At 42.1% G+C, this 71161-nt stretch overlaps 5 protein-coding genes, 1 long non-coding RNA gene and 1 pseudogene across 6 annotated transcripts in view; 3 read left to right on the top strand and 4 right to left on the bottom strand.

Annotated features, from left to right (window-relative positions):
- The first annotated feature begins 140 nt into the window (after positions 1 to 140).
- LOC115119255 (ferritin, middle subunit-like) lies at positions 141 to 2342 on the top strand. Its single transcript, XM_065015590.1, has 4 exons — positions 141 to 616; positions 1005 to 1151; positions 1384 to 1509; positions 1979 to 2342. Exons 1-4 carry the CDS (start codon positions 515 to 517, stop codon positions 2132 to 2134), a joined length of 531 nt encoding a protein of 176 aa, XP_064871662.1. The 5' UTR covers positions 141 to 514; the 3' UTR covers positions 2135 to 2342.
- A 10388-nt stretch (positions 2343 to 12730) lies between these two features.
- LOC135568819 (uncharacterized) lies at positions 12731 to 13912 on the bottom strand. The gene is made up of 2 exons (XR_010462734.1): positions 13650 to 13912; positions 12731 to 12951 (listed from the first exon to the last, which is right to left on the bottom strand). It is a non-coding gene; the product is annotated as an uncharacterized LOC135568819 (long non-coding RNA).
- An 8115-nt stretch (positions 13913 to 22027) lies between these two features.
- On the top strand, positions 22028 to 24218 carry LOC135568818 (ferritin, middle subunit-like). The gene is made up of 4 exons (XM_065015589.1): positions 22028 to 22524; positions 22902 to 23048; positions 23269 to 23394; positions 23857 to 24218. The coding sequence occupies exons 1-4, from the start codon at positions 22423 to 22425 to the stop codon at positions 24010 to 24012; spliced, it is 531 nt and encodes a 176-aa protein (XP_064871661.1). The 5' UTR covers positions 22028 to 22422; the 3' UTR covers positions 24013 to 24218.
- A 6274-nt stretch (positions 24219 to 30492) lies between these two features.
- LOC135568815 (ferritin, middle subunit-like) lies at positions 30493 to 32373 on the top strand (annotated as a pseudogene).
- Positions 32374 to 39503: 7130 nt separating this feature from the next.
- LOC115123566 (ferritin, middle subunit-like) lies at positions 39504 to 41526 on the bottom strand. The gene is made up of 4 exons (XM_029652908.2): positions 41206 to 41526; positions 40674 to 40820; positions 40310 to 40435; positions 39504 to 39843 (listed from the first exon to the last, which is right to left on the bottom strand). The coding sequence occupies exons 1-4, from the start codon at positions 41305 to 41307 to the stop codon at positions 39688 to 39690; spliced, it is 531 nt and encodes a 176-aa protein (XP_029508768.2). The 5' UTR covers positions 41308 to 41526; the 3' UTR covers positions 39504 to 39687.
- Positions 41527 to 63311: 21785 nt separating this feature from the next.
- LOC115123564 (ferritin, middle subunit-like) lies at positions 63312 to 66687 on the bottom strand. Its single transcript, XM_065015588.1, has 4 exons — positions 66389 to 66687; positions 65874 to 66020; positions 65517 to 65642; positions 63312 to 63700 (listed from the first exon to the last, which is right to left on the bottom strand). The coding sequence occupies exons 1-4, from the start codon at positions 66488 to 66490 to the stop codon at positions 63545 to 63547; spliced, it is 531 nt and encodes a 176-aa protein (XP_064871660.1). The 5' UTR covers positions 66491 to 66687; the 3' UTR covers positions 63312 to 63544.
- Positions 66688 to 70949: 4262 nt separating this feature from the next.
- LOC115123569 (ferritin, middle subunit-like) overlaps positions 70950 to 71161 on the bottom strand; it is a 2159-nt gene continuing 1947 nt past the window's right edge. The window contains exon 4 of the mRNA XM_065015586.1: positions 70950 to 71161. This exon is cut by the window's right edge and continues 536 nt beyond it. The gene's annotated coding sequence lies outside the window, so the exon portion shown is untranslated.

Below are 71161 nucleotides of genomic sequence, written 5' to 3'. Positions count from 1 at the left end.
CTTTGAGAAAAAATATGTTTAGTTGTGCGTGTTGTTCACACGAATACCTGCCCTCTCATTGGCTAGAATGGTCCCACCTGATCTTGCCTGTCTTCATTCGTTGAGCACATGTATTTCCATTGTTAGAGTGGTCACTCGGCTCTCTTGTCAATATAAAAAGTAATCTTTGCTTTAGGGGATGTGTATGAGTGGGCTCGTCTTTAAATGACCCGCCTAGTTCCTGTTGAAATTCTAAAGTTGATTGGCTACGCTCTGTGAGGGTGGATTCCACTGACGCATTCCGTTTGGAACAATAAATAGAGCGAACAAGGCTCCTTCCAGTTCACAAGTCTGAGAAGACGCATGAAGAAGTTCTTGCTTCAACAGTGATTGAACGGAACTCATCTGCCTTCGTCCCGCATCATAGAACATTCCTGGTTGTTGACATAGTACTTACTTTAACTGTAATAGCAAAATACTCGAAGAAACTCTATTTTTGTACCGTTCATTTGGATATTAAAGAAAATCTGCCAAAATGGAGTCTCAGATCCGCCAGAACTATCACCACGATTGCGAAGCTGCTATCAACCGGATGATCAACTTGGAGATGTTTGCCTCCTACACCTACACTTCAATGGTAAGGATTCTACCAAGATGACCGTGTTCTACCTGTGTATTATTATGCCTGGTCCTAAATGGCTCTTTTCCCACTTGAATTTTCTGTAGGTCTAGACAATTAATAGCAAATAACCTCAACTCCGTGAAGTACATTTGAGTTTTACTTGGCAAGGCTATTAAGACGCTCCAGTTAGATATAGCATTCAAATGAAGTTGGGAATCTATCCTACCTCTGTCAGAGCGCGTAACAACTCATTGACAGGTTAAATGTCAGGTTACCAAGTAGACAACGGACTAGACTAGATTGATTCATTCCTATATCATCAAGCCTAGTTGCCACAACAAGAACAGAATGCTGTCATGTTTTTTTACTTTTTCTAACTACAATGTTTTGTTTATCCACCCAGGCTTTCTATTTCTCCCGTGACGATGTGGCTCTGCGTGGCTTCGCGCATTTCTTCAAGGAGAACAGCGACGAGGAGCGAGAGCACGCCGACAAACTACTCTCCTTCCAGAACAAGAGAGGCGGACGCATTTTACTCCAGGACATCAAGGTGAGCGCCTGAGCATCGAGGAACAGATTTAGATTGTAGACTGATAGAAAATGTTTTACTCCATGGAGTGTCCAGCGTTAAGTTGATATAGAGAACCTGGAGTAGTCCTAAACATACTGCCTCTAACCACTGAACTGAAACAGTGTGAGGAATGTAACTCTGTTCACTTTATCCAAACCTTAATGTTTGCTAGTAGTCCCTAACCCTCCTGTGTTCACTCTGTCCTGTGTAGAAGCCAGAACGTGATGAGTGGGGAAATGGGCTGGAGGCCATGCAGTGTGCTCTGCAGCTGGAGAAGAATGTCAACCAGGCCCTGCTGGACCTGCACATGATTGCCTCTGGAAAGGTTGACCCCCATGTAAGTTATGGTGGAACCACATGTATGTATCACATAGAATACAGGTAATGTCTCAGGAGATGATCAGGTTGTTGTAGCTCTGATAACTAATGACAGGATTGGGTGACCTGTTTCTTAACACGCACACAATAGTCCACAGATGGACACCACACACAATGCAGCTAATGCATAAGGGGTGGCAGGTCATCTAGTGGTTAGAGCTTTGGGCCAGTAACTAGAAGGTTGCTGGCTCGAATCCCTGAGCTGACAAGGTAAAAATCTGTTCTGCCCCTGATTAACCCACTGTGCCTTGTTAGAATGTCATTGTAAATAGGCATTTGTTATCTGACTTGTCTAGTTAAAAAATAAACTGCAGACACCTCATTATCTGCCCTTATGTCATTACCACCAGGCTCTTGTGTGTTACTGTAATTACTGTTACAATAGTCTGTATTCATTATCTTTTCTGACCTGTGTTTTCCCTCTTTAGCTGTGTGACTTTCTGGAGACTCATTACCTGAATGAGCAGGTGGAGGCCATTAAGAAGCTGGGAGATCACATCACCAACCTCACCAAGATGGATGCTGTCAAAAACAAGATGGCAGAGTACCTGTTTGACAAACACACCCTGGGAGAGCAGAGCTAAACCACTTCCATCCCCAGGCTACGTTCTCCAGCCTCAGACCAGGACTCCTGGCTTCTCTGATAGATCCTACTGGCTTTACATTTATAGGGAGGGGAGTGTTAAACTGGTGCAGTGCAACACAGCTATAACATTGTGGTGTTTCTGTTGACAACACTACTGTATTTTGGAGGCAAGGCATCTTGTAAAACAATTAAAAAGATCAAATGTTTGTGTTGATTTCTAAGTGTTGATCTGTAGTAATGATTCAGTCTATTCAGGTTCTTTGCTCTGTCTTATTGAGCATCGTCATACCAGTGATAAATACTGACAATTGTCGACCTACTAGTGGCTGAGGGTCATAACAATAGAAGTTTAATAAAGGATGTTACGTCTGACCACAGAGGGTGTCCTTTACCGCATCTTGTAGTAGTGCCATGTCAATGAAGGAGCCAACTGTCAACGCTGGGTCCATAAAATGGGTAACTACAGTTGCTGTAGATCTTCACTCTGTGTGTCCCAAGTTTATAAAATGGCCAACAGGTCAATACAACCCTTGCGTCCTGCTGGGTAAATCGGTTAGCCAGCTGTTATGGTGTATTTCTCTGATAACGTTCGGCTATACTGACACACTCAATCTTCACTCATTTTGTTAATTTCAGTTGGTAATGCACACTAGTTCCCCTACAGCAAACTCTGAACTGAATAGTCAATAGTAAATCTACAAGCCTCTCGTTCATCATACGGGGCTTATTGGAGCGGTCACATGGTTGCAAATATACCGATAATTTACCAAAATTACTGAAGTCTAACCTTTTGGTAATTAACAGGCAAGCTTTACTTTAAACTGAAAATATTGCTATAATTTTTGTGTCCAAATAGTAACTGTTTCTACTGGGTAGACCATTTGGTTAAAGGGGAAAATGGCCAAATGAGAAGAGTGTCAAATCAACAATGGCATTTTTGAAAACTAACTATTCTCTTTTCACAACTGCCACCAACATTTACAACCTAGAAGTATTGACATGGTAAAATAGTTGAATACATTTAAATAAAATATGGTGATGGTGTTCACTGAGTTGGTTCATATTTAGTGTAATGTTTTGCAGCGAAGTCATTCTATTTCAAAATCTATTTTACCTGTGCCAAGGCCACACAGAGGGCCAGAGATTTGTGATAAACTGACACTCCCAAAAAAGCCACTAGATGGCATCTGATTAAATAGCATATTCCTTAATTGACCAACATTGGTATTAGTTATGGATCCCATTTAGCTGTTGTCGAGGCAGCATTTACTCTAAATGGGGTCCAGCAAAATAAAGGCAGTTCTATACATTACAAAACAGATTTCAGGCCTCTACCACACAAAATCCATTGTGTGTCTATATTGCATATGTTGTAGTGTCTGTGCCGATGTGTCTCTTCTCAGTCCCTGCTGTCCCATAAGTTGTATTTTGATCTATTTTTAAAGTAAAAGTCTTATTTTACTGCTTGCATGAATAGTAGACATGTCATGGCTCTATGTGGTACTGTGCACCTCCCATAGTCTGTTCTGGATGTGGGGACTGTGAAGAGACCTGGTGGCATGTCTTGTGGGGTATGCATTGGTGTCTGAGTTGTGTGCTAGTAGTTTAAACTGACAGCTCGGTGCATTCAACATGTCAATACTTCTCACAAATACAAGTAGTGATGAAGTAAATCTCTCTACTTTGAGCCATGAGAGATTGACATGCATAATATTGTTAGCTCTCTGTGTACATTTCTGGGCCAATTGTAATTTTCCTTTTTTGTGGCACCTGACCATACGACTGGACAGTAGTCCAGGTGCGACAAAACAAGGGCCTGTAGAACCTACCTTGTTGATAGTGTTAAGGCAGAGCAGTGCTTTATTATGGACAGACCTATCCCCATCTTAGCTACCGTTGTATCAATAAGTTTTGACCATGACAAAAGTTTAGTCTCAACTTGTTACATTTCCATATTATTCATTACAAGATTTAGTTGAGGTTTAGGGTTTAGTGTTTTAGTTCATCAACATACATAGACACACAGGCTTCACTCAGCGCCAGTGGCAAGTCATTAGTAAAGATTGAAAAAGTAAGGGACCTAGACAGCTGCTCTGGGGAATGCCTGACTCTACCTAGATTATGTTGGAGGCTTCCATTAAAGAACACCCTCTGTGTTCTGTTAGACATGTAACTCCAGATCCACAATATAGCAGGGGACGTAAAGCCATAACACTTACGCTTTTTCCAGCAGCAGATTATGATCAATATTGTGAAAAGCTGAAGTGTTTTATTTTATGTTTCTGTATTTTTAATCTTTATTTAACTAGGCAAGTCAGTTAAGAACAAATTCTTATTGACAATGACGGACTACCCCGGACGACGATGTGCCAATTGTGCGCCGGCCTATGGGACTCCCAATCACGGCTGGATGTAATACAGCCTGGACTTGAATCAGGGACTGTAGTGACACCTATTGTACTGAGATGCAGTGCCTTAGACTGCTGCGCCACTCGGGAGCCCTAACAAAACATCTCCCACAATCTTTTAATTATCAATTTCTCTCAGCCAATCATCAGTAATTTGTGTAAGTGCGTACATGTTGAATGCCCTTCCCTGTAAGCGTACTGAAAATCTGTTGTTAATTAATTTACTGTGAAATAGCTTTTTTTTTCAAAAGTTTACTGACGGTTGGTAACAACCTGATTGGTCAGCTATTTGAGCCAATAAAGGGTGCTTTGCTATTCTTGGGTAATGGAATGACTTTTGCTTCCCTTCAGGGCTGAGGGTGCACGCTTTCCTGTAGGCTTAGGTTGAAGAGAGGGCAAATAGGAGTTGCAATATCGTCCGTCCGCTGTCAGCCTCAGTCATTTTCCATCCAAGTTGTCAGACCCAGGTGGCTTGTCATTGATGACAGACCATTTTTTCACCTCTTCCACACTCACTTTATGGAATTCAAAATAACAATGCTTGTCTTTTATAATTCGGTCAGTTATGCACGGATGTGTAAGTTCAGAATTAGTTGTTGGCATGTCATACCCAAGTTTTCCAATCTTGCCAATGAAAAAAGCATTAATGTAATTGGCAATATCAGTGGGTTTTGTGGTGAATGAGCCATCTGATTCAATGAATGATGGAGCCCGAGTTGGTCTTTTTGTCCAACATTTCATTTAAGGTACTTCAAAGCTTTTTTGCTATCATTTTTCATATAATTTATCTTTGTTTCATAGTACATTTTCTCCTTCTCCTTTTTGTTCACTTTAGTCACATGATTTTTGAAATTATTGTACAGTATGTTTGCCAGTCAGCTGTGCAGCCAGGCTTATTTGCTATTCCCTTTGCCTCATCCTTCTCAACCATACCATTTTCCTCCTCATCAATCCATGGGGATTTAACCATTTTTTGCAGTCATTTTGTTAATGGCTGCATGCTTATTAATAACTGGAATAAGTCCTTTCATAAATGTGTCAAGTGCAGCATCTGGTTGCTCCTCATTACACACCACAGAACAGCAAATATTCTTTACATCTTCAACATAGGAATCACTACCTTTGCGACCCTAAGCTGTCAGTTTTGACTGAGACTGTAAAAGCATGCTTTAAGCCATGTACATTTGTTGATTGCTAGGCGTACAAATACCATTATTTCTTGGTATACAGTATTTGAAACAAGGTCTAGTTTGGCTTCAACCGGACTAGATTGTGAACAACTCTTGGCAGAATGTGTTGCTTTACTACCATGAAGGTGATCAGCACAATATTGTTTGAACTGCAGCACCCCAAACGATTCGTTCTCGAGTTTGTTCAGCAGAGGCTGTTTATGTTTTGGTTCTACAAAGCTGTGACCATCATAACATTCAATAATCAATTAATTGCATTCAATATAGTTTTCTTCTCTATGCTGCCTGCAGAATGATCTATTTTTGCCTATGCCCATATGACAGACAGTTGTTGGTCGGAGCGCATCACCAAAGGATCGCATATTATTTGTGCTGGATAATTCATTGCGGCCAGCAGGTCAAACTAATATCTTAAATGAGTCACTCAGAAAAAAACAAATCATGAGTTCAGAAGCCTTGAGTCAGTAAAAAGTCGTTCAAAAATAATGATTTGTTCTTGAACTGCACCTCATTAGCCAGAGGTGACACCGCAGGTTCCAAGGTGGTGTGGCAAAATGTGTATGTGTCTTTTCTGGGGCCTAGAGTGTTTCCTGATCTCATGACCTGGTCAGGTATGGGTCCAGGGTCCTCTTCGTAGGCCATGACAAAATATTATTGTTTTAGATAGCTTCCCTTTTCATCTGTGCTATCACTACAGGACTGGGGGTTTTCTTGTCAGGTTATGTGGATTGGAAACACTCCTGACCTAAGGTGGATCAAACTCTTTCAAACTACCACAAACCTTTCTCTTACTCATTCTAAATCTGATACCAAAACAGCCAGAGACAACAACTTCAATGGAGAACATACTCTGTAGTTTAATGAACTACTATAGCAGGGATGAGTGTTATGCAAAGAAAAGAAACAATGTCTTTAAGTATATATTTCCCTCTATGCACAATGTTAAGCAATGGACAGACAGGTTTAAATTTGATGACATAAAACCTATTATTTGTTCATCTGATTACAGTGCTCTTCTAAAATGATTCTTTCTAGAAGATTTATGTAAGGCAGAGTTACAATTAAGACAGTAGACCTTGTAATAACTTTTTTTGAATGCTCAAGTCATGAAAGCCCGAACCTATTGTTGTCCTGGTCTCCATCTGGTCCACCAGAGGTTTGTTCAGTGGGGCTCACTATAGGAACTGATTGCCTGTAAAATCCATATATACATTCATTAAATCAACTACTTTCAACATTTCTATTGAAAATAATATCCCCCTTTTCATGACGCAGATTTTATTGAATGTCATTCATTTTATTCCACTCTATTCTAACCAAACTTGCTTTACCAGTTCATGTCAGTAGGTGTCACTATGCACAAACTAGTGGAAAAGACTGATGCCATGAGATCTGCCTGTCTCTGTGTATGTGAAAGTTCAGGTTGTGTTAGCTAGAATCCATCAATTCATTCTTTGTGCATTAGCCATCCATGTGTTATGGGTGAACAAATGTGTTTAAAATTTTTTTTTAAAGACAGTGAAATTTGCACCACAAACATTTGTAAATAACCACCATAATTGGAAATAAAAGAATATGCCAACAAACATTACTGGACTAACAAACTGGCTAACAAACCTGTTCAGGAAATTCAGTATCCCTTGGCTTTGGGTAGCAGCATGAGATCGTTTCATCTTTATCCTGTGCCGAACACATTTATTCAGTGAGTCTATTGATAAAAGTCACCTTGTCCGAGAGAGATTTACATGTTTATCAAAACCTCACGCCAAGATAAGCCTACACGAAACACAGCCCTTATTTGAAGTGTTTCTAAAATCCTCTATGGGAAAGATGATTGGTGGAAAAATGATTGGAACCATCACCCTGTTTGACGGCTAGGTTTTATAGGTATTATGACACCTCTACTATTAACACATAGAAAGAGTCAGTGAAGCTAGTTGTCTCACTTCCGGTTCCGCTGACATGCATTGAAACATGGCTTTATTTAGCAAAATATCTATGAATTAACAGACTTCTCTTCAAATAATTTTCAATATCACATGTAGTAACCAAAAAAGTGTTAAACAAATCAAAATATATTTGAGATTTGAGATTCTTCAAAGTAGCCATGCTTTGCCTTGATGACAACTTTGCACACTCTTGGCATTCTCTGAACCAGCTTCACCTGGAAGCCCAACCACCTTCACCCCCCCCCCCCCCCCCCATTGTGCCTAAGCCCTACGACCATGCATCAGAACTACCTGGCCTGAAGACTCCCCAGTCCACCTGGTCCACCTGCTGCTGCTCCAGTTTCTGTTGTTCTGCCTGCAGCTATGGAACCCTGACCTGTTCACCAGACATGCTACCTTATCCCGGGACCTGCTGTTTCATTTCTCCTCTGTCTCCATCGACCTCTCAACCTTTGAATCCTCAGCTATGAAAAGCAAACTGACATTTACTCCTGAGGTGCTGACCTGTTGCATCCTCTATAACCACTGTGATTATTATTTGACCCTGCTGGTCACCTATGAACGTCTGAACATCTTGAAGAACGATCTGGCCTTAATGGTCATATACAGTGCATTCAGAAAGTATTCAGACCCATTGACTTTTTCCACATTTTGTGACGTTAAAGCCTTGTTCTAAAACTGATTTATATATTTTCCCCCTCATCAGTCTACACACAATACCCCATAATGACACAGCAAAAACAGGCTTTCAGACATTTTTTAAAATCTCTATTATGAAAAAAATCTGGAAATGTCACATTTACATAAGTATTCAGACCCTTTACTCAGAACTTTGTTGAAGAGCCTTTGGCAGGGATTACAGCCTCGAGGGGTCTTGGGTACAAGTTTTACACAGCTGTATTTGTCCCTTTCTTCTCTGCAGATCCTCTCAAGCTTTGTCAGGTTGGATGGGGAGCTACACAGCTATTTACAGGTCTCTCCAGAGATATTCGATCAGGTTCATGTAGGGCTCTGGCTGGGCCACTCAAGGACGTTCAGAGACTTGTCCCGAAGCTACTCCTGCGTTGTCTTGGCTGTGTGCTTAGGGTCATTGTTCTTTTGGAATGTGAATCTTTGCCCCAGTCTGAGGTCCTGCATGCTCTGGAGCAGGTTATCATCAAGGATCTCTCTGTACTTTTCTCCATTCATTTTTCCCTCGATCCTTACTAATCTCCAAGTCCCTGCCACTGAAAAACATCCCCACAGCATGATGCTGCCATCACCATGATTCACCGTAGGGATGTTGCCAGGTTTGCTCCAGACGTGACACTTGTCATTCAGGAATTCAGTACATTTGAATGACACTAAGTGGCAGTGTTTTACAACTAATGCCGGTTTGCCTGAGGCTGATGGAGTGCAGGTGTTTGTTCACATGCATATACACACACGCTCATTCAAATCAACACAAACAAGAACACACACATACATGTAATAGTGCCAGACATGCACACAAACATATACAGTTGGCATTGCTGTTATGATTTTAGTTGTCCTTGATGTCCTTTCTTTTACATTTATTTATTATATATTTTGTTGCATTGTTGTCTGCTGTGTTCTTCTGTCTTTTCCTTTTTTCTCTTTAGTTCAATCAATTGGTTGTTGGTGCATTGGGGGGGATTGGGGTGGATTGGAATTAATTGTATTTTTTATTTTTTTATTCCTGGGGGGGGGGGGATGTTTGAGGGACAGCTATTGGGGAACTTTGGGGGGGATCTTGGAGGGTTCGGGTTAACGTTTTTTGGACTGGTGGTAGATCGGTCAACATGCCCTTGAGCAGGTCATTGATCCTGGATGTTTCTGTGTGTCGCTCTGAATGGGAATCTGTTGGATGACTGGTATGATGAAGTTATTGAGCGGCTTCACTGCAAGTATATTGTATGTTTTGAATATTCAATAAATAATAAATAAAAAAGAGCAAAGAGTTCAGTCTTGGTTTCATCAGACAAGAGAATCTTATTTCTCATGGTCTGAGAGTCTTTAGATGCCTTTTGGTAAAATCCAAGTGTGCTGTCATGTGCCTTTTACTGAGGAGTGTCTTCAATCTGGCCACTCTATCATAAGGGCCTGATTGGTGGCGTGCTGGAGAGATGGTTGTACTTCTGGAAGGTTCCCCCGTCTACACAGAGGAACTCTAGAGCTCTGTCAGAGTTATCGTCGGGTTCTTGGTCACCTCCTGTACCAAGGCCCATCTTCTCCGATTGCTCAGTTAGGGTTCCATTTTTGAATGATGGAGGCCACTGTGTTCTTGGGGACCTTCAATGCTGCAGACATTTTTTGGTACACTTCCCTAAATCTGTGCCTCAACAAAATCCTGTCTCGGAGCTCGACGAACAATTCCTTGGACATCATGGCTTGTTTTTTTGCTCTGACATGCACTGGCAACTGTGGGACCTTATATAGACAGGTGTGTGTGCCTTTCCAAATCACGTCCAATCTATTGAATGTACCACAGGTGGACTCCAATCAACTTGTAGAAATATCTCAAGGATGATCAATGGAAACAGAATGCACCTGAACTCAATTTCGAGTCTCATAGCAAAGGCTCTTTAGACTTATGTAAATAAGGTATTTCTCGTTTTTTGCAAAAAATGTCTGAAAACTTGTTTTCACTTTGTCATTAGGTCGTATTGGGTGTAGATTTATGAGAAGAAAAATGTGTTGTATCTATTTTAGAATAAGGTTGCAACAAATTGTGGAAAAAGTCAAGGGGTCTGAATTTTTTCCGAATGCACTAAATGGAGGGATTCAAACTGACATCCCGAATCCTACAAATACCACCTTGTGCGCAGTCATTTCACAACATTTCTTAATGCAATAAGGGGAGAAACACACTTTGAAAGCAGCTTTGATGGCCACTGTTAAGAGGAAGATCCCAGCTTCCCAATACTCTTACATTTCCGAGTTGGGCATCTCCGGCGCGGCCCACGCTTGGATTGCGTCCTACCTGACAGGTCGCTCCTACCAGGTGGCGTGGCGAGAATCTGTCTCCTCACCACGCGCTCTCACCACTGGCGTCCCCCAGGGCTCTGTTCTAGGCCCTCTCCTATTCTCGCTATTCACTTGGCTCTGTCATAACCTCACATGGTCTCTCCTATCATTGCTATGCAGACGACACACAATTAATCTTCTCCTTTCCCCCTTCTGATGACCAGGTGGCGAATCGCATCTCTGCATGTCTGGCAGACATATCAGTGTGGATGACGGATCACCACCTCAAGCTGAACCTCGGCAAGACGGAGCTGCTCTTCCTCCCGGGGAAGGACTGCCCATTCCATGATCTTCACGGTTGACAACTCCATTGTGTCCTCCTCCCAGAGCGCTAAGAACCTTGGCGTGATCCTGGACAACACCCTGTCGTTCTCAACTAACATCAAGGCGGTGGCCCGTTCTTGTAGGTTCATGCTCTACAACATCCGCAGAGTTGCCTCACACAGGAAGCAGCGCAGGTCCTAATCCAGGCACTTGTCATCTCCGTCTGGATTACTGCAACTCGCTGTTGGCTGGGCTCCCTGCCTGTGCCATTAAACCCCTACAACTCATCCAGAACGCCGCAGCCCGTCTGGTGTTCAGTTCCCAAGTTCTCTCACGTCACCCCGCTCCTCCGCTCTCTCCACTGGCTTCCAGTTGAAGCAATCCGCTACAAGACCATGGTGCTTGCCTACGGAGCTGTGAGGGGAACTGGCACCTCAGTACCTCCAGGCTCTGATCAGGCCCTACACCCAAACAAGGGCACTGCGTTCATCCACCTCTGGCCTGCTCGCCTCCCTACCACTGAGGAAGTACAGTTCCCGCGCAGCCCAGTCAAAACTGTTCGCTGCTCTGGCCCCCAATGGTGGAACAAACTCCTCACGACGCCAGGACAGCGGAGTCAATCACCACCTTCCGGAGACACCTGAAACCCCACCTCTTTCAGGAATACCTAGGATAGGATAAAGTAATCCTTCTCACCCCCCTTAAAAGATTTAGATGCACTATTGTAAAGTGGCTGTTCCACTGGATGTCTTAAGGTGAACGCACCAATTTGTAAGTCGCTCTGGATAAGAGCGTCTGCTAAATGACTTAAATGTAAATGTAATTTATTTCTGCTCTTAAAAATAAGTAAACTGCACCATTTTAAAACCTGAGTTTTTAGAAACAGCTTGGTTTATGTGTTACAGGGGGTATATGTATACAGCAATGCATCGCTTAGCCATGCTAGCATCGCCCAGAATGGCTTGCCAAGTGTTTGTTAGCAAGCTGACAGCAGGTTAGGTTTCAACAGCCATTCGAGTAGGGGTTGGAAACTATAGAGAGCTTCTATTGGTCAATCGCACCCTGATATTGCAAAGTATTAGCATAAACTTAATGGTTTCGTTCTGTAAGATGGAACAGTGGGCAGCATTGAATAAAATGGACACGGTACTGTTCTGAACAACCAATTGAAAAATGGTAATCGCCTTCAGAGGGCTAAATGTTTTATTTTTTATTTTATTTTATTTATATTTTTTGTTTAACCTTCATTTGACTAGTCAAGCCAGTTAAGAACAAATTCTTATTTACAATGACAGTCTACCAAAAGGCAAAAGGTCTCTGGCAGGGACGGGGGCTAAATGAAATACAAATATTTGACAAAACACACATCACGACGAGAAACACAACACTACATAAAGAGACAACAACATAATTCTGTTGTAACAGATAGGCTTACATTATTCAGTGTTTATACATCCTTGGCTGAGTACCAGAGGAAAGTTAGGGACAGTCAAGTCAGCAATAGCCCATGTTGCTAACAACAAGATAATGTTTTGAGTTCATGATCTAGCTAATGATTAGCACACTGGGGTAAATGTAGATGGGCAACCCCATGCAACAGGTTATCATGCTTATTGCTAAATAACACACCTGCGTGATAATATGGACTGATATGGTATTGGGCTCATTTCTAGAAGGGAAAATTATATTTTAGATGGTGTCAGGATACTTTTATTTTCATTCATTTTGGAGTAATAAAATTAGTCTAAAAAGTCCAAAGTAATTAGCCTCTCTGTTTCCAGGTAGACCAACACAATGCTTTTATTCATAACAGAATCTTCAGCCTATTAGGACTTGACATGAATTCCCATACAATGGATGGGTCCCATTATGTCTGGCGAAAACCAAGCAGTGCATTCCACAGTAAGACCATCATACCAACAGTCAAGCATAGTGGTGGTAGTATGATGGATTGGAGATGCTTTGATGCCTCAGGACCTGGAAATGCAAAAAATAGTGAAAATCAGAATGGTGGAAAATACTGTTGTACGGCACTGTATATGTACACTGAGGGTATAAAACATTTAGAACAACTTCCTGATGTTGAGTTGCAAACGCCCCTTTTTCCCTCAGAACATCCTCAATTCATTGGGACAAGGACTCTACAAGGTGTCGAAACATTCTACAGGGATGCTGGCCCATGTTGAATTCAATGCTTTCCGCAGTTGTGTTAATTTGGCTGGATGTCCCTATATGAGGTGGATCATTGTTGATACACACGGGAAACTATTGAGTGTGAAAAACTAAGGGGTTTGGTGGTGATTTTCTAAACAGTTGGTTAAACCAACAGTCTAAAGTAATATTGAAAAATATTGTTACTTGAGTTGTGATTGGGGTATATTGGCCAAATGATCAGGAAAGTTGGTGTATTTCCCCTCCAACATTCATCAGAAACAACCATATTACAGCTATTTGTTTAAAATGCCTTAGTAAGTTACATAGTATGTTACTGCTGTTCTCTCCTTCTTCCCTTTTTTCCTGGTCTCAGCACGTTTTCGCCCTCATCACCGCTCAAGTCTGTTTCAATAGTCACGAGACCTAGTCTCCTTCCACCATTGTCACGGTGATAGCAGAAAAGAATGGCTTTCAGGCTAAAGATGGTGGATAAATGAAGGAAGTTCACTCAGGCCGTTTACCACTGTCTGCTTAAGGGGGGGTTACTCCATAGACACCAATGTGATAGCGGTCTGCTTAGTCCCTGACTTCCATTTAAACAGAACCATTGAGGGAGTGGAACATCTTGATTCCTCTTCTGTCTCTGCTTGAGACTCCAGAATGCTGAGTCACAATGACAAGGCAGAAATACAGCCAGGGCAGAGCCTGAATCAGTCAATACTGTAGTAGAACCAATGGGAGGTTATGACAGGAGAAAGAGTGGGAAGGATGGAGAGAAATAGGAATAGAGGGGGGGGGGGGGGAGTACAGACTAAAAACGCTGTGTCACCCTTCAGAAGAATTCTGTAACGGTTAGTCATTTATAGTATTACTATCACTTTTGTTTATAACTTTAACTTAAGAACATTCTTAGTTTGCACGATAAAATTGTAATGCTAAGAGATGGACAAAAATGTACAGGGTGGGTACCTGGAGGAAAAAAGGGGAGGGTCATGTAATTTGTAATGGATGAAATTTGAATATTTCTCAGTGTTTTAGAATCAGTTGCTTATTAGGCTATATATCGATGCCCGATTCCACCTGATTCTCTGCTGGGCGTGAAATATGACGTGTGCCTAAAGTTATTTAGCGTGGTCTCAATCAAATGATTCATAGACTATAGGCTATAGGCTACAAAGTGCATCCTCAGAGAAGCACAGAGAAAAGTTATATTTCTAAGATAGCTGCTGGGATAGCGTAAATAAAACTAGACTGCATTACACACTGCAACGGATATTCCAACCCTGAGGCCTGCTCTGCCCTTGCTGATCAAAACCTTCTTTTTTGCTGCCTAACCAATGCTGTGCTGTGTAGGCCTACAGTGGCAGTTCAGGAGGAGAGTCAAAGAATTCCTCAGAAAATAATTGTTGATTAAGGCCTTGTCCAAAAAAATGCAACATCTTGCACGTAGACTAGGCTATAGCCTATGTTCTGTTCAGTTTGAGAAGGAGAGCATTTGAGGACCGGAGTTTAACTTTGATAGCTTGCTACTACTATAATTGATTTGAAGAAAAACCATATGTTTCTTGCCCATGATGTATTTATACAAGTCATTGACATCACAATAAGCCAGATTTGAGTTACTTACATTGTGGTGCTGAAACTTGAAGCAGCAGTCACGGCACAATCAATTGGAAATGGACAGGTGATGGTGCAGAACATTGGCAAATTGGAATATGAATAATTCATTTAAACCGTCTTCATTTAATTAGACTTTACTAACAACAAGAGGGCTTTGTGTTGGAGCCTATTACTTCCTTTCTGTTTAAGAAACAAGAGGTAGCTCTACCCGTTTGACAGACAGAATTAGGCTATAGGCTGCTATATCCATAGATTTTGGTTCAATTCCTCCACCCACCATGCACTCTTTAAATAGCCTCCCTCCATGTCAGTGAAGGGCTGTTAAGTTAAAACCAGTACTGGAATTGAGGGGGTATGAGAGGGTATGCCATAGGCCTACCTTTTATTGAAGAAAATGTCAAAAAGCACAGGCCTACCCATTGTTATTTTAAGATTTAGAATAAAATAAAACAGATCCAGTTACGTACAGTGATGTATAACAGCACTTTGGTCCGTTATAATTTATGCTAAAAACAAGCTGAAAATACCCTGGAAAGACATGACTGCTTAGGGGAATATCATCTTTATTTTCTTTGACATTCAGAGTCTGAGCTACAATCTTCTATAGCGGAGAAGGCAAACAATGTAATTAGCATGGGAAGGAATCTAATTCTGTACCTTTAGATTGATTAAGCTATTTACTTTCTGTACAAAATATGTTTAAACCCAGACAGCTTTTAGGGAAACCCTTGTGACCTTCTGTTGTTAAAGAAGAGTAGCCATCTGTTGAATCTTACATTTTTCTGAGTCGGTAGACCTACTGTCTGGGGTGGAAAGGTAGGCCTAACTTTTGAAAGTGCCAAGCTCAGATTCCTAACAGGGACAGTTTCATTGCAAACAAGACACACTGATTTGGCATTGGAGAAATATGATACGATCAGTGGCGATTTCAGCATGTAAATCTTGGTGTGGAAAAAATGTATATGCATGCCAGCAAAGCAACTACACCACACCACACCACACCACACAACACTAAACAATACATGTATTGCACTTTGACGGTGCCCAAACTGTTAGGGCCTACATAAAGCTGTTCCAACAGCAGGCTCAACACCTTACTACTACTACACCTGGCAGCAATACAGTTCATTCAGCCTCAATTACTGCCTTTAAAAAACACGTATTTGATATAGCTGATTTGCCATATCAGTTGTTTCTACTGACAATTGAGAAGTACAAATTATGGCATAAGGGGACGACGAGCGTAATAAGAGGCAGTCCGTAATTTCGATAAAGACATCAATGTGCGAGGTATGACGAACGTAGTCAATATAACTATTTGTTCAGCAATTTTGAAATGTACAGCGACAGAATTCAGATCATGGGCCATTCTTACAGTATTCTCCCTGTGCACCAAGTCAGAACCATAGGATAAATAAAGGGGACATATAAGCAGACAGTGAAAGCTCTGACAATATTTGATGATGACATGTCTCTAAAACAGGCTGTAGGCTACATGTGCACCACCAAGTCAAAACAGTAGGCTAAGTTATGAGGGGGAAAAGGACCCAATTATTAGCGGAAGGGACATGGGCTACTAACAGCTTACTACACAACATACACTTGGTATTAACTTCTTAGCTCCAGTATGCATATCTTCCTGGCACATTACATATTACAGACATATCACATACATAATTTATGCCTTTCTGGACTCACCTGTTTGTAATGTGCTCACATGAACGGGAAGGTGGCGCGGCGGTCCTTCGTGGGAAATTTTTGTCATCAAATTCTGGCATTCTCTGGATTGATGGTGCTTCCAACACAACTGAGAAATCTACAACAACAAAACAAGGTTGAATCATGAAGTCAGTGATCTTCAGGTTGAAATCAAGATATGGGTGGCCTGTGAAGCACAATCCAGCTACGCTTGGAAGATGCAAGTCTACACAGGGAAGCCGACCGGTGGGGGCCCAGAGAAGAACCAGGGGATGGGGGTTGTGCTTGATGTGACAGATGAACTGAGGTGGCACAATGTCACGCGTGACAATTTCCTCACCTCTTATGAACTCAGGCAGCAGCTCATGAAGAGGAAGATCCCCGTTGTTGGCACAATTAGAAAGAACAAGCCTGAACTCCACCTGCTATCCTTGCAATAAGGGGGAGAGAGGCCTTCTCATCAAAGGTTGTGTTCACCCCACTACCACTCTAAGATTGTGGTCCTCCTGAGCACACTGCAAAAACGGCTGAGATCAGTGATCGTGAGGACAGGAAGCCAGCCATCATCCTGGACTACAATCACAACAAAGGAGGCGTGGACAACCTGGGCAAGGTGATTGGAACTTACAGCTGCAAGAGGATGACTGCCTGCTGTCCCCTGGTCATTTTCCATAACATGATTGATGTGTCCTCATACATTGCCTTCGTAATACGGAACAAGATCAACCCTACCTGGATGCCTGATAAGCGGAACAAGAGGAGGGTGTTCCTGGAGCAGCTGGGATAGGCAGTTGTAACCCACACAATCAAAGAAGGGAGTGGCTCCCCCGCACAGCAGCCTCTGCAGAGCTTGCGAAAGCTGTTCAGGGGGCTGAATCTTGTACTGATCCACCTGAGGCTGCAGCTGGGCCAGGCAAGAGGAGGAGATGCCAATTCTGCCCACCAAAGAAGGACTCTAGAACAAATAGTATGTGCTGATTAAATTCAGTCTTTCTGCTGTGTGAAGAGGGAATACCCAGATATTCACAAAGTTTGTGACACATGACAGGTTGTTCCTTTGGCAGTGATTACAGCCTCAAGTCTTCTTGGGTGTGACGCTACAAGCTTTGCACAGCTGTATTTGGGGTGTTTCTCGAAATCATCTTTGCAGATCCTCTCAAGCTCTGTCAGGTTGGATGGGGAACGTCACTGCACAGCTATTTTCAGGTCTCCAGAGATGTTAGATTGGGTTCGGGTCTGGGCTCTGGCTTGGCCATTCAAGCACATTCAGATACTTGTCCCGAAGCCACTAATGCGTTGTCTTGGCTGTGTGCTTAGGGTCATTGTCCTGTTGGAAGGTGAACCTTCTCCCTAGTCTGAGGTCCTGAGTGCTCTGGAGCAGGTTTTCATCAAGGATCTCTCTGTACTTTGCTCCGTTAAGCTTTCCCTCGATCCTGACTAGTGTCCCAGTCCCTGCCGCTGAAAAACATCCTCACAGCATAATGTTGCCACCATCATCATCATCATCATCATCATCATCATCATGATTCACCGTAGGGATTGTGCCAGGTTTCATCCAGACATGGCACTTGGCATTCAGGCCAAAGAGTTCAATCTTGGTTTCATCAGACCAGAGAATCTTATTTGTCATGGTCTAACTGTCACGCCCTGATCTGTTTCACCTGTCCTTGTGATTGTCTCCACCCCCCTCCAGGTGTCAATTATTTTCCCCGGTGTATTTATCCCTGAGTTTCCCATCTCTCTGTGTCAGTTCGCCTTGTCAAGTCAACCAGTGTGTTTAACTGTCAGGAGAATTTTCAATCCCAAATGATAATAACTAAAAATCAATAAGCTTTGCCCAATCCCCGAGATTTGTAAGACCCTGGGTTTAATAATAATTAGGCAAAGACTCAGCTAATGCAAAAGGTCCGTACAGTTTATCCAGAGAATGTTTTGAAATCAAAATGCAAACACAGTCTTTATAACACACACACAAACCAGTTCAAATCTTAAACTACGCCTTGCTCAGACAGTCAGTGTTTTTCCACTATACAGACACATTGTTTCTTTAATCTGCAACATGTTTCATAATTTTCTGCAAGCCTAACAGTTTCTCCCCTCCACGGGTGGAGACAGAATGTCCTGTAAGGAACACAGTAGTACAACTTGTCTGTCGATAGCTTCTCTTATCATGTGTTTCCCACTTGCACCCTGCTTACATACTAAAAAAGCAAAAGGCACTTGTTCTAATTCGGACTAAAATTACACCCATCATCAGATTATAGTTTTATGATTCTAATAAATTTCATACAATTATATGGTTTCAGGGTGGAATATTTTAATCATTACCTTTAAGCATATAATTCCCTTATCATTAACCCGTGTCCCTGCTTTTTCTTAGCTCTGTTTTGCTTGTCCTCCCGGTTTTGACCCTTGCCTGCCCTGACTGTGAACCCGCCTGCCCTGACCATACTGCCTGCCCTGACCTCGAGCCTGCCTGCCACTCTGTACCTCCTGGACTCTGACCTTGATATGATCTTTTTGCCTGTCCATGACCAATATCTTGCTTGCCCCTTGGATACTAATAAATATCAGAGACTCTAAAAATCTGCCTCCCGTGTCTGCATCTAGGTCTCGCCCTGTGCCCTTAAACTGAGAGTCCTTTAGGTGCCTTTTGGCAAACTCCAAGGCTAAAACTAAAACTAAAACTCAAAGGCTGTCAAGTGCCTTTTACGAAGAAGTTGCTTCCGTCTGGGCACTCTACCATAAAGGCTTGATTGATGGAGTGTTGCAGAGATGGTTGTCCTTCTGGAAGGTTCTCCCATCTATACAGAGGAACTAACCGCCTTAAAATAGATTTTTTTTGTTGATGTCAATATTCTGAACAAATAATGTAATCAATGTTCTGCAACATATGCTTCAACAATTAATGTATTTGCTGTGCCAGACCTAAGGGATAATGTTAGCTTTATAATTGTTATTTCATGTTCAAAATCTAGAAACCATGCCAGATTGCTAGCTAAATTATCCCTGGAGCATTTAATATGGCAATAAAACAAAATAAAAATGTTTGGAGATGTGTATTACACATTTATGAATAATCTAATGTTAGCATTAAATAATCAAGGCCTTTAAACACTTTGTTGGACAATAATTGTATAAATGAAATGCCTTTTATGGTGTCTCACGAAATTGACCATATCCACTTAGTTGCATTTAATGAAAAAATAGGAGGTTGTTCCTTTACATGGTGTTAATAGCTGATACTTTGGTGTGTCAAAATATAATCTTCACATTTAGTTCAAATTAAGACAAATATTTGTAGTAAAAAGTTGATCGTCCCATTCTTTAAGAATCCCTGAGCTCTAAAACAGCAAAAATTCTCTCTGCCCCATGGCAAAAAATCAATAGCTTGTAGCTACACTAAATATGATATAACCAAAGATTGTTGTTATCCAGCATTTCTGGACATTACAGGTAAGCCTAATCAAAACACAAAAATAGACTCTACAACTAACCTGGTATTGGCAGTACTCTACCAGTTATCCTAAACATGTCCATTTCCAGTTGCAAGTGGTTCTAGAAATACCAGAGAAAATGCAGATAGATAGTAAATAAAAATGTCTTTCTGAGTTTTCTCTGGTGTTTGTGCATTTGCCTGTTGCATTTTCTTTGTAAACTTGCCTGTTTCCTTTTCTTTGCAGGTTTTGCCTTACACAATCTAGTGCAGGAGTATTCAATTTACCCTACGAGGTCGGGAACATCTCCCTAAAAACTGAGACATTTCCGGGGACAGCTCCAACCGGGGACAGGCCACCAAAAACGGGGACAGGCCACCAAAAACGGGGACGTCTGGTCACCCTACTTTAGTTGAGCTTACTAGCGCTTCGCCTGTCTACCGGAAGCTGTTGCTTTGCAACCTCTTGCTAGCTTGTTAGCATAACAAATGACTAGCTAGACATCATACGATTTCGGATGTGTTGGTAAATTCAATCTGGAGTGCCAGAGTACGCTCTGGGCATTCAGAAATTCAGAGCGTTGTCAGATTGTCTGTTTGGAAAGTCAAAGCGTTTCGCATTCGGAGCGTTCAGAGCCCACACTGGACGCTCTGGCCGAGGAGTAGGGTTGATCCGAGCGTTTTGACCTCACAACGGCAATTAAGCACCCAAGCTAACTGGCTATCTTTGGCTAGCTTTCTAGCTACTTCCAGACACAAATGAGAGAACACCTCACTCTGACCATTTTACTCGCCCTAGCAGAGCTGGTTATGCTGTTTTCATGTTATCCAGAGCATTGGTGACTGTAACTGTGTTTCTGGCAACAATTTAATAATGCTTTTTTTGCAGACGTTTACTGATACCGGTTATATTCAACGGGTGTTACGGTTGTAAAATTAATCAATTAATCTGTTCTTTGGCACACTCAGATGAGAGTGCTCTGAAATCGGAGTAGATAGCCAGAGTGAATTAACAATGTTCATTGAGAACGCACAATGACGATACCGCTTAGCTAAGCCTGATGTATTAATAGCCAACTAAATTTGTGTTTGGTAGCTAGATAACATAATGGTACATACTGCTGCAATGATATGCTACGCGTTTCGTAAGGATAGCGTAGCAAAGAAACTTAACTTATTTGTCATAATTAGTTATAGCACTGAAATTGTATCCGCTCTCGTCTCACTTCGGCACCATATTTTCTGCCATTTTCTTAAAATGTTATGAGGCCACGCCTGTTGTCTGAAGAATTGCATTATGGGCCCTGAAAGCACAGAAATAATGTCCACTGCTTGAAAACTTCGTATTTTGGCTAATCTGGCATACTAAATATATCCATACTATGACCAGTAAACATACTATATACTATATACACCTATATACACTTACTATATACACTATATACTATATACACTTACATCACAAGTAGTATGGTTAGATGTATGTAGCTACTGATTTTGTGTAGTTATTTCTAGGCTATTGTAATCAACTTTGATATACCATTTGACAACAACAATATGTCATTTGAAACCGAAAGGTGTATCATCAAATACCATTTCTACAAAAGCCAGCCTTTCTTTCTCTGTCCACTACTGTATTCCCATACCTCATACTGAAAATTGAATTTATGTTTTTTTTTTTTTATGTGATAAACCCGAAGTTTTTCTTTTGACTGCATTCTGGAAAAGGTCAATAATTAAGCTTCATGTGTTATTGAAACATGTGCTCTTAGAGAATGAAACAGAAGTTTACAGACCTGTGTCTCAAAGTTCAATTCCTTATATATCCTAAATCAAATATGGACACAGACTATTTCTCAATTAGCCTAACATTAGAATGGATTTTCCAAGTCTTCCAATTGTATTCTAAGGATATAACAAACACACATATTTTTCAACAATAACCGCTGTTGTTAGACCTGCACTGTAGCATTGCTTTTGGCTAATACTACTGCTTTAGATGTGGATGCATGTGGCATTCCGGAAACTTTGAGAAAAAATATGTTTAGTTGTGTGTGTTGTTCACACGAATACCTGCCCTCTCATTGGCTAGAATGGTCCCACCTGATCTTGCCTGTCTTCATTCGTTGAGCACATGTATTTCCATTGTTAGAGTGGTCACTCGGCTCTCTTGTCAATATAAAAAGTAATCTTTGCTTTAGGGGATGTGTATGAGTGGGCTCGTCTTTAAATGACCCGCCTAGTTCCTGTTGAAATTCTAAAGTTGATTGGCTACGCTCTGTGAGGGTGGATTCCACTGACGCATTCCGTTTGGAACAATAAATAGAGCGAACAAGGCTCCTTCCAGTTCACAAGTCTGAGAAGACGCATGAAGAAGTTCTTGCTTCAACAGTGATTGAACGGAACTCATCTGCCTTCGTCCCGCATCATAGAACATTCCTGGTTGTTGACATAGTACTTACTTTAACTGTAATAGCAAAATAGTCGAAGAAACTCTATTTTTGTACCGTTCATTTGGATATTAAAGAAAATCTGCCAAAATGGAGTCTCAGATCCGCCAGAACTATCACCACGATTGCGAAACTGCTATCAACCGGATGATCAACTTGGAGATGTTTGCCTCCTACACCTACACTTCAATGGTAAGGAGTCTACCAAGATTACCGTTTTGTTGATCTACTTGTTTATTATTATGCCTGCGCCTAAATTCCACTTTTCACGTGACTTTTCTGTAGCCAATAACTTCAACTCTGTTAAGTACACATTTGAGTTATACTTGGCTTGGTTATTAATTGCCTCCAGGTAGGTATAACATCCAAATGAAGCCGAGAATCTATCCTACCTTGGACAGAGCGCGTAACAACTCCTTGACAGGTTAATTGTCAGGTTACCAAGTAGACTACAGACTAGATTTATTCATGCCTATATCATCAAGTTTAGTTGCCACAACACGAACAGAATGCCGAGTCATGTTTGGCATTTTTTTCTTCTAACCACACTGTTTTGTTTGTCCACCCAGGCTTTCTATTTCTCCCGTGACGATGTGGCTCTGCCTGGCTTCGCGCATTTCTTCAAGGAGAACAGCGACGAGGAGCGGGAGCACGCCGACAAGCTACTCTCCTTCCAGAACAAGCGAGGTGGACGCATTTTACTCCAGGACATCAAGGTGAGCCTTTGAGCATAGGAAACACATTTTAGATTGTAGATAAATGTGTTTACTCCATGGAGGAAAGTGTCTCCAGCGTTAAGTTGAGATCCTGTAGTCCTGAACATACTGCCTCTAACCACTGAACTGACTGTGAGGGCTGTAACTCTGTTCACTTTATCCTGACCTCAATGTCTGCTAGTAGTCCTCAACACTTCTGTGTTCACTCTGTCCTGTGTAGAAGCCAGAACGTGATGAGTGGGGCAATGGGCTGGAGGCCATGCAGTGTGCTCTGCAGCTGGAGAAGAATGTGAACCAGGCCCTGCTGGACCTGCACAAGATTGCCTCTGACAAGGTTGACCCCCATGTAAGTTATGGTGGAACCACATGTATGTATCACATAGAATACAGGTTTTGTCCCAGGAGATGATCAGGTTGTATCTCTGCTAATTAATGACATGATTGTGACCTGCTTAACATGCACACAATAGTCCACAGATGCACACTATGCCGTTAATGCATAAGTATGCAAAAGGTGCAGCAGGTTGTCTAGTGGTTAGAGATTTGGGCCAGTAATAGAGGTTGCTGGTTTGAATCCCGGAGCTGAGAAGGTAAAAATATGTTCTTCCCCTGAGCAAGGCAGTTAACCCACTGGCATCCTAATGTGGAACAATGTAAATAAGGAGTGTTTCTTAACTGACTTGCCTTGTTAAATAATAAACTGCAGAATCTCATCTTCCCTGAGTCCATTACCACCAGGCTCTTGTGTTACTGTATCTACAATGGTCTGTATTCATTATCTTGTCTGACCTGTGTTTTCCCTCTGTAGCTGTGTGACTTCCTGGAGACCCATTACCTGAATGAGCAGGTGGAGGCCATTAAGAAGCTGGGAGACCACATCACCAACCTCACCAAGATGGATGCTGTGAAAAACAAGATGGCAGAGTACCTGTTTGACAAGCACACCCTGGGAGGCCAGAGCTAAACTACTTTCATCCCGAGGCTATGGCCTCCAGCCTCAGAGCAGGACTCCTGGCTACTCTGATAGATCCTCCTGGCTTTGCGTTTATAGGGATGGGAGAGTGTTAAACTGGTGAATTGCAACACTGCTGTGACATTGATCTTTCTGTTCACAACACTACTGTATTGGAGGCAAGGCTTCATGTAAAACAATTAAAAAATATCACTGAAGTTTGTTGCTGTTTTCTAAGTGTTGACCTGTAGTAATGGATGTTGTATCAGTCCATTGAGGTGCTTTGCTCTTTTACTGAGCGTCTTCATACCAGTGATAAATACTGACAATTGTAGACCTACTAGTGGCTGAGGCTCATAACAATAGACGTTTAACATTAGTTTTATAAAGGATGTTACCTCTGACCACAGGGTGTCCTTTACTGTATCTTGTAATAGTGCCATGTCAACTGGATCCGTAGGAGTGAAATTGTTACCTACAATTGATGTAGACCTTTACTCTGCATCACAAGTTTATTAGCCTAGAGGTCAATCAAAACCGTTAGCCAGCTGTTATTGCACATTTCTCTAGTGATGAAGTTCAGCTCTGACTTACAAATTGTCACTCATTGTGTTTATTTCAGTTGGTAATGCCCAATAGTTCCCCTACAGCAAATTATGAACTGAATACTCAAAGGAATGATTCTACAAGCATCTCGTTCTTAAGGGACTTATTGGAGCTGTCATATGGTTGCAAGGCTACTGTTACTTTACATAAGTTACTGAACGCTGTCATTTTGGTAATTAACAGGCAAGCCAAACTTTAATACTTGACCTGAAAAATATTGTTTTCAAGCTATAGTAAAGGAGTTTCTGGTGGCTAGACCACTTGGTTAAAGGGGAAGATGGTCTAATGAGAACTCTAAGCAATGGCATTTTCAATTACTCTTACTCTATATTGATTATACAACCAAGTATTGACATGGTAAAATTTAGTACATTTGTATGGTATTGAATATCTTATATACACTGCTCAAAAGAATAAAGGGAACATTAAAATAAAACATCCTAGATCTGAAAATATTCTTATTAAATGTCTTTACATAGTTGAATGTGCTGACAAATCACACGATCAATGGAAATCAAATTTATCAACCCATGGAGGTCTGGATTTGGAGTCACACTCAGAATTAAATTGGAAAACCACACTACAGGCTGTTACAACTTAAATGTCCTTAAAACGAGGCTGTGTGTGTGGCCTCCACGTGCCTGTATGACCTCCCTACAACACCTGGGCATGCTCCTGATGAGGTGGCAGATGGTCTCCTGAGGGATCTCCTCCCAGACCTGGACTAAAGCATCCGCCAACTCCTGGACAGTCTGTGGTGCAACGTGGCGTTGGTGGATGGAGCGAGACATGATGTCCCAGATGTGCTCAATTGGATTCAGGTCTGGGGAACGGGTGGGCCAGTCCATAGCATCAATGCCTTCCTCTTGCAGGAACTGCTGACACACTCCAGCCACATGAGGTCTAGCATTGTCTTGCATTAGGAGGAACTCAGGGCCACCTGCATATGGTCTAACAAGGGGTCTGAGGATCTCATCTCGGTACCTAATGGCAGTCAGGCTACCTCTGGCGAGCACATGGAGGGCTGTGCGGCCCCCCAAAGAAATGCCACCCCACACCATGACTGACCCACCGCCAAACCGGTCATGCTGGAGGATGTTGCAGGCAGCAGAACGTTCTCCACGGTGTCTCCAGACTGTCATGTCTGTCACATGTGCTCAGTGTGAACCTGCTTTCATCTGTGAAGAGCACAGGGCGCCAGTGGCGAATTTGCCAAACTTCCTGCACGGTGTTTGGCTGTAAGCACAACCCCCACCTGTGGACGTCGGGCCCTCATACCACCCTCATACCACCCTCATTTCTGACCGTTTGAGCAGACACGTGCACATTTGTGGCCTGTTGGAGGTCATTTTGCAGGGCTCTGGCAGTGCTCCTCCTGCTCCTCCTTGCACAAAGGCGGAGGTAGCGGTCCTGCTGCTGGGTTGTTGCCCTCCTATGGCCTCCTCCACGTCTCCTGATATACTGGCCTGTCTCCTGGTAGCGCCTCCATGCTCTGGACACTACGCTGACAGACACAGCAAACCTTCTTGCCACAGCTCGCATTGATGTGCCATCCTGGATGAGCTGCACTACCTGAGCCACTTGTGTGGGTTGTAGACTCTGTCTCATGCTACCACTAGAGTGAAAGCACCGCCAGCATTCAAAAGTGACCAAAACATCAGCCAGGAAGCATAGGAACTGAGAAGTGGTCTGTGGTCACCACCTGCAGAACCACTCCTTTATTGGGGATGTCTTGCTAATTGCCGATAATTTCCACCTGTTGCCTATTCAATTTGCACAACAGCATGTGAAATTTGTCAATCAGTGGTGCTTCCTAATTGGACAGTTTGATTTCACAAAAGTGTGATTAACTTGGAGTTACACTGTGTTGTTTAAGTGTTCCCTTTATTTTTTTGAGCAGTGTATATAGAGTAATGGGTTTTGACATTGGTGGTGACTTTCTGAACTGTTATAGTTAGACCAACAATTTAAAGTAATACAGAAAAATATTGCTATTTGAGTTCTGATTGACTAAATTGACAAAATTTTCTGGAAATTTGTTGTATTTTCCCTTAATTTCACCAAAAACAACCATTCACAGCTATTTGTTTTAAAATGCCTTAGTAAGTTACAAAGTATATGTAAATTGCATAGTATAGTGTTTGTTCCTGCTGTTCTCTCCTTCCCTTTTTCCTTTTCTTCAAATCTGGTATCAGCCGGTCTTTGCCCATTCATCACCCCTCATGTCTGTTTCTGCAGTCACAAAACTCCGCCTCCTTCCACCATTGTCACTGTGATAACAGAACAGAACTACCTCGAGACCAACAATGGTTGATAAATGAAGATAGTTAACTCAGGACGTTTACCACTGTCTGATTTAGGAGGTGGCTCCTTAAGCAGACATCAATGCGATCAGTGCGATGACTTCCTATGGGGGGGATGAAGGAGTGGGCTGTCTTGCTTCCTCTTCCGTCTCTGCATGAGACTCCAGAATGCTGAGTCACAATGACAAGGCAGAAATACAGCCAGGGCAGAGCCTGAGTCATTCCATACTGTAGTAGAACCAACAGGAGGTTATGACAGGAATAAGCAGGGGTGCTAATTTCACTGGTAATTTCACTGGTGACATGTATTTTTGTCCCCTCGACAGTTTTATCATTGGAATGTGATACAAAACGAGGCAACGGTGTGCTTTAGAACCATGCGGATGCCTCCGAGCAGTCGGGTAGGCTGTTTGCTGTGTTTATTCGACCCAAAAAATATATAAATATATATGTCCCCTCCACATCTAAAACCAATGTTGCGCCCCTGGTAAAAATAGTGGGAGGGAGCAATTGGGAGAGAGGGGAAGAGTACAGACTAAAAACACTGTGTCACCCTTCAGAACTTAAATAGAAAGAGTTATGTAATGGTTAATCATTTACAGTATTACTTACTGTTTATAACTTTGTGCAGCTGGTCACATGATGGACCCTGTCATGACTTTAACAACTTCACACAGGTTCTCGGTTTTGAACATTACAGAAAATAATTGCATTAAAAAATGAAGACAATTCTATGTCATTTTAATTTTTAATGCTATGTTTGCCCTTCTGCTAAAATATGGCCACTTAGAACAATCTGGACTCAGGGGTAGACGTAACATAGTAAAAGTACATTCAGGATACTGCCATTAGTATGATATGTTTTGTATGGTATGTATTAATTTGTGGATGTCCATCATCCATTTCGTATTATATTTTACTAATTGCAATTTTTACAATATGTTACGATTTGCTAAACATATGATATCTTACGAATTCCAATTTGTTGTGGCTAACGTTAGCTCGGTGGCTAGGTGCTAGCGTTAGCTAGGTGGCTGATATTAGCTAGGCTAGGGGTTAAGGGTTAAGGTTAGGTCTAAGGTTAAGGTTAGGAGTTAGGTTAAAGGGCAACCTTTGTGATGCTAGACGTTCGCGTTATATGCTCACCCTAAATTATCCTTTAAGCATGACACATCATTTAGTCAACAGGTGATGTCCCTTTTGGCAAAAAAAATAAGGAATGCCAAGTATGTCACAGCCCTTTTTGTAACACCAGTTTAAGCATAAGTCTAATGTCACTCCCAACAGTCTGAAGAAGCTTTGACTCATTGTCTCCAAAACGTTGTTTGCGCTCATAATGAAAACATTACACTATAAACTGAGGTTCAGTCTAAAACAGTTGATCAAAGTAACAGAAAGCAGGGCACATACTTCAAGGATTATCTATGTTGAAGACCCTTACCCACATTTGAAGCAGCTTCATAATTGTTCATCAAACACTGCACCTAGATAGTAGCTATGACAAACTGATAGATAGAGCCTGTTTTGGCTTACATTTTAGGAGAAAGGGGGTTCTGTCCTCAAACAATTGGAGTAGAGGCACTACCTTACATATTAGGCCAGGAAAGATCAGGGGCTGGGTGGCTGCTGGGGGGAGGAGCTTCCCCATCAATGTAATGTTATTCAATGTGATCTAAAAGGCTAAACTGATCCTAAATCGGCTTGATGCATACTGCCCCAGAAGACCTAAGTAGTGTTCGATTACCCATTCTAACATACTGTATACTACATACATACTGCATAGTATATACTATTAGTTCATAGGGCTCCCGAGTGGCGCAGCAGTCTAAGGCACCGCATCCCAGTGCAAGCGGCATCACTTTAGTACCTGGTTTGAATCCAGGCTGTATCACATCTGGCTGTGATTGGCCCAGCGTCGTCCGGGTTTGGCTGAGGTAGGCCGAATTTGTTCTTAACCGACTTGCCTAGTTAAATGAAGTTACATTTGAGTATACTGTAAAAGAACTGTAAACTTCTAGATGAGCTTACTAGCGCTTCGCCTGTCTACCGGAAGCTGATGGTGTTGCTATGCAACGTCTTGCTAGCTTGTTAGCATAACTAATTACTAGCTAGACATCATACGATTTCGGGTGTGTTTGTAAATTAAATCTGGAATGCCAGAGTATGCTCTCGGCGTTCGTAAATTCAGAGTGTTGTCAGATTGTCCATTCGTAAATTTAAAGCGTTTCGCCCTCGGAGCGTTCAGAGCCCACACTGGCCGCTCTGGCCGAGGAGTAGGGTTGATCCGAGCATTTTGACCTCACAACGGCAGTCAAGGTCACTCGGCTCTCTTGTCAATATAATACATATCTTTGCTTTAGGTGATGTGAATGAGTGGGATCATCATTTATTTATATTTTTTATATATATTTATTTATTTATTATTATGAACACAACAATACAAAATATATACAAAGAAGAGTACATAAACCTAACAGACAGGGGTATTACATATCAAGATTCCTTTTCATTTTGTTAAACATTTTTCACTTAATTTTTTTAACTTCACCTTTATTTAACCAGGTAGGCCAGTTGAGAACAAGTTCTCATTTTCAACTGCGACCTGGCCAAGATAAAGCAAAGCAGTGCGACACAAACAATAACACCGAGTTACACATGGAATAAACAAACGTACAGTCAATACACAATAAAAAAAAATCTATATATAGTGTGTGCAAATGAGGTAAGATTAGGGAGGTAGGGCAATAAATTGGCCGTAGTGGCAAAAGTGATTACAATTTAGCAATTAAACACTGGAGTGATAGATGTGCAGAAGATGAATGTGCAAGTAGAGATACTGGGGTGCAAAGGAGCAAAAAAATAAGTAACGATATGGGGATGAGGTAGTTGGATGGGCTACTTACAGATGGGCTTTGATTTGATTTGATTTTGATTTTGCTATGTACAGGTGCAATGATGTGTGACCTGCTCTGACAGCTGATGTTTAAAGTTAGTGAGGGAGATATGAGTCTCTTTATGGTGAATATTGCTTTTTTGTTTTTACATTTACTGATAATTTCAAAATAATATTTAAATTCCATCTTAAATAATGTGAAGAGGGGTTTGTTCTCTGCCGACTTCATTTCATGGATAAAGAATCTTCCATAAAAGATAAACAAATGAACAATGAAAGTTAAATCAGGGTCCATATCAAAAAACACAATATCATAGTCTCTCAGATTAACATTAGTAGTCTTCTCTTTAAGATAGAAGATTTTAACTCACTCCAAAATCTTCTGACAAAAGAACATAAGTATACAATATGGAATAAGAATGACTTAAAACACAAAAACACGTATTTATTTTTCCAAGACTGGTTTGACAACAACATTATTTGGATTAAACAATTATTGAACAATGATGGTCAACTATACGATTATCAAGAATTCATGAGAACACACAATGTTACATTCACTCCTGAGGAATGGGATCGTCATCAAATGATCCCCATAGTTCCTGTTGAAATTCTAAAGGTGATTGGCTACGCTCTGTGAGGGTGGATTTCACTGACGCATTCCGTTCGGAACAATAAATAGAGCAAACAAGGCTTCTTCCAGTTCACAAGTCTGAGAAGACGCATGAAGAAGTTCTTGCTTCAACAGTGATTGAACGGAACTCCTCTGCCTCCGTCCCGCATTATAGAACATTCTGGATTGATAACATAACACTTACCTGAACTATAATAGCAAAATAGTCGAATAAACCGTATTTTTGTACCGTTACTTTAGATATTAAAGAAAATCTGCCAAGATGGAGTCTCAGATCCGCCAGAACTATCACCACGATTGCGAAGCTGCTATCAACCGGATGATCAACTTGGAGATGTTTGCCTCCTACACCTACACTTCGATGGTAAGGAGTCTACCAAGATTACCGTTTTGTTGAGCTACCTGTTATTATGCCTGGGCCTAAATTCCACTTTTCACCTGACTTCTCTGTAGCCAATAACCTCAACTCCGTTAAGAACATATTTTAGTTTTACTAAAGCTATTAAGACCCTCCAGGTTGGTATAGCATTCAAGTGAAGCCGGGAATCTATCCTACCTTGGTCAGAGCGCGTAACAACTCCTTGACAGGTTAATTGTCAGGTTACCAAGTAGACAAAGGACTAGACTGATTCATGCCTATATCATCAAGCTTAGTTGCCACAACAAGAACATTGTCACGTTCGGCACTTTTTCTTTTCTTCTTTTAACCACACTGTTTTGTTTGTCCACCCAGGCTTTCTATTTCTCCCGTGACGATGTGGCTCTGTCTGGCTTCGCGCATTTCTTCAAGGAGAACAGCAACGAGGAGCGTGAGCACGCCGACAAGCTACTCTCCTTCCAGAACAAGAGGTGGACGCATTTTACTCCAGGACATCAAGGTGAGCGCTTGAGCATCGAGGAACACATTTAGATTGTAGACTGATAAATGTCTTTACTCCATGGAGTGTCCAGTGTTCAGTTGATATAGAGAACCTGGAGTAGTCCTAAACATACTGCCTCTAACCACTGAACTGAAACTGTGAGGTGTGTAACTCTGTTCACTTTATCCTGACCTTAACGTCTGCTAGTAGTTCCTAACCCTCCTGTGTTCACTCTGTCCTGTGTAGAAGCCAGAACGTGATGAGTGGGGCAATGGGCTGGAGGCCATGCAGTGTGCTCTGCAGCTGGAGAAGAATGTGAACCAGGCCCTGCTGGACCTGCACAAGATTGCCTCTGACAAGGTTGACCCCCATGTAAGTTGTGGTGGAACTGCACATCACATGTATGTATCACATAGAATACAGGTACTGTCCCAGGAGATGATCAGGTTGTTGTAGCTCTGATAACTAATGACAGGATTGGGTGACCTGTTTCTTTACACGCACACAATAGTCCACAGATGCACACTACACACACAATGCAGCTAATGCATAAGGGGTGGCAGGTCATCTAGTGGTTAGAGCTTTGGGCCAGTAACCAGAAGGTTGCTGGCTCGAATCCCTGAGCTGACAAGGTAAAAATCTGTTCTGCCCCTGATTAACCCACTGTCATGTTAGAATGTCATTGTAAATAGGAATTTATCTGACTTGTCTAGTTAAAAAATAAACTGCAGACACCTCATTATCTGCCCTTATGTCATTACCACCAGGTTGTGTTACTCTATCTACAATAGTCTGTATTCATGATCTTTTCTGACCTGTGTTTTCCCTCTTTAGCTGTGTGACTTCCTGGAGACTCATTATCTGAATGAGCAGGTGGAGGCCATTAAGAAGCTGGGAGACCACATCACCAACCTCATCAAGATGGATGCTGTCAAAAACAAGATGGCAGAGTACCTGTTTGACAAGCACACCCTGGGAGGCCAGAGCTAAACCACTTCCATCCCCAGGCTACGGCCTCCAGCCTCAGACCAGGACTCCTGGCTTCTCTGATAGATCCTCCTGGCTTTACATTTATAGGGAGGGGAGAGTGTTAAACTGGTGCAGTGCAACAGCTGTAACATTGATGTTTCTGTTGACAACACTACTGTATTGGAGGCAAGGCTTCTTGTAAAACAATTAAAAATATCAGTCAAGTGTTGACCTGTAGTAATCGATGTTGTATCAGTCTATTGAGGTGCTTTGCTGTTTTACTGAGCATCTTCATACAGTGATAAATACTGACAATTGTAGACTTACTAGTGGCTGAGGGTCATAACTATAGAAGTTTAACATGAGTTTCATAAAGGATGTTACCTCGGACAACAGAGGGTGTCCTTTACCGTATCTTGTAATAGTGCCATGTCAATTAAGGACCCAGCTGTCAACTCTAGCGCCGTAGGAGTGAAATTGTTACCTACAATTGATGTAGACCTTTACTCTACATCACAAGTTTATTAGACAGCCTAGAGGTCAATCAAAACCATTAGCCAGCTGTTATGGCACATTTCTCTAGTGATGAAGTTCAGCTCTGACTGGCAAATCTTCACTCATTATTTATTTCAGTTGGTAATGCCCAATACTTCCCCTACAGCAAATTATTTATTTATTTCACCTTTATTTAACCAGGTAAGCAAGTTGAGAACAAGTTCTCATTTACAATTGCGACCTGGCCAAGATAAAGCAAAGCAGTTCGACACATACAACGACACAGAGTTACACATGGAATAAACAAACACAGTCAAAAATACAGTAAAAAAACAAGTCTATATACAATGTGAGCAAATTAGGTGAGAAGGGAGGTAAAGGCAAAAAAGGCCATGGTGGCAAAGTAAATACAATATAGCAAGTAAAACACTGGAATGGTAGTTTTGCAATGGAAGAATGTGCAAAGTAGAAATAAAAATAATGGGGTGCAAAGGAGCAAAATAAATAAATAAATTAAATACAGTTGGGAAAGAGGTAGTTGTTTGGGCTAAATTATAGGTGGGCTATGTACAGGTGCAGTAATCTGTAAGATGCTCTGACAGTTGGTGCTTAAAGCTAGTGAGGGAGATAAGTGTTTCCAATTTAAGAGATTTTTGTAGTTCGTTCCAGTCATTGGCAGCAGAGAACTGGAAGGAGAGACGGCCAAAGAAAGAATTGGTTTTGGGGGTGACTAGAGAGATATACCTGCTGGAGCGTGTGCTACAGGTGGGAGATGCTATGGTGACCAGCGAGCTGAGATAAGGGGGGACTTTACCTAGCAGGGTCTTGTAGATGACATGGAGCCAGTGGGTTTGGCGACGAGTATGAAGCGAGGGCCAGCCAACGAGAGCGTACAGGTCGCAATGGTGGGTAGTATATGGGGCTTTGGTGACAAAACGGATTGCACTGTGATAGACTGCATCCAATTTGTTGAGTAGGGTATTGGAGGCTATTTTGTAAATGACATCGTCAAAGTCGAGGATTGGTAGGATGGTCAATTTTACAAGGGTATGTTTGGCAGCATGAGTGAAGGCTGCTTTGTTGCGAAATAGGAAGCCAATTCTAGATTTAACTTTGGATTGGAGATGTTTGATATGGGTCTGGAAGGAGAGTTTACAGTCTAACCAGACACCTAAGTATTTGTAGTTGTCCACGTATTCTAAGTCAGAGCCGTCCAGAGTAGTGATGTTGGACAGGCGGGTAGGTGCAGGTAGCGATCGGTTGAAGAGCATGCATTTAGTGTATTTAAGAGCAATTGGAGGCCACGGAAGGAGAGTTGTATGGCATTGAAGCTTGCCTGGAGGGTTGTTAACACAGTGTTCAAAGAAGGGCCGGAAGTATACAGAATGGTGTCGTCTGCGTAGAGGCGGATCAGAGACTCACCAGCAGCAAGAGCGACCTCATTGATGTATACAGAGAAGAGAGTCGGTCCAAGAATTGAACCCTGTGGCACCCCCATAGAGACTGCCAGAGGTCCGGACAGCAGACCCTCCGATTTGACACACTGAACTCTATCAGAGAAGTAGTTGGTGAACCAGGCGAGGCAATCATTTGAGAAACCAAGGCTGTCGAGTCTGCCGATGAGGATGCGGTGGTTGACAGAGTCGAAAGCCTTGGCCAGATCAATGAATACGGCTGCACAGTAATGTTTCTTATCGATGGCGGTTAAGATATCGTTTAGGACCTTGAGCGTGGCTGAGGTGCACCCATGACCAGCTGCTTTCCAATCTTTGGGAATATCAGATGACACGAAAGAGAGGTTGAACAGGCTAGTAATAGGGGTGGCAACAATTTCGGCAGATAATTTTAGAAAGAAAGGGTCCAGATTGTCTAGCCCGGCTGATTTGTAGGGGTCCAGATTTTTCAGCTCTTTCAGAACTTCAGCTGAATGGATTTGGGAGAAGGAGAAATGGGGAAGGCTTGGGCGAGTTGCTGTTGGGGGTGCAGTGCTGTTGACCGGGGTAGGAGTTGCCAGGTGGAAAGCATGGCCAGCCGTAGAAAAATGCTTATTGAAATTCTCAATTATGGTGGATTTATCAGTGGTGACAGTGTTTCCTATCTTCAGTGCAGTGGGCAGCTGGGAGGAGGTGTTCTTATTCTCCATGGACTTTACAGTGTCCCAGAACTTTTTGAGTTAGTGTTGCAGGAAGCAAATTTCTGCTTGAAAAAGCTAGCCTTGGCTTTTCTAACTGCCTGTGTATAACGGTTTCTAGCTTCCTGAACAGCTGCATATCACGGGGCTGTTCGATGCTAATGCAGAACGCCATAGGATGTTTTTGTGTTGGTTAAGGGCAGTCAGGTCTGGGGAGAACCAAGGGCTATATCTGTTCCTGGTTCTAATTTTCTTGAATGGGGCATGTTTATTTAAGATTGTTAGGAAGGCATTTTTAAAAAATATCCAGGCATCCTCTACTGACGGGATGAGATCAATATCCTTCCAGGACACCCCGGCCAGGTCGATTAGAAAGGCCTGCTCGCTGAAGTGTTTCAGGGAGCGTTTTACAGTGATGAGTGGAGGTCGTTTGACCGCTGACCCATTACGGATGCAGGCAATGAGGCAGTGATCGCTGAGATATTGGTTGAAGACAGCAGAGGTGTATTTAGAGGGGAAGTTGGTTAGGATGATATCTATGAGGGTGCCCGTGTTTAAGGCTTTGGGGGGGTACCTGGTAGGTTCATTGATAATTTGTGTGAGATTGAGGGCATCAAGTTTAGATTGTAGGATGGCTGGGGTGTTAAGCATGTTCCAGTTTAGGTCGCCTAGCAGCACGAGCTCTGAAGATAGATGGGGGGCAATCAGTTCACATATGGTGTCAGAGCACAGCTGGGGGCAGAGGGTGGTCTATAGCAGGCGGCAACGGTGAGAGACTTGTTTTTAGAGAGGTGGATTTTTAAAAGTAGAAGTTCAAATTGTTTGGGTACAGACCTGGATAGTAGGACAGAACTCTGCAGGCTATCTTTGCAGTAGATTGCAACACCGCCCCCTTTGGCAGTTCTATCTTGTCTGAAAATGTTGTAGTTTGGAATTAAAATTTCTGAATTTTGGTGGTCTTCCTAAGCCAGGATTCAGACACAGCTAGAACATCCGGGTTGGCAGAGTGTGCTAAAGCAGTGAAAAGAACAAACTTAGGGAGGAGGCTTCTAATGTTAACATGCATGAAACCAAGGCTATTACGGTTACAGAAGTCATCAAAAGAGAGCGCCTGGGGAATAGGAGTGGAGCTAGGCACTGCAGGGCCTGGATTCACCTCTACATCGCCAGAGGAACATAGGAGGAAAGAATAAGGGTACGGCTAAAAGCAATAAGAATTGGTCGTCTAGAACGTCTGGAACAGAGAGTAAAAGGAGGTTTCTGGGGGCGATAAAATAGCATCAAGGTATAATGTACAGAAAAGGTATGGTAGGATGTGAATACAGTGGAGGTAAACCTAGGTATTGAGTGATGAAGAGAGATATATTGTCTCTAGAAACATCATTGAAACCAGGAGATGTCATTGCATGTGTGGGTGGTGGAACTAATAAGTTGGATAAGGTATAGTGAGCAGGACTAGAGGCTCTACAGTGAAATAAGCCAATAAACACTAACCAGAACAGCAATGGACAGGACATATTGACATTAAGGAGAGGCATCCTTAGTCGAGTGATCAAAAGGGTCCAGGGAGTGGAGAGGTTGGTTTGGGGGTCACGGCGATTTAGACAGCTAGCCAGGACATCGGTAGCAAGCTAGCATAGGATGGAGGTCTGTTGTTAGCCACCTCTTGCGTTCCGTCAGTAGATTAGTGGAGTTCCGTGTTGTAGAGGGGATTAGTCCAAATCACACACCAACAAAAAAATAAAAACAATAGATATAGTTATAGAGGCCCAAGAAGAAACATAATAATAATAAAAATAAATAAATTGTCCGATTGTCTATTCTGAGAGCAGCCGGTAAGACAGCTAACGGTTAGCAGGCCGCAGATGGGCATTCAGGTAACGTCGCGACGGAGGAGCCAGCCGGATCTCCTTCGGGTAGATAACGTCGGCAGTCCAGTTGTGAAGGCCCGGTGGGGCTCCGCGTAGGCAGTAAAACGGGTCCGGATAGGTGACTGCAGCCCAGGAGTGATTGACGGAGCTCAGGAGTGATTGACGGAGCTGGCTAGCTCCGGAGTAATTGATGTTTGCTCCGGAATCGACGAAAGCAGATAGACACACGGATAGCAGCCAGCTAGCTGTGAGATCCGGGAGTGAATGTCCAGAGAGCAGTTGAAATCCAGGGACATGGAGAGAAAAATCGGTCCGGTATGTTCCGTTCCGAGCCGCGCTGCGCCGTACAAAACTGGCGATAGATTTTCGAGTTAAAGGATAGCTGATGACCACAAACCGTGGTTAGCTGAATACTAACGAGTTGCCAGTAAAGAAGCTAACTAGCTTCTGATTAGCTCCTGGCTAGCTTCTTGGAGTTTCTGGCTAGCTTCTGGCTAGCTTCTTGGAGGATTGCAGATTTGAGGTAAATAATACGTATTTATACATATCAATTGGTGAGGCAGGTTGCAGGAGAGTGTATTGAAGATGAGTTGATGGAAAATAAAAATAAAATGTATGTGAAAAAATTATGAACTGAATAATCAAAAAAGGAATGATTCTACAAGCCTCTCGTTCTTAAGGGGCTTATTGGAGCTGTCATATGGTTGCAACGCTACTGTTACTTTACATAAGTTACTGAACGCTGTCATTTTGGTAATTAACAGGCAAGCCAAACTTTAATACTTGAACTGCGAAATATTGTTTTCAAGATAAAGTAAAGGAGTTTCTGGTGACAAGACACTTGGTTAAAGGGAAGATGGTCTAATCAGCAATGGAATTTTCAATTACTCTTCAACTTTATTCTTTATACAACCAATTATTGACATGGTAAAATTGAGTACATTTGTATGGTATTGGATATCTTGGTTTAAATTTAGGGTAAAGTTTCGCAGCTTTGTAATTCTATTTGAAAACATATTTTACACAAAGCCACAAAGAGGGCCGGAGATTTGTAATCTGATGTACTCCAAAAGGCCACTAGATGGAATCTGATTAAATTGCATATTCCTTAATTTCCCAACATTTGTATTTATGGATCCCTAATATCTGCTGTCAAGGCAGCAGTTACTCTTCATGGGGTCTGGCAAAATAAAGGCAGTTCTATACATTAAAACTAACCTTACATTAAACAGATTTCACAAAACATTAAGGGTTCCCACTCAGGCCACTACCAGATATCTACAGTGAATATGTAATTGTTTTTATGGTTTTAAATATGACTTTACTACTTGCATGAGTTACTTGATGTGGAATAGCAGCCATGTCATGGCTCTCTGTAGTACTGTGCACCTCCCATAGTATATCCTGGACTTGGGTACTGGGTGGCAAGAAGTAAGTTAGTCCTAAATACATGAATTTCAAAAACTAACGGCTTTGTATTTGGGACATAAAATAAAAACACTAAACCCTGAACCTCAACTAAATCTTGTAATGGATAATGTGGAAATGTAACAAGTTGAGAATAAACTTCTGAAATGGTAAAAACATATGGATACAACACCAAGATGGGGATAGATCTGTCCATAATAAAGCACTGCTCTGCCTTCTTAACGCTATCAACAAGGTAGGTTCTACAGGCCCTTGTTTTGTCGCACCTGGACTACTGTCCAGTCATGTCAGGTGCCACAAAAAAGGACTTAGGAAAATTATAATTGGCCCAGAACTGGCCTGCATGGTACAACCTTAAATGTACACAGAGAGCTACAAGACATACCACCAGGTCTCTTCACAATTCCCAAGTCCAGGACATACTATGGGAGGTGCACAGTACTACAGAGAGCCATGACATGGCTGCTATTCCACATCAAGTTACTCATACAAGCAGTAAAGTAAGATGGATAACCATTACAACACAATATGTTCAGTATAGATACACATTGATTTTGTGTTGTATATGTGGTGGAGTAGTGGCCTGAGTGGGAACCCTTAATGTTTTGTGAAATCTGTTTAACGGAAAGTTAGTTTTAATGTGTAGAACTGCCTTTATTTTGCCGGACCCCATGAAGAGTAACTGCTGCCTTGACAGCAGCTATTAGGGATCCATAAATACAAATGTCGGGAAATGAAGGAATATGCAATTTAATCAGATTCAATCTAGTGGCCTTTGAGTACATCAGATTACAAATCTCTGGCTCTCTTTGTGGATTTGTGTAAAATATGTTTTCAAATATACTTTTGAGTATTCAGTTAATTTGCTGTAGGGGAACTATTGGGCATTACCAACTGAAATAAATAATGAGTGAAGATTTGCCAGTCAGAGCCAAACTTCCCATCACTAGAGAAATGTGCCATAACAGCTGGCTAATGGTTTTGATTGCCCTCTAGGCTGTCTATTAAAACTTGTGATAGAATAAAGGTCTAGATCAATTAAAGGTAACAATTTCACTCCTACGGCGCTAGAGTTGACAGCTGGGTCCTTAATTGACATGGCACTATTACAAGATACGGTAAAGGACACCCTCTGTAACGTCCTTTATGAAACTCATGTTATCTTCTCCTATTGTCATGACCCTCAGCCACTAGTAGGTCTACAATTGTCAGTATGTATCACTGTATGAAGATGCTCAGTAAAAGAGCAAAGCACCTCAATAGACTGATACAACATCCATTACTACAGGTAAACAGTTAGAAAACAGACAAACTTCAGTTATATTTTTTAATTGTTTTACAAGAAGCCTTGCCTCCAATACAGTAGTGTTGTGAACAGAAACATTAATGTCACAGCAGTGTTGCAATTCACCAGTTTAACACTCTCCCATCCCTATAAAAGCAAAGCCAGGAGTCCTGGTCTGAGGCTGGAGGCCGTAGCCTGGGGATGGAAGTGGTTTAGCTCTGGCCTCCCAGGGTGTGCTTGTCAAACAGGTACTCTGCCATCTTGTTTTTGACAGCAGCCATCTTGGTGAGGTTGGTGATGTGGTCTCCCAGCTTCTTAATGGCCTCCACCTGCTCATTCAGGTAATGGGTCTCCAGGAAGTCACACAGCTAAAGAGGGAAAACACAGGTCAGACAAGAGAATGAATACAGACTATTGTAACTACAGTAATACACAAGAGCCTGGTGGTAATGGCATAAGTGTAGATAATGAGGTGTCTATTTTTTTAACTAGACAAATCCATTAACAAACACTTCTTTACAATGGCATCCTAATGTGGAACAATAGGTTAACTGCCTTGTTCAGGGGCAGAACACATTTTTACCTTGTCAGCTCTGGGATTTAACCCAGCAACCTGTGTTACTGGCCCAAAGCTCTAACCACTAGACAACCTGCCGCCCCTTATGCATTAGCTGCATTGTGTGAATCTGTGGACTATTGTGCGCGTGTGAAGAAGCAGGTCAAACAATCCCGTGTCATTAGTTATCAGAGCTACAACAACCTGATCATCTCCTGGGACAGTACCTGTATTCTATGTGATACATACATGTGATGTGCAGTTCCACCACAACTTACATGGGGGTCAACCTTGTCAGAGGCAATCTTGTGCAGGTCCAGCAGGGCCTGGTTCACATTCTTCTCCAGCTGCAGAGCACACTGCATGGCCTCCAGCCCATTGCCCCACTCATCACGTTCTGGCTTCTATACAGGACAGAGTGAACACAGGAGGGTTAGGAACTACTAGCAGACGTTAAGGTAAGGATAAAGTGAACAGAGTTACACACCTCACAGTTTCAGTTCAGTGGTTAGAGGCAGTATGTTTAGGACTACTCCAGGTTCTCTCGATCAATTTAACTCTGGAGACACTTTCCTCCATGGAGTAAAGACATTCTCTATCAGTCTACAATCTAAATGTGTTTTTCGACGCCCAGGCGCTCACCTTGATGTCCTGGAGTAAAATGCGTCCACCTCTCTTGTTCTGGAAGGAGAGTAGCTTATCCGCGTGCTCCCGCTCCTCGTCGCTGTTCTCCTTGAAGAAATGCGCGAAGCCACGCAGAGCCACATCGTCACGGGAGAAATAGAAAGCCTGCGTGGATAAACAAAATATTGTAGTTACAAAAAGAAAAAGCATTCTGTTCTTGTTCTGGCAACAAAGCTTGATGATATAGGGATGAATCAGTCTAGTCTAGTCCGTTGTCTACTTGGTAACGTGACATTTAACCTGTCAATGAGTTGTTACGCGCTCTGACAGAGGTAGGATAGATTCCCAACTTCATTTGAATGCTATATCTAACTGGAGGGTCTTAATAGCCTTGCCAAGTAAAACTCAAATATGTACTTCACGGAGTTGAGGTTATTTGCTATTAATTGTCTAGACCTACAGAAAAATCAAGTGAAAAAAGCCATTTAGGACCAGGCATAAAAATAACACCGATAGATGAACAACACGGTCATCTTGGTAGACTCCTTACCATTGAGGTGTAGGTGTAGGAGGCAAACATCTCCAAGTTGATCATCCGGTTGATGGCAGCTTCGCAATCGTGGTGATAGTTCTGGCGGATCTGAGACTCCATCTTGGCAGATTTTCTTTTATATCAAAATGAAAAGTACAAAAATAGAGTTTCTTAAACTATTTTGCTATTATAGTTCAAGTAAGTACTATGTTATCAATCCGTAATGTTCTATAATGCGGGACGAAGGCAGAGGAGTTCCGTTCAATCACTGTTGAAGCAAGAACTTCTTCATGCGTCTTCTCAGACTTGTGAAGTAGAAGGAGCCTTGTTCGCTCTATTTATTGTTCCAAACGGAATGCGTCAGTGAAATCCACCCTCACAGAGCGTAGCCAATCACCTTTAGAATTTCAACAGGAACTAGGCGGGTCATTTAAAGACCAGCCCACTCATACACATGACCTAAAGCAAAGATTATTTATTATATTGACAAGAGAGCCGAGTGACCACTCTATCAATGGAAATACATGTGCTCAACGAATGAAGACAGGTAGATCAGGTGGGACCATTCTAGCCAATGAGAGGGCAGGTACGTCGGTGAACACCACGCACAAATATACTTCATTTTTCTCAAAGTTTCCGGGATACCACATGCATCCACATATATCAGTACATTTGTAAAAGCTTAAACATTACGAAACTTCTATTTGATCATAATCCTCAAGTAATTTGAAAGATAACGGGCTTATCTCACGCGGAAAGATTTTGGGCAGAGTAAAGGCTATCGCCTTGTCCTCTTCATCTCAGACTGTTAATTTTAAAAAAAAACTTTGTTTATTACAAAGTAACATTCTATTGGAAACAACTAAAGCAGTAGTATCAGCTAAAAGCTTTAAGCAATGCTACACTGCAGGTCTAACTACAGAAGTTATCGTTGAAAAATGTGTGTGTGTTATATCCTTAGAAGAAAATAGAAAGAATTTGAACACTCATTCTAATATTAGGCTAATTGAGAAATAGTCTACGTCTACGTTTGATTTAGGATATAAAAGGAATTGAACTTTGAGATGCAGTTCTGTAAACTTCTGTTTCATTCTCTAAGAGCACATGTTTCAATAGCATATGTAGCTTTTCCAGAATGCAGTCAAAACAAAAACTGTAGGGTTTATCACACTTTTTTTAAAATATCAGCTCAATTTTCAGTATGAGGTATGGGAATACAGTAGGGGACAGAGAAAGAAAGGCTGGCTTTTGTAGAAATGGTATTTGAAGATACACCTTTCGGTTTCAAATTACATATAGAGGTTGACAAATAATATGTCAGTTAATTACATTAGGCTAGAAATAACTACACAAAATCAGTAGCTACATACATCTAACCATACATAGCTTATTAAGCTAAAACTGTGAAGTGGAAAACTTTTTACAGCTAATGAAAATCAAAGACTACAGTAATAAAGTAACCTTCATAACAACTTTAGTTCACATGACCTGATCTTCCACAACTGTTGACAGGGTGCTTTCAGGGTGCTGGTTATTGCTCAATACAGCCATGTAGTTGCAACGTCATTGGTATTCATAAGAACTAGAGCTGTGTTCGAATACTCATACTAACCGCACTAACCATACTATTTGTGATGTAAGTGGAGTATGTAGTATGGTTATTGGTCATAGTATGGATATAGTTAGTATGCCAAAAGTTCCCAGATGTTATACTAAATTAGCCAAAATATGAAAAATATAAGCAGTGGACATTATTTCCGTGCTTTCAGGGCCCATAATGCAATTCTTCAGAAAACGGGCGTGGCCACACAAGGTTTTCAGATTTTAAGAAAATGGCGGAAAATATGCAGCCGAAGTCAGACGAGAGCGGATACAATTTCATTGCTTTAACTAATTATGATAAATGTTAAGAAAATGTTCAGCGATGTAAAGAATTTTCAAATAAGTTAAGTTACAATTCTTTAGCTACGCTATCCTTATGAACCGCATAGCATATCATTGCAGTAGTATGTACCGTTATGTTAGCTAGCTACCTAACATACATTTAGTTGGCTATTAAGACATCAGGCTTAGCTAAGTGGTATAGTCATTGTGCGTTCTCAATGGACATTGTTAATTCACTCTGGCTATCTACTCCGATTGCAGAGCAATCTCATCTGAGAGTAATTCAATTGTTGCCAGCACCACAGTTACAGTCACCAATGCTCTGGATAACATGAAAACAGCCTAACCAGCTCTGCTAGGGCGAGTAAAATGGTCAGAGTGAGGTGTTCCCTCATTTGTGTCTGGAAGTAGCTAGCAAGCTAGCCAAAGTTAACCAGTTAGCTTGGGTGCTTGATTGCCGTTGTGAGGTCAGAACGCTCGAGTCAACCCAACTCCTCTCCTGCCAGAGAGCAAAACGCTTTGAATTTACGAAAGGACAATCTGACAACGCTCTGAATTTAAGAAGGCCCAGAGCGTACTCTGGCACTCTGGCACTCCAGATTAAATTTACAGACACATCCAAAATCGTATGATGTCTAGCAAGTAATTAGTTATGCTAACAAGCTAACAAGAGGTTGCATATAGCAACAGCATCAGCTTCCGGGAGACAGTTGAAGAGCTAGTACGCTCAACTAAAGGTTTACAGTTCTTTTACAGTATATTCAAATGTAACCTTTATTTAACTAGGCAAGTCATTTAAGAACAAATTCTTATTTTCAATGACGGCCTACTCCAGCAACACCCGGACGACACTGGGCCCAATCATACCTCAATTACAGCAGTACTATAGTGACGCTGCTTGCACTGAGATGCAGTGCCTTAGACCGCTGCGCCATTCGGGAGCCCTGTGAACTAATAGTATATAGTATGCAGTATGTACTCATTAAGTATGTAGTATACAGCATGTTAGTATGGGTATTCAAACACAGCTGAGGTCTTCTGGGGCAGTTTGCATCAAGCCTGTTAGAGCAAGAGTGCCGGGTTAGGATCAGTTTAGCCTTTTAGATCACATTGAATAACATTACATGGATGGGGAAGCTCCTCCCCCCAGCTTTCACTGATTTATACAGCCCCTGGTCTTTCCTGGCCTAGTATGTAAGGTATTGCCTCTACTCCAATTGTTTTAGAACAGGGCCCCCTTTTTCCTAAAATGTAAGCCAAAACAGGCTCTATCTATCAGTTTGTCATAGCTACTATCTAGGTTCATTGTTTGTTGACAAATTATGAAGCTGCTTCAAATGGGGTAAGGGTCTTCAACATAGATAATCCTTGAAGTATGTGCCCTGCTTTCTGTTACTTTGATCAACTGTTCTAGGCTGAACCTCACTTTATAGCGTAATGCTTTCATTATGAGTGGAAACAAAGTTTTGGAGACAATGAGACAAAGCCTCTTCAGACTGTTGGAAGTGGCAGTAGACTCATGCTTAAACTGGTGTGACAACAAGGGCTGTGACATACTTGGCATTCCTTCATTTTTTTGCGAAAAGGGACATCAGTTTTTGACTAAATTGTGTGTCATGCCTAAAGTATAAGTTTGGGTGAGCATATAACGTGAACGTCTAGCATCCCAAAAGTTGCTTGTAACTCGTCACGGACAACTTCAGCTTTTTAGCTAATTATCAACTTTGCAACTATTTACTACTTTTTAGCTACTTTGCAACTACTTAGCATGTTAGCTAACCCTTCCCCTAACCCTAACTGCAACCCTTTAACCTAACTCCTAACCTTATCTTAGCCCTAAAGTAACCTTAACCCTTAACCCCTAGCCTAACTAACTTTAGCCACCTAGCTAATGTTAGCACCTAGCCACCGAGCTAAATTTAGCCACACCAAATTGGAATTTGTAACACATCAAATGTTTAGCAAATCGTAACATATTATAAAAATGGCGATTTGTAACATAGTGTACGAATTACCATTAGTTTATTATAATACCAATTTGATGATGGACATCCACAAATTAATACATACCATACAAAACATATCATACTAATTGGAGTATTCCCGAATATACTTTTACTATGTTACGTCTACTCTTCCAGGTTGTTCTAAGTGACCATATTTTAGCAGAAGAGCAAACAGGATTCAAAATGAAATAGTCAAATAATTGTCTTAATTTCTCTATGCAAATCTCTTCTGTAATGTTCAACCCTGAGAACCTGTGTTAAGTTGTTAAAGTCATGACCGGGTCCATCATGTGACCAGCCGCACAAAGTTATAAACAGTAAGTAATACTGTCAATGGTTAACCATTACATAACTATTTCTATTGAAGTTCTGAAGGGTTACACAGTGTTTTTAGTCTGTAATCTTTCCCCCTCACCCTCTCTCCCTATTGCTCCCTCCCACTATTTTCACAAGGGGCGCAACATTGGTTTTAGTTGTGGGGGGGACATATATATATTAATATTTTGGATGGGTTGAATAAACACTGCAAACAGCCTTCCCGACTGCTCGGTGAAATCCGCACGGTCCAAAAGCACACCGTTGCCTCATTTTGTATCACATTCCAATGATAAAACTGGGGAGGGGACAAAAATCCATGTCCCCCCCTGTCCCCAGTGAAATTTGCGCCACTTCTTATTCCTGTCATAACCTCCTGTTGGTTCTACTACAATATGGACTGACTCAGGCTCTTGCCTGGCTGTATTTCTGCCTTGTCATTGTGACTCAGCATTCTGGAGTCTCAAGCAGAGATGGAAGAGGAAGCAAGAGAGCCCACTCCTTCTTTTCCCCCAATGGAAGTCAGTTAACTAAGCAGACCACTATTGCATTGTTGTCTGCTTAAGGAGCCACCTCCTTAAGCAGACAGTGGTAAACGTCCTGAGTTAACTATCTTCATTTATCCACCATCTCGAGGTAGTTCTGTTCTGTTATCAGTGACAATGGTGGAAGGAGGCAGAGTTTTGTGACTGCAGAAACAGACATGAGGGGTGATGAATGGGCAAAGTCCGACTGATACCAGGTTTGAAGAAAATGAAAAAGGGAAGAAGGAGAGAACAGCAGGAACAAACACTATACTATGCAATTTACATATACTTTGTAACTTACTAAGGCATTTTAAAACAAATAGCCGTGAATGGTTGTTTTTGGTGAATTGAAGGGAAAATACAACAACTTTCCTGAAAATGTTGTCAATTTAGTCAATCGGAACTCAAATAGCAATATTTTTCTGTAATACTTTAAACTGTTTGTCTAACTATAACAGTTCAGAAAGTCCCCACCAATGTCAAAACCCATTATTCTATTTATGTTCCCTTCATCATATTTGGGTAGTACATGGTCTCGAAATGATATTAGTATTTTCTCTTTCTTTATTGAGATATCAAGTTATGAATGAGAGGGGTGTGACAGAAAGGTAGAGGAATACAGATATGAAAGTGTAGACAGGGTTTGAATCCATGCAGCAAAGGGCCATGTGTGGTCCAGAGTCAGCAGCATTACCACTAGACCAGAATATGTCACAAAATGTCTAATGTCTAATACTCTATTAACTGCTGACTTGATTACACAATTTAATTGCAGTATCAATTCATTAAAAAGTATACACACACACACACACACACACATGGTTGTAAAGGAAATCATGTCCAGTCCTAATAAGCTGAAGATTCTATAATGAATACAATTAAACAAGTAGTGTGTTAGTCTAGCTGAAAACAGAGAGGCTGATTACTTTGTTGTAGTGAAAGTGAACTGGGATAGAAATACATGATCAATCCAATTAAAGTGAGTGTCATGATGCCAACTTTGGACCAACTACATTAAGTGTAAAGGCTTGGATAGGCCTATGGCTCAGAATATGGAATAGAATGTGAATGGGGGGCTACTCTCTCAAGTATTAATTAAAATATGCAAATATGCAACTATAGGTTGTGGGTAGAAGCTGAAAAAATGATCGAGGGGGGAGCAGATTTTTTTGTATATGACAGTTAAACATTCTTATAATAACTATAACATTTGTTGGCACCTTCAATTCTTACACATTATCTCATAATAGTATAGTTTAACACTGCTTCTATCTAGGATGTAAACACAGCCTCAGGTGAGGTCTGAAAACTCAAACTGTTTGCTGTGTGTGTTTGATGAACTCCCAAAGATGGAAATAAGATAAACATGTTTTTGAGTGCACTTGAAAAGTGCAGCATGCAATACAAATTGTCCCATGAAGAGGTAACTCCGTTCACCATTTAGCCTTCTTTTTTTTTTAAAGCTAGCCAATGTTAGTTTGACTAGCCTGGCCTGCTACTGTAACTGTCCATTTGCCTGCTCATGAGGCTAGTGTTTCATTAGCTATCTGTCAGTGACATTTGTTTTTATCATGTTTTGGTCTGATTATATGTCTCATTTCAAGTTACAAGCTGCAGGCTTAAAGAAACATTCAATCATATACTTTGATTAGAAAGCCAAAGAAAAGCGTATAGAAAGATGTGTGTGTCATGTATGCTAGAATGGAGGTTTAAAAACTAGGCTGCATATGCAAATTAGCCAACACAGCATATCCTACACATATACTGTAGCATACCTTGCATTACAATGTCCTCTATAAAACAACTGGTGAAAATGTATACAATTTGGTCTGCAATAAGAGAACCAGAGTTTGATTTCTAAACCAGAGGACAACAGAATTCTATTCACTGCATGTTACAATAGTAAAACAATTTCTTTGTCACCTCGTCACACTGATTCTATATTGAATTTAGTCCTCGAGATGGTCTAGGGAGCATGTGTATCTGTGGTTGGTGCTCTTCAACTTTAAAATGCACTATACCCCTCAAACTCAACTCTGGACCTAGAAGCCAGTTCTCCGGACCTCTTAGGGTAAGAGTTGAATACTCCTGCACTAGAGTGTGTAAGGCAAAACCTGAAAAGAAAAGGCAACAGGCAAATAAACAAACACTGGAGAAAACCTCAAAAATAAATGTGTATTTATTATCTATTTGTGTTTTCTGTGATTTCAAATGGATATGGACATGTATAAGATAACTGGTTTCCAGAATTGGGAACGAAGAGAGTAGTGCCAATACCAGGTTAGTTATAGAATCTAATGCAGTGTTTTGATTAGGCAAAGCCTGTAATGTCCAGAAATGCTGGATAACAACAATCTTTGGTTATATCATATCTAGTGTAGCTAAAATCTATGGATTTATTTGCCATGGGGCAGATAGAAAAATGTTGCTGTTTTAGAGATCAGTGATTCTTAAAAGATGGGACAATCTACCTTTTACTACAAATATTTGTCTTAATATTAACAAAATGTGAAGTTTATATTTTGACAGACAAAAGTATCAGCTGTTAACACCCTGTAAAGGAACAACCTCCTATTTTTTAATTAAATGCAACTAAGTGGATTTATGTCAACTCCGTCAGACACCATAAAAGGCATTTCATTTGTACAATTTTTGTCAAACAAGTGTTGAAAGGCCTTGATTATTTAACGCTAACATTTAGATTATTCATTAATGTGTACTACAAATCTCCAAACATATCTTTGTTTTGTTTTATAGCTATATTAAATGCTCCAGGGCTAATTTAGTTAGTAATCTGGCATGGTTTTCTAGATTTTGAACATAAAAGAACAATTATAAGGCTAACCTTATTCCTTAGGTCTAGCACAGCAAATACATTCATTGTTGAAGCATATGTTGCAGAACAGTGATTACAATTTTTGTTCAGAATATTGACAACAAAATAAATCAATTTTAAGGGGGTTACTACCTCTGTAGAGATGGGAGAACCTTCCAGAAGGACAACCATCTCTGCACCAATCAGGCCTTTTTGGTAGAGTGGCCAGACGGAAGCCGCTTCTCAGTAAAAGGCACATGACAACCCACTTGGAGTTTACCAAAAGGCACCTAAAGGACTCTTAGACCATGAGAGGCAAGATTATCTGGTCTGATGAAACCAAGATTGAACTCTTTGGCCTGAATGCCAAGCGTCACATCTGGAGGAAACCTGCCACCATCCCTACAGTGGTGGCAGCATCATGCTGTGGGGATGTTTTTCAGCGGCAGGGATTGGGACACTAGTCAGGATCGAGGGAAAGCTGAACGGAGCAAAGTACAGAGAGATCCTTGATGAGAACCTGCTCCAGAGCGCTCAAAATCTCCGACTGGGCGAAGGTTTGCCTTCCAACAAGACAATGACCCTAAGCATACATCCAAGACAATGCAAGAGTGGCTTCAGGACAATATCTGAATGTCCTTGAGTGGCCCAGCCGAGGCCGGGACCCGAAACTGATCGAACATCTCTGGAGAGACCCGAATATAGCTGTGCAGTGACGTTCCCCATCCAACCTGACAGGGTTTGAGAGGATCTGCAGAGAAGAATGAGAGAAACTCCCTGAATAGAGGTGTGCCTAGTGTGTAGCGTCACACTCAAGAAGACTTGAGGCTGTAATCGCTGCCAAAGGTACTTCAACAAAGTATTGAGTAAAGGCTTTGAATACCAGTGGTTGAAAAAGTACCCAATTGTTATACTTTAGTAAAGGTAAAGATACCGTAATAGAATCCCCACGTCTACCTTTGACTCATTCCTCTCTGCCTCCTTCTTTCCACTCCTCTCCTCTTTTGACCTCACCCTCTCACCTTCCCCCTCTACTCACAAGGCAGGCAATACGCTCGACCTCATCTTTACTAGATGCTGTTCTTCCACTAACCTCACTGCAACTCCCCTCCAAGTCTCCGACCACTACCTTGTATCCTTTTCCCTCTTGCTCTCATCCAACACTTCCCACACTGCCCCTACTCGGATGGTATCCTATCATCTCTTCCCTCTGCTCAAACCTTCTCCAACCTATCTCCTGATTCTGCCTCCTCAACCCTCCTCTCCTCCCTTTCTGCATCCCTTGATTCTCTATGTCCCCTATCCTCCAGGCCGGCTCGGTCCTCCCCTCCTGTTCCGTGGCTCGACGACTCATTGCGAGCTCACAGAACAGGGCTCCGGGCAGCCGAGCGGAAATGGAGGAAAACTCGCCTCCCTGCGGACCTGGCATCCTTTCACTCCCTCCTCTCTACATTTTCCTCTTCTGTCTCTGCTGCTAAAGCCACTTTCTACCACTCTAAAGTCCAAGCATCTGCCTCTAACCCTAGGAAGCTCTTTGCCACCTTCTCCTCCCTCCTGAATCCTCCTCCCGCCCCCTCCTCCCTCTCTGCAGATGACTTTGTCAACCATTTTGAAAAGAAGGTCGACGACATCCGATCCTCGTTTGCTAAGTCAAACGACACCGCTGGTTCTGCTCACACTGCCCTACCCTGTGCTCTGACCTCTTTCTCCCCTCTCTCTCCAGATGAAATCTCGCGTCTTGTGACGGCCGGCCGCCCAACAACCTGCCCGCTTGACCCTATTCCCTCCTCTCTTCTCCAGACCATTTCCGGAGACCTTCTCCCTTACCTCACCTCGCTCATCAACTCATCCCTGACCGCTGGCTACGTCTCTTCTGTCTTCAAGAGAGCGAGAGTTGCACCCCTTCTGAAAAAACCTACACTCGATCCCTCCGATGTCAACAACTACAGACCAGTATCCCTTCTTTCTTTTCTCTCCAAAACTCTTGAACGTGCCGTCCTTGGCCAGCTCTCCCACTATCTCTCTCAGAATGACCTTCTTGATCCAAATCAGTCAGGTTTCAAGACTAGTCATTCAACTGAGACTGCTCTTCTCTGTATTACGGAGGCCCTCCGCACTGCTAAAGCTAACTCTCTCTCCTCTGCTCTCATCCTTCTAGACCTATCGGCTGCCTTCGATACTGTGAACCATCAGATCCTCCTCTCCACCCTCTCCGAGTTGGGCATCTCCGGCGCGGCCCACGCTTGGATTGCATCCTACCTGACAGGTCGCTCCTACCAGGTGGCGTGGCGAGAATCTGTCTCCTCACCACGCGCTCTCACCACTGGCGTCCCCCAGGGCTCTGTTCTAGGCCCTCTCCTATTCTCGCTATACACCAAGTCACTTGGCTCTGTCATAACCTCACATGGTCTCTCCTATCATTGCTATGCAGACGACACACAATTAATCTTCTCCTTTCCCCCTTCTGATGACCAGGTGGCGAATCGCATCTCTGCATGTCTGGCAGACATATCAGTGTGGATGACGGATCACCACCTCAAGCTGAACCTCGGCAAGACGGAGCTGCTCTTCCTCCCGGGAAGGACTGCCCGTTCCATGATCTCGCCATCACGGTTGACAACTCCATTGTGTCCTCCTCCCAGAGCGCTAAGAACCTTGGCGTGATCCTGGACAACACCCTGTCGTTCTCAACTAACATCAAGGCGGTGGCCCGTTCCTGTAGGTTCATGCTCTACAACATCCGCAGAGTACGACCCTGCCTCACACAGGAAGCAGCGCAGGTCCTAATCCAGGCACTTGTCATCTCCCGTCTGGATTACTGCAACTCGCTGTTGGCTGGGCTCCCTGCCTGTGCCATTAAACCCCTACAACTCATCCAGAACGCCGCAGCCCGTCTGGTGTTCAACCTTCCCAAGTTCTCTCACGTCACCCCGCTCCTCCGCTCTCTCCACTGGCTTCCAGTTGAAGCTCGCATCCGCTACAAGACCATGGTGCTTGCCTACGGAGCTGTGAGGGGAACGGCACCTCAGTACCTCCAGGCTCTGATCAGGCCCTACACCCAAACAAGGGCACTGCGTTCATCCACCTCTGGCCTGCTCGCCTCCCTACCACTGAGGAAGTACAGTTCCCGCGCAGCCCAGTCAAAACTGTTCGCTGCTCTGGCCCCCCAATGGTGGAACAAACTCCCTCACGACGCCAGGACAGCGGAGTCAATCACCACCTTCCGGAGACACCTGAAACCCCACCTCTTTAAGGAATACCTAGGATAGGATAAAGTAATCCTTCTCACCTCCCCCCCCTTAAAAGATTTAGATGCACTATTGTAAAGTGGCTGTTCCACTGGATGTCTTAAGGTGAACGCACCAATTTGTAAGTCGCTCTGGATAAGAGCGTCTGCTAAATGACTTAAATGTAAATGTAAATGTAGAAAATGACTCAAGTAAAAGTGAAACTCACCTAGTAAAATCCCACTTGAGTAAATGTCTAAAAGAATTTGGTTTTAAATATACTTAACTCTTGTGTAGTCTTAACATTCTGTATACTCCCGTAGTCCTAAGGGTAAAAAATGCCCTGCCTCACTAAACCCCTAAAATAAAGCAGCTTAATTGAATTTTAAACCCAAAATATATTTTGCATGAAGAAACAACCTGTCATGCATCACAAACTTTGTGAATATCTGGGTTTTCCCTCTTCACCATGCAGAAAGACTGCATTTATTCAGTGGACACCACTTGTTTTATTACAACATAGCTGTCATAATTGTTTTCTTTACTAAATCAACACTGCTAGCTAGCCAGCTAGCCCCGAATAGCAGCACAGTAGCACAGTAGAAACTATTACACTCAACGGAACGACTTGATTAGTGTAGTGTCAACAACGCAGACACTGCCAGCTAGCCTACATAGTCAACAACGCAGCCTCTGCCAGCTAGCCTACTTCAGCAGTACTGTATCATTTTAATCATTTTAGTCAATAAGATTCTTGCTACGTAAGCTTGAACACTCGAGACGTGTAGTCCACTTGTCATTCCAATCTCCTTTGCATTAGCATAGCCTCTTGTGTAGCCTGTCAACTATGTGTCTGTCTATCCCTGTTCTCTCCTCTCTGCACAGACCATACAAACGCTCCACACCGCGTGGCCGCGGCCACCCTAATCTGGTGGTCCCAGCGCGCACGACCCACGTGGAGTTCCAGGTCTCCGGTAGCCTCTGGAACTGCCGATCTGCGGCCAACAAGGCAGAGTTCATCTCAGCCTATGCCTCCCTCCAGTCCCTCGACTTCTTGGCACTGACGGAAACATGGATCACCACAGACAACACTGCTACTCCTACTGCTCTCTCTTCGTCTGCCCACGTGTTCTCGCACACCCCGAAAGCTTCTGGTCAGCGGGGTGGTGGCACCGGGATCCTCATCTCTCCCAAGTGGTCATTCTCTCTTTCTCCCCTTACCCATCTGTCTATCGCCTCCTTTGAATTCCATGCTGTCACAGTTACCAGCCCTTTCAAGCTTAACATCCTTATCATTTACCGCCCTCCAGGTTCCCTCGGAGAGTTCATCAATGAGCTTGATGCCTTGATAAGCTCCTTTCCTGAGGACGGCTCACCTCTCACAGTTCTGGGCGACTTTAACCTCCCCACGTCTACCTTTGACTCATTCCTCTCTGCCTCCTTCTTTCCACTCCTCTCCTCTTTGACCTCACCCTCTCACCTTCCCCCTACTCACAAGGCAGGAAATACGCTCGACCTCATGTTTACTAGATGCTGTTCTTCCACTAACCTCGTTGCAACTCCCCTCCAAGTCTCCGACCACTACCTTGTATCCTTTTCCCTCTCGCTCTCATCCAACACTTCCCACACTGCCCCTACTCGGATGGTATCGCGCCGTCCCAACCTTCGCTCTCTCTCCCCCGCTACTCTCTCCTCTTCCATCCTATCATCTCTTCCCTCTGCTCAAACCTTCTCCAACCTATCTCCTGATTCTGCCTCCTCAACCCTCCTCTCCTCCCTTTCTGCATCCTTTGACTCTCTATGTCCCCTATCCTCCAGGCCGGCTCGGTCCTCCCCTCCCGCTCCGTGGCTCGACGACTCATTGCGAGCTCACAGAACAGGGCTCCGGGCAGCCGAGCGGAAATGGAGGAAAACTCGCCTCCCTGCGGACCTGACATCCTTTCACTCCCTCCTCTCTACATTTTCCTCTTCTGTCTCTGCTGCTAAAGCCACTTTCTACCACTCTAAAGTCCAAGCATCTGCCTCTAACCCTAGGAAGCTCTTTGCCACCTTCTCCTCCCTCCTGAATCCTCCTCCCCCCCCTCCTCCCTCTCTGCAGATGACTTCGTCAACCATTTTGAAAAGAAGGTCGACGACATCCGATCCTCGTTTGCTAAGTCAAACGACACCGCTGGTTCTGCTCACACTGCCCTACCCTGTGCTCTGACCTCTTTCTCCCCTCTCTCCCAGATGAAATCTCGCGTCTTGTGACGGCCGGCCGCCCAACAACCTGCCCGCTTGACCCTATCCCCTCCTCTCTTCTCCAGACCATTTCCGGAGACCTTCTCCCTTACCTCACCTCGCTCATCAACCCATCCCTGACCGCTGGCTACGTCCCTTCCGTCTTCAAGAGAGCGAGAGTTGCACCCCTTCTGAAAAAACCTACACTCGATCCCTCCGATGTCAACAACTACAGACCAGTATCTCTTCTTTCTTTTCTCTCCAAAACTCTTGAACGTGCCGTCCTTGGCCAGCTCTCCCGCTATCTCTCTCAGAATGACCTTCTTGATCCAAATCAGTCAGGTTTCAAGACTAGTCATTCAACTGAGACTGCTCTTCTCTGTATCACGGAGGCGCTCCGCACTGCTAAAGCTAACTCTCTCTCCTCTGCTCTCATCCTTCTAGACCTATCGGCTGCCTTCGATACTGTGAACCATCAGATCCTCCTCTCCACCCTCTCCGAGTTGGGCATCTCCGGCGCGGCCCACGCTTGGATTGCGTCCTACCTGACAGGTCGCTCCTACCAGGTGGCGTGGCGAGAATCCGTCTCCACACCACGTGCTCTCACCCCCCTTCTCACCCCCCCCCCCTTAAAAGATTTAGATGCACTATTGTAAAGTGGCTGTTCCACTGGATGTCTTAAGGTGAACGCACCAATTTGTAAGTCGCTCTGGATAAGAGCGTCTGCTAAATGACTTAAATGTAAATGTAAATGTAATGTGCTCTCACCACTGGTGTCCCCCAGGGCTCTGTTCTAGGCCCTCTCCTATTCTTGCTATACACCAAGTCACTTGGCTCTGTCATAACCTCACATGGTCTCTCCTATCATTGCTATGCAGACGACACACAATTAATCTTCTCCTTTCCCCCTTCTGATGACCAGGTGGCGAATCGCATCTCTGCATGTCTGGCAGACATATCAGTGTGGATGACGGATCACCACCTCAAGCTGAACCTCGGCAAGACGGAGCTGCTCTTCCTCCCGGGGAAGGACTGCCCGTTCCATGATCTCGCCATCACGGTTGACAACTCCATTGTGTCCTCCTCCCAGAGCGCTAAGAACCTTGGCGTGATCCTGGACAACACCCTGTCGTTCTCAACTAACATCAAGGCGGTGGCCCGTTCCTGTAGGTTCATGCTCTACAACATCCGCAGAGTTCGACCCTGCCTCACACAGGAAGCGGCGCAGGTCCTAATCCAGGCACTCGTCATCTCCCGTCTGGATTACTGCAACTCGCTGTTGGCTGGGCTCCCTGCCTGTGCCATTAAACCCCTACAACTCATCCAGAACGCCGCAGCCCGTCTGGTGTTCAACCTTCCCAAGTTCTCTCACGTCACCCCGCTCCTCCGCTCTCTCCACTGGCTTCCAGTTGAAGCTCGCATCCGCTACAAGACCATGGTGCTTGCCTACGGAGCTGTGAGGGGAACGGCACCTCAGTACCTCCAGGCTCTGATCAGGCCCTACACCCAAACAAGGGCACTGCGTTCATCCACCTCTGGCCTGCTCGCCTCCCTACCACTGAGGAAGTACAGTTCCCGCTCAGCCCAGTCAAAACTGTTCGCTGCTCTGGCCCCCCAATGGTGGAACAAACTCCCTCACGACGCCAGGACAGCGGAGTCAATCACCACCTTCCGGAGACACCTGAAACCCCACCTCTTTAAGGAATACCTAGGATAGGATAAAGTAATCCCTCTCACCCCCCTTAAAAGATTTAGATGCACTACTGTTCCACTGGATGTCATAAGGTCGCTCTGGATAAGAGCGTCTGCTAAATGACTTAAATGTAAATGTAAATGTAAAGTAGAGGTTATTATTATTATTGTTGCTAAAGGAACTGTGTAGGTGTTAACACATTTTTTGCAAGAGATAGCACTTGTATTGCCTAAGAAAGTAGCAGAAATGTGCATAAAGTAGTTTTGAATGCATTTTGTTGAAGCAATAAAATTAGATAGTAGATACAAAAACATGAAGAACATAAATCAATCATCTCTAATTAGCACATGTAGGACAGTATGCATGTGTTAGCATGAACTTTGCGGATGTATTTCTCACATGTGCAGCACATAGTATTTTTTTTACAGTCCTTCTTTGGGGGACAGAATTAGAATCTCCTCCTCTTGCCTGGCCCAGCTGCAGCGTCAGGTGGATCAGGACAAGAATCAGCCCCCTGAACAGCTTTCACAAGCGCTGCAGAGGCTGCTGTGCAGGGGAACCACTCCCTTCTTTGAATGTGTGGGGTTTCAAGTGCCTTTCCCAGCTGCTCCAGGAACACCCTCCTCTTGTTCTGCTTATCAAGCATCCAGCTGTGTTGATCTTGTTTCATATTACGAAGGCATTGTATGAGGAGACATCAATGATGTTGTGTAAGATGACCAGGGGCCAGCAGGCAGTCATCCTGCAGCTGTAAGTTCCAATCACCTTGTCCAAGTGTATGTTGTGTAGTAAGCTGTTAGTAGCCCATGTCCCTTCCGCTAATAATTGGGTCCTTTTCCCCCTCATAACTTAGCCTGCTGTTCTGACTTGGTGGTGCACATGTAGCCTACAGCCTGTTTTAGAGACATGTCATCATCAAATATTTTCAGAGCTTTCATTGTCTGCTTATATGCCCCCTTTATTTATCATATGGTTCTGACTTGGTGCACAGGGACAATACGGTAAGAACGGCCCATGTTCTGAATTCTTGTCACACCCTGACCATAGGTTGCTTTGTATGTTTCTATGTTTTGTTTGGTCAGGGTGTGATCTGAGTGGGCATTCTATGTTGGATGTCTAGTTTCTGTGTTTGGGCCTGATATGGTTCTCAATCAGAGGCAGGTGTTAGTCATTGTCTCAGATGGGGAACCATATTTAGGTAGCCTGTTTTGTGTTGGGTTTTGTGGGTGGTTGTTTCCTGTCTTTGTGTTTGTTGCACCAGATAGGGCTGTTTTGGTTTTGCCACATTTGTTGTTTTGTATTATGTTCATGTTGAGTTTACCTATTAAAAAACATGAACTATAACCACGCTGCATTTTGGTCCGCCTCTCCTTCCCAGGAGGAAAGCCGTTACAATTCTGTTGCTGTACATTTCAAAAGTGCTGAACAAATAGTTATATTGACTACGTTCGTCATACCTCGCACATTGATGTCTTTATCGAAATTACGGACTGCCTCTTATTACGCTCGTCGTACCCTTATGCCATAATTTGTACTTTTCAATTGTCAGTAGAAACAACTGATATGGCAAATCAGCCATATCAAATATGTGTTTTTTAAAGGCAGTAATTGAGGCTGAATGAACTGTATTGCTGCCAGGTATAGCAGTAGTAAGGTGTTGGGACTGCCATTGGAACAGCTTTATGTAGACCCTAAGAGTTTGGGCACCGTTAAAGTGCAATTTATGTATTGTTTAGTGTTGTGTGGTGTGGTGTAGTTGCTTTGCTGGCATGCATATACATTTTTTGCCCCACCAAGATTTACATGCTGAAATCGCCACTGATCGTATCATATTTCTCCAATGCCAAATCAGTGTGTCTTGTTTGCAATGAAACTGTCCCTGTTAGGAATATGAGCAAGTTAGGCCTACCTTTCCACTCCAGACAGTAGGCCTACCGACGCAGAAAAATGTAAGATTCAACAGATGACTACTCTTCTTTAACAACAGAAGGTCACAAGGGTTTCCCTAAAAGCTGTCTGGGTTTAAACATATTTTGTACAGAAAGAAAATAGCTTAATCAATCTCAAGGTACGGAATTAGATTCCTTCCCATGCTAATTATATTTTTTGCCTTCTCCGCTATAGAAGATTGTAGCTCAGACTCTGAATGTCAAAGAAACTTAACATGATATTCCCATATGCATCGAAGTCATGTCTTTCCAGCGTATTTTCAGCTTGTTTTAAGCATAATGCATAACGGAGCAGAGTGCTGTTATAGATCGCTGTACAGTGCCTTGCGAAAGTATTCGCCCCCCTTGAACTTTGCGACCTTTTGCCACATTTCAGGCTTCAAACATTGATTACACACAGGTGGATTGTATTTATCATCATTAGTCATTTAGGTCAACATTGGATCATTCAGAGATCCTCACTGAACTTCTGGAGAGAGTTTGCTGCACTGAAAGTAAAGGGGCTGAATAATTTTGCACGCCCAATTTTTCAGTTTTTGATTTGTTAAAAAAGTTTGAAATATCCAATAAATGTCGTTCCACTTCATGATTGTGTCCCACTTGTTGTTGATCCTTCACAAAAAAACACAGTTTTATATCTTTATGTTTGAAGCCTGAAATGTGGCAAAAGGTCGCAAAGTTCAAGGGGGCCGAATACTTTCGCAAGGCACTGTATGTATGGATATAGCAGCCTATAGCCTAATTCTGTCTGTGAAACAGGTAGAGCTACCTCTTGTTTCTTAAAAATGAAGTAATAGGTTCCAACACAAAGCCCTTTTGTTGTTAGTAAAGTCTAATTAAATGAAGACGGTTTAAACGAATTATTCATATTCCAATTTGCCAATGTTCTGCACTATCAGCTGTCCATTTCCAATTGATTGTGCCGTGACTGCTGCTTCAAGTTTCAGCACCACAATGTAAGTAACTAAAATCTGGCATATTGTGATGTCAATAACATGGATAAATACATCATGGGAAAGAAACATATTATTTTTCTTAAAATCAATTATAGTAGTAGCAATCTATCAAAGTTGACCTCCGGTCCTCAAATGCTCTCCTTCTCAAACTGAACAGAACATAGGCTATAGGCTAGTCTACGCGCAAGATATTGCATTTTTGGACAAGGCCTTAATCAAAAATTAATTTCTGAGGAATTCTTTGACTCTCCTCCTGAACTGCCACTGTAGGCCTACACAGCACAGCATTGGTTAGGCAGCAAAAAAGAAGGTTTTGATCAGCAAGGGCAGAGCAGGCCTCAGGGTTGGAATATCCGTTGCAGTGTATAATGCAGTCTAGTTTTATTTACGCTATCCCAGCAGCTATCTTAGAAATATAACTTTGCTCTGTGCTTCTCTGAGGATGCACTTCGTAGCCTGCAGCCTATAGGCTATGGATCATTTGATTGAGACCACGCTAAATAACCTATAGGCACACTTCATATTTCACGCCCAACAGAGAATTTCAAATTACATGACCCTCCCCTGCACTAGATTTAAAAAATAGTAAACCCTCCTCTTGACTGAAATTGAAAAAGCATGACCCTCCCCTTTTTTCCTCCAGGTACCCACCCTATACATTTTTATCCATCTCTTAGCATTACAAATTAATCGTACTAACGAAGAATGTTCTTAAGTTAAAGTTATAAACAGAAGTGATAGTAATACTATAAATGATTAACTGTTACAGAACTCTTCTGAAGGGTGACACAGCGTTTTTAGTCTGTACTCTTTCCCCCTCCCCCTCTATTCCTATTTCTCTCCCTCCTTCCCACTCTTTCTCCTGTCATAACCTCCCGTTGGTTGTACTACAGTATGGACTGACTCAGGCTCTGCCCTGGCTGTATTTCTGCCTTGTCATTGTGACTCAGCATTCTGGAGACCCAAACAGAGACGGAAGAAGACGCAAGATGTTCACTCCCTCAATGGTTCTGTTTCAATGGATGTCAAGGACTATGCAGACCGCTATCGCATTGGTGTCTATGGAGTACCCCACTATCACCGTGACAATGGTGGAAGGAGACTAGGTCTCATGACTATTGAAACAGACTTGAGCGGTGATGAGGGCGAAAACGTCCTGAGACTAGGACAAAAAGGGAAGAAGGAGAGAACAGTAGTAACATACTATGTAACGTACTAAGGCATTTTAAACAAATAGCTGTAAAATGGTTGTTTCTGATGAATGTTGGAGGGAAAATACACCAAAAACTTTCCTGATCATTTGGCCAATATATCGCAATCACAACTCAAGTAACAATATTTTTCAATATTACTTTAAACTGTAGGTCTAACTAACAGTTTAGAAAATCACCACCAAACCCCTTGGTTTTTCACACTCAATAGTTTCCTGTGTGTATCAAGTATGATCCACCTCAAATAGGGACATACAGCCAATTTAACACAACTGTGGGAAGCATTGTAGTCAACATGAACCAGCATCCCTGTAGAACGCTAACGACACCCTATAGATCGAGTCCTTGTCCCAACGAATTGAGGTTGTTCTGAGGGAATAAGGCGGAGTTTGCAACTCAATATTAGGAAGTTGTTCTTAATGTTTTATACACTCAATGTATATATACAGTGCTGTACAAAAGTATTTCCCCCAGCTGATGTTCTCTATTTTTGCATATTTTTGAAACTGAATGTTATCAGATCTTCACCCAAAACCTAAGTTTATATATAGTTTATATAGTAAATATAAGATAAAGGGAATATGAGTTTACAAATAACAAAAAAAATGATACTTATTTTATTTATACACTCAATAACTGGTATTGCCACCTTAAGCTGCAATTACTAAAAACAAATGCCAAATACCATATCGGTCCAAATTATCAGGCAGGTGTTTTATTTAGCAATAAGCATGACAACCTATATTATGGGTTTGCATGGGGTTGTCCATCTACATTTACCCCAGTGTGCTAATCATTAGCTAGATCAGTGGTTCTCTATCCTGGTCCTGGGGACCCAAAGGGGTACACATTTTAGTTTTTTCCCCAAGCACTACACAGCTGATTCAAATCATCAAAGCCTTTTGATGTGTTGATCATTTGAATCAGCTGTGTAGTGCTAGGGCAAAAACAAAAATGTGCACTTGTTTCGGTCCTCAGGACCAGGTTTGAGACCCAGTGAGCTAGATCATAAACTCAAAACATTATCTTGTTGCTAGCAACATAGACTATTGCTGACTTGACTGTCCCAAACTTTCCACTGGTACTCAGCCAAGGATGTATATACACTGAATAATCTGTTACAACGGACTCCTGTTACTGCTTACCATGCTATGTTGTTGCCTTTGGTCTCTTTTTATGTAGTGTTGTCTCTCTTGTCGTGAAAGGCCTTTTGCCTTTTGTTAGCGCGTCATTGTAAATAAGAATTTGTTCTTAACCGACTTAGTTAGCCTAGTTAAATAAATAAAGATTACAAATAAATAAAGCACTTCTCTGCAACTTTTGACATTATTGATCATAATCTGCTGCTGGAAAAAGCGTAAGTGTTATGGCTTTACATCCCCTGCTATATTGTGGATCTAGAGTTACCTGTTTAACAGAACACAGAGGGTGTTCTTTAATGGAATCCTCTCCAACATAATCTAGGAAGAGTCAGGCATTCCCCAGAGCAGCTGTCTAGGCCCCTTACTTTTGAAATCTTTACTCATGACTTTCACTGGTGCTGAGTGAAGCCTGTGTGTCTGTGACTCAACTCAACACTACACACATCAGCTACCAGAGCAGGTGAAATCACTGCAACACTTAAGAGCTGCAATAATTTTCAGAATGGGTGGCAAGAAATAAGTTAGTCCTAAATACATGAATTTAAAAAACTAAAGGCATTGTATTTGGGACATAAAATAAAAACACTAAACCCTGAACCTCAAAAAAATATTGTAATGGATAATGTGGAAATGTAACAAGTTGAGAATAAACTTCTGAAATGGTAAAAACATATTGATACAACACTAGCTAAGATGGGGATAGATCTGTCCATAATAAAGCACTGCTCTGCCTTCTTAACAATGCTATCAACAAGGTAGGTTCTACAGGCCCTTGTTTGTCGCACCTGGACTACTGTCCAGTCGTGTGGTCAGGTGCCACAAAAAAGGACTTAGGAAAATTACAATTAGCCCAGAAATGGGCAGCACGGTTCACCCTTAAATGTACACAGAGAGCTAACAATATTATGCATGTCAATCTCTCATGGCTCAAAGTAGAGGAGAGATTTACTTCATCACTACTTGTATTTGTGAGAAGTATTGACATGTTGAATTCACCGAGCTGTCAGTTTAAACTACTAGCACACAACGCAGAAACCAATGCATACCCCACAAGACATGCCACCAGGTCTCTTCACAGTCCCCACATCCAGAACAGACTATGGGAGGTGCACAGTACCACATAGAGCCATGACATGTCTACTATTCCACATCAAGTAGCTCATGCAAGCAGTAAAATAAGACTTTAAAAATAGATAAAATACAACTTATGGGACAGCAGGGACTGAGAAGAGACACATCGGCACAGACACTATAACATATGCAATATAGACACAATGGATTTTGTGTGGTAGAGGCCTGAAATCTGTTTTGTAATGTATCGAACTGCCTTTATTTTGCTGGACCCCATTTAGAGTAAATGCTGCCTTGAAAACAGCTAAATGGGATCCATAACTAATACCAATGTTGGTCAATTAAGGAATATGCTATTTAATCAGATGCCATCTAGTGGCTTTTTTGGGAGTGTCAGGTTATCACAAATCTCTGGCCCTCGGTGTGGCCTTGGCACAGGTAAAATAGATTTTGAAATAGAATGACTTAGCTGCAAAACATTACCCTAAATATCAGCCAACTCCGTTAACACCATCACCATATTTTATTTAAATGTACTCAACTATTTTACCATGTCAATACTTCTTGGTTGTAAATGTTGGTGGCAGTTGTGAAAAGAGAATAGTTGCAGTTTTCAAAAATGCCATTGTTGATTTGACACGGTTCTCATTAGGCCATTTCCCCCTTTAACCAAATGGTCTACCCACTAGAAAGTCAGTGTGCATTACCAACTGATATTAACAAAATTAGTGAAGATTGCGTGTGTCAGTAAGAGTTGAACGTTATCATTAGAGAATTACACCATAACAGCTGGCTAACGGATTTACCCAGCAGGACGCAAGGGTTTGATTGACCTGTTTGCCATTTTATAAACTTGGGATATGCAGAGTGAAGGTCTACAGCAACTGTAGTTACTCATTTCACTCCTATGGACCTAGAGTTAACAGTTGGCTCCATCTTTGACATGGCACTACTACAAGATGCATGCTTTATGCTTTATTAAACTTCTATTGTTATGACCCTCAGCCACTAGTAGGTCTACAATTGTCAGTATTTATCACTGGTATGAAGATGCTCAGTGAGACAGAGCAAAGAACCTGAATAGACTGACACATCATTACTACAGGTCAACACTTAGAAATCATCAACAAAAACATTTGTGATCTTTTTAATTGTTTTACAAGATGCCTTGCCTCCAAAATACAATAGTGTTGTCAACAGAAACACCTCAATGTTACAGCTGTGTTGCAATGAACCAGTTTAACACTCCCCTCCCTATAAATGTAAAGCCAGTAGGATCTATCAGACAAGCCAGGAGTCCTGGTCTAAGGCTGGAGAACGTAGCCTGGGGATGGAAGTGGTTTAGCTCTGGCCTCCCAGGGTGTGCTTGTCAAACAGGTACTCTGCCATCTTGTTTTTGACAGCATCCATCTTGGTGAGGTTGGTGATGTGGTCTCCCAGCTTCTTAATGGCCTCCACCTGCTCATTCAGGTAATGGGTCTCCAGGAAGTCACACAGCTAAAGAGGGAAAACACAGGTCAGACAAGATAATGACTACAGACCATTGTAGATACTGTAACACACAAGAGCCTGGTGGTAATGGCATAAGTGCAGATATAACTAAGCAAGTCAGTTAAAAACAAATTTACAAGAACATCCTAACGTGGAACAGTGGGTTAACTACCTTGTTCAGGGGCAGAACAGATTTTTAGCTTGTCAGCTAGAGGATTCAATCCAGCAACCTTTTGAAATCAAATCAAATTTTATTTGTCACATACACATGGTTAGCAGATGTTAATGCGAGTGTAGCGAAATGCTTGTGCTTCTAGTTCCGACAATGCAGTGATAACCAACAAGTAATCTAACTAACAATTCCAAAACTACTGTCTTATACACAGTGTAAGGGGATAAGGAATATGTACATAAGGATATATGAATGAGTGATGGTACAGAGCAGCATACAGTAGATGGTATCGAGTACAGTATATACATATGAGATGAGTATGTAGACAAAGTAAACAAAGTGGCATAGTTAAAGTGGCTAGTGACATAAGAATGCAGTCGATGATCTAGAGTACAGTATATACATATGCATATGAGATGAATAGTGTAGGGTAAGTAACATTATATAAGGTAGCATTGTTTAAAGTGGCTAGTGATATATTTACATCATTTCCCATCAATTCCCATTATTAAAGTGGCTGGAGTTGGGTCAGTGTCAATGACAGTGTGTTGGCAGCAGCCACTCAATGTTAGTGATTGCTGTTTAACAGTCTGATGGCCTTGAGATAGAAGCTGTTTTTCAGTCTCTCGGTCCCAGCTTTGATGCACCTGTACTGACCTCGCCTTCTGGATGATAGCGGGGTGAACAGGCAGTGGTTCGGGTGGTTGATGTCCTTGATGATCTTTATGGCCTTCCTGTAACAATCGGGTGGTGTAGGTGTCCTGGAGGGCAGGTAGTTTGCCCCCGGTGATGCGTTGTGCAGACCTCACTACCCTCTGGAGAGCCTTACGGTTGAGGGCGGAGCAGTTGCCGTACCAGGCGGTGATACAGCCCGCCAGGATGCTCTCGATTGTGCATCTGTAGAAGTTTGTGAGTGCTTTTGGTGACAAGCCGAATTTCTTCAGCCTCCTGAGGTTGAAGAGGCGCTGCTGCGCCTTCTTCACGACGCTGTCAGTGTGAGTGGACCAATTCAGTTTGTCTGTGATGTGTATGCCGAGGAACTTAAAACTTGCTACCCTCTCCACTACTGATCCATCGATGTGGATAGGGGGGTGTTCCCTCTGCTGTTTCCTGAAGTCCACAATCATCTCCTTAGTTTTGTTGACGTTGAGTGTGAGGTTATTTTCCTGACACCACACTCCGAGGGCCCTCACCTCCTCCCTGTAGGCCGTCTCGTCGTTGTTGGTAATCAAGCCTACCACTGTTGTGTCGTCCGCAAACTTGATGATTGAGTTGGAGGCGTGCATGGCCACGCAGTCGTGGGTGAACAGGGAGTACAGGAGAGGGCTCAGAACGCACCCTTGTGGGGCCCCCGTGTTGAGGATCAGCGGGGAGGAGATGTTGTTGCCTACCCTCACCACCTGTGGGCGGCCCGTCAGGAAGTCCAGTACCCAGTTGCACAGGGCGGGGTCGAGACCCTGGAGCAACGCTCTAACCGCTAGGCAACCTGCCACCCCTTATGCATTAGCTGCATTGTGTGCATAGTATGCATCTGGACTATCGTGTACTTGCAAAGCAGCAGGTCACACAATCCTGTGTCATCAGTTATCATCTCCTGGGACAGTACCTGTATTCTATGTGATACATACATGTGGTTTCACCATAACTTACATGGGGGTCAACCTTGTCAGAGGCAATCTTGTGCAGGTCCAGCAGGGCCTGGTTCACATTCTTCTCCAGCTGCAGAGCACACTGCATGGCCTCCAGCCCATTGCCCCACTCATCACGTTCTGGCTTCTACACAGGACAGAGTGAACACAGGAGGGTTAGGAACTACTAGCAGACGTTAAGGTCAGGATAAAGTGAACAGAGTTACACACCTCACAGTTTCAGTTCAGTGGTTAGAGGCAGTATGTTTAGGACTACAGGTTCTCTAGAGCAACTTAACGCTGGAGACACTTTCCTCCATGGAGTAAAAACATTTACCATCTACGATCTAAAATGTGTTTCCTATGCTCAAAGGCTCACCTTGATGTCCTGGAGTAAAATGCGTCCACCTCTCTTGTTCTGGAAGGAGAGTAGCTTCTCGGCTTGCTCCCGCTCCTCGTCGCTGTTCTCCTTGAAGAAATGCGCGAAGCCAGGCAGAGCCACATCGTCACGGGAGAAATAGAAAGCCTGGGTGGATAATTGTGGTTAGAAGAAAAAAAATGCCTAACATGACTCAGCATTCTGTTCATGTTGTGGCAACTAAGCTTGATGATATAGGCATGAATCAGTCTAGTCTAGTCTACTTGGTAACCTGACAATTACCTGTCAAGTAGTTGTTACGCGCTCTGTCCAAGGTAGGATAGATTCTCGGCTTCATTTGAATGTTATACCTACCTGGAGGCAATTAATAGCCGAGCCAAGTATAACTCAAATGTGTACTTAACGGAGTTGAGTTTCTTGGCTACAGAAAAGTCATGTGAAAAGTGGAATTTAGGCGCAGGCATAATAATATAACAGGTAGATCAACAATACGGTCATCTTGGTAGACTCCTTACCATTGAAGTGTAGGTGTAGGAGGCAAACATCTCCAAGTTGATCATCCGGTTGATAGCAGCTTCGCAATCGTGGTGATAGTTCTGGCGGATCTGAGACTCCATTTTGGCAGATTATCTTTAATATCTAAATGAACGGTACAAAAAAAGGTTTATTCGACGATCTTGCTATTATAGTTCAAGTAAGTGTTATGTTATCAATCCGGAATGTTCTATAATGCGGGACGAAAGCAGAGGAGTTCCGTTCAATCACTGTTGAAGCAAGAACTTCTTCATGCGTCTTCTCAGACTTGTGAACTGGAAGGATCCTTGTTCGCTCTATTTATTGTTCCAACCCGAATGCTTCAGTGAAATCCACCCTCACAAAGCGTAGCCAATCACCTTTAGAATTTCAACAGGAATTTAGCGGATAATTTGATGACGACCCCACTCCTCAGGAGTGAATGTAACATTGTGTGTTCTCATGAATTCTTGCTATTCATATCGTTGGCCATCATTATTCAATAATTGTTTAATCCAAATAATGTTGTTGTCAAACCAGAAAAAATAAAGACTTGTTTTTGTGTTTTATGTCTTTCTTATTCCAGAGTGTATACTTATGCTCTTATGTCAGAAGATTTTGGAGTGAGTTAGAAGATTTTATCTTAAAGAGAAGACTATTCATGTTAATCTGAGAGACTCTGTTATTACGTTTTATTTTGATCCAAATGATATGGACCCTGATTTAACTTTCATTGTTCATTTGTTTATCTTTCATGGAAGATTCTTTATCCATACAATGAAGTGGGCAAAGAACAAACCCATCGTCACATTATTTAAGACAGAATTTAAATATTATTTTGAAAAGATCAGTAAATGTAAAAACAAAAAAGCAATATAAGAGACTCATATCTCCCTCACTATCTTTAAACACCAACTGTCAGAGCAGGTCACAGATCATTGAACCTGTACATAGCCCATTTGTAAGTAGCCCATCCAACTACCTCATCCCCATATTGTTACGTATTTTTTTGCTCCTTTGCACCCCAGTATCTCTACTTCCACATTCTTCTTCTGCACATCTATCACTCCAGTGTTTTATTGCTAAATTGTAATCACTTCGCCACTACGGCCAATGTATTGCCCTACCTCCCTAATCTTACCTCATTTGCACACACTGTATATATATATATATTCTATTGCGTTATTGACTGTATGTTTGTTTATTCCATGTGTAACTCTGTGTTATTGTTTGTGTCGCACTGCTTTGCTTTATCTTGGCCAGGTCACAATTGTAAATGAGAACTTGTTCTCAACTGGCCTACCTGGTTAAATAAAGGTGAAGTAAAAACATTAAATAAAAAGTGTTTAACTAATTGAAAAGGAATCTTGATATGTAATGCCCCTGCCTGTTAGGTTTATGTACTCTTCTTTGCATATTTTTTTGTATCGTTGTGCTCATAATAATTAATAAATAATATATATATATATATATATATATATATATATATATATATATAAATGACTATCCCACTCATACACTGAAGCAAAGATAATGTATTATATTGACAAGAGAGCTGAGTGACCACAATGGAAATGCATGTGCTCAATGATTGAAGACAGGAACAGGTGGGGACCATTCTAGCTAATGAGAGGGCAGGTATGTGTGAACAACACGCACAACTAAAAGTTTCCGAAATGCCACGTGCATCCACATATATCAGTACATTTGTAAAAGCTTAAACATTACAAAACGTATATTCAATCAAAATCCTCAAGTAATTAGAAAATAAAACGGGATTATCTCACGCGGAAAGATTTTGGGCAAAGTAAAAGATCTCGCCTTGACGGCTTCATCTCGGTCTGTTATTTTTTATTTAAAAAAAACATTGTTTATTAAAAAGTAAAATTCTATTGGTAACACCTAAAGCCATAGTATCATGAAAAAGCAATATGCTACAGTGCAGGTCTAAATACAGCGGTTATTGTTGAAAAAGGTCTGTGTTTGCTGTATCCTTAGAAGAAAATTGGAAGATTTTGAACATTCATTCTAATATTAGGCTAATTTAGAAATAGTCTACATCTACGTTTGATTTAGGATATTAAAGGAATTGAACTTTGAGACGCAGTTCTGTAAACTTCTGTTTCATTCTCTAAGAGTACATGTTTCAATAGCATATGTAGCATTTTCCAGAATGCAGTCAAAACAAAAACTGTAGGGTTTATCACACATTTTTTTAACATCAATTACATTTTCAGTATGAGGTATGGGAATAAAGTAGTGGACAGAGAAAGAAAGGATGGCTTTTGTAGAAATGGTATTTGATGATACACCTTTCGGTTTCAAATAACATATTGTACTTCACAAACGGTACGTCAAAGTTGATTACATTAGAAATAACTACACAAAATCAGTAGCTACATACGTCTAACCACACATATGTTATTAAGCTAAAACTGTGAAGTAGAAAACTTTTTACAGCTAATGAAAATAAATCAAGTAATAAATTAATAAATAAGTACCATCCTAACAACTTCAGTTCACATGACCTGATCTTCCACAACTGTTGACAGGGTGCTTTCAGGGTGCTGGTTATTGCTCAATACAGCCATGTAGTTGAAACGTTATTGGTATTCATTAGAACTAGAGCTGTGTTCGAATACTCATACTAACCGCACTAACCATACTATTTGTGATGTAAGTGGAGTATGTAGTATGGTTATTGGTCATAGTATGGATATAGTTAGTATGCCAGAAGTTCCCGGATGTCATACAAAATTTGCCAAAATACGTAGTATACAAGCAGTGGACATTATTTCCGTGCTGTCAGGGCCCATAATGCAATTCTTCAGAAAACGACCATGGCCTCACAACGTTTTCAGATTTTAAAAAAATGGCAGAAAAACATCTGTTTTTGAGTGCACTTGAAAAGTGCAGCATGCAATACAAATTGCGGTAACTCCGTTGACCATTTAGCCAAGTTTTTTCTAAGCTAGCCAATGTTAGTTTGACTAGCCTAGCCTGCTACTGTAACTGTCAATTTGCCTGCTCATGAGGCTAGTGTTTCATTAGCTATCTGTCAGGGACATTTTTTGTTGTTGTCATGTTTTGACCTGATTATATGTCTCATTTCAAGTTACAAGCTGCTGGCTTAAAGAAACATTCAATCATATACTTTGCGTAGAAAGCCAAGCAAAAGCATTTAGATAGAAAGATGTGTGTGTCAAGTATGCTAGAATGTACGTTTAAAAACTAAGTTGCATATGCAAATTAGCCAACACAGCATATCCTACACATATACTGTAGCATACCTTGCAATACAATGTTCTCTAAAAAACAACTGGGGAAAATGTATACAATTTGGTCTGCAATAAGAGAACCAGAGTTTGATTTCTAATTCAGATGAGTTCTCAAGTGTCAGCAGATTCCCAATACCACGATGGGCAGGCATGCGTAATGTTGGAGGCGTTGGAGAATGATAAAAAATCTGCAGGATTATAGAAAAAGCGGTTGAGTTTCAAATACTTAATGTTTGTGAACTTGAATATATTTACTGTAGGTGGTTGAAATGATTAGCCTAAATATCCTGCTGATCTTCTAAAAGTTGAAGCTGCCAAATTGTTGCCAATCCATTATTCTACTACTAATTATGACTCAGTTTCAGGCATGTTTTCCATAATGCACATTCATTCGAACAAAGAACAATCAACTTTTTTCTACAAATATTTGCATTAATATGAACAAAATGTGACGTTTATATTTTGACAGACCAAAGTATCAGCTATTAACACCATGTAAAGGAACAACCAATGTTTTCATTCTGTCAGACACCATAAAAGGCATTTCATTTGTACAATTATTGTCCAACAAGTGTTTAAGGCCTTGATTGTTTAATGCTAACATTAGATTATTCATAAAAGTGTTATACAAATCTCCAAACATATCTTTGTTTTGTTTTATAGCTATATTAAATGCTCCAGGGCTAATTTTGTTACAATCTGGCATGGTTTTCTAGATTTTGAACATAAAATAACAATTATAAAGCTAACATTATCCATTAGGTCTAGCACAGCAAATACATTCATTGTTGAAGCATATGTTGCAGAACAGTGATTACATTATTTGTTCAGAATATTGACAACAATATTCTGCTTTTCCTTCATTCTGCAGCCCAATTCGGTAATTGGTATTTTATTAGGATCCCCATTAGCTGTTGCGATAGCAGATACTCATCAATACTTGGTTGTAAATGTTGGTGGCAGTTGCGAAAAGAATATAGCAATCATTGAAAATGCAATTGCTGAATAGGCTATTTTCCCCTTTAACCAGGTTGTCTATCCACTAGGAACTCATGTACCATACGGACACGTTTACAATGTCGATCAATATTTTTTCCAGTTAAAGTTTAAGTTGAGCTTGCCTGTCAATTACCAAAATGACAGCCTTCAGTGAATTACCAGTAGCTCTGCGACCATATGACAACTCCAATAAGCCCCTTGTGAATGAGAGGCTTGACTCATTACTATTTGGCGCATACAGTTCATAATTTGCTGTAGGGGAACAATTGGGCATTATCAACTGAAACAAAATGAGTACATATTTATTAGGTGTCAGTTAAAGCCGAGCTTCATCACAGCTGGTTAACAGGTTTGATTGACCTCTAGGCTGTCTAATAAACTTGTGATGCAGAGTAAAGGTCCACAACTGTAGTTACCCATTTCAATCCTATGGAGCTTGAGTTGACAGTTGGTCCCGTAATTGACATGGCACTATTACAAGATACAGTATATGACACC

Source organism: Oncorhynchus nerka, unplaced genomic scaffold (genome assembly GCF_034236695.1).
Source record: "Oncorhynchus nerka isolate Pitt River unplaced genomic scaffold, Oner_Uvic_2.0 unplaced_scaffold_33___fragment_2___debris, whole genome shotgun sequence".
Lineage (NCBI taxonomy): Eukaryota > Metazoa > Chordata > Actinopteri > Salmoniformes > Salmonidae > Oncorhynchus > Oncorhynchus nerka.
This window is presented reverse-complemented; position numbering and strand designations above follow the sequence as displayed.

What these genes read in the sequence shown, in the direction of transcription:
- LOC115119255 (XM_065015590.1), top strand. Translation starts at nt 515, where the DNA reads ATGGAGTCTCAGATCCGCCAGAACTATCACCACGATTGCGAAGCTGCT. An exon ending in CCTACACCTACACTTCAATG is followed by an intron (nt 617 to 1,004) that starts GTAAGGATTCTA and finishes TTATCCACCCAG; the next exon opens with GCTTTCTATTTCTCCCGTGA. An exon ending in TTTTACTCCAGGACATCAAG is followed by an intron (nt 1,152 to 1,383) that starts GTGAGCGCCTGA and finishes TGTCCTGTGTAG; the next exon opens with AAGCCAGAACGTGATGAGTG.
- LOC135568818 (XM_065015589.1), top strand. Translation starts at nt 22,423, where the DNA reads ATGGAGTCTCAGATCCGCCAGAACTATCACCACGATTGCGAAACTGCT. An exon ending in CCTACACCTACACTTCAATG is followed by an intron (nt 22,525 to 22,901) that starts GTAAGGAGTCTA and finishes TTGTCCACCCAG; the next exon opens with GCTTTCTATTTCTCCCGTGA. An exon ending in CTGACAAGGTTGACCCCCAT is followed by an intron (nt 23,395 to 23,856) that starts GTAAGTTATGGT and finishes TTCCCTCTGTAG; the next exon opens with CTGTGTGACTTCCTGGAGAC.
- LOC115123566 (XM_029652908.2), bottom strand. Translation starts at nt 41,307, where the DNA reads ATGGAGTCTCAGATCCGCCAGAACTATCACCACGATTGCGAAGCTGCC. An exon ending in CCTACACCTACACCTCAATG is followed by an intron (nt 40,821 to 41,205) that starts GTAAGGAGTCTA and finishes TTATCCACGCAG; the next exon opens with GCTTTCTATTTCTCCCGTGA. An exon ending in CTGACAAGGTTGACCCCCAT is followed by an intron (nt 39,844 to 40,309) that starts GTAAGTTGTGGT and finishes TTCCCTCTTTAG; the next exon opens with CTGTGTGACTTCCTGGAGAC.
- LOC115123564 (XM_065015588.1), bottom strand. Translation starts at nt 66,490, where the DNA reads ATGGAGTCTCAGATCCGCCAGAACTATCACCACGATTGCGAAGCTGCT. An exon ending in TTTTACTCCAGGACATCAAG is followed by an intron (nt 65,643 to 65,873) that starts GTGAGCCTTTGA and finishes TGTCCTGTGTAG; the next exon opens with AAGCCAGAACGTGATGAGTG. An exon ending in CTGACAAGGTTGACCCCCAT is followed by an intron (nt 63,701 to 65,516) that starts GTAAGTTATGGT and finishes TTCCCTCTTTAG; the next exon opens with CTGTGTGACTTCCTGGAGAC.